At 36.6% G+C, this 62,418-nt stretch overlaps 4 protein-coding genes across 4 annotated transcripts; 3 read left to right on the plus strand and 1 right to left on the minus strand.

Moving 5' to 3' along the window:
- The first annotated feature begins 1,057 nt into the window (after positions 1–1,057).
- LOC132548861 (uncharacterized protein CXorf65 homolog) lies at positions 1,058–12,959 on the plus strand. Its single transcript, XM_060212758.1, has 5 exons — positions 1,058–1,105; positions 11,251–11,337; positions 11,506–11,622; positions 12,447–12,518; positions 12,793–12,959. The coding sequence occupies exons 1-5, from the start codon at positions 1,078–1,080 to the stop codon at positions 12,957–12,959; spliced, it is 471 nt and encodes a 156-aa protein (XP_060068741.1). The 5' UTR covers positions 1,058–1,077.
- A 7,496-nt stretch (positions 12,960–20,455) lies between these two features.
- On the plus strand, positions 20,456–20,908 carry LOC132548866 (uncharacterized). The gene has a single exon (XM_060212762.1). The coding sequence runs from the start codon at positions 20,456–20,458 to the stop codon at positions 20,906–20,908; it is 453 nt and encodes a 150-aa protein (XP_060068745.1).
- A 2,001-nt stretch (positions 20,909–22,909) lies between these two features.
- LOC132548867 (uncharacterized) lies at positions 22,910–28,316 on the minus strand. The gene is made up of 3 exons (XM_060212764.1): positions 26,137–28,316; positions 25,600–25,691; positions 22,910–24,043 (listed from the first exon to the last, which is right to left on the minus strand). The coding sequence occupies exons 1-3, from the start codon at positions 28,314–28,316 to the stop codon at positions 23,040–23,042; spliced, it is 3,276 nt and encodes a 1,091-aa protein (XP_060068747.1). The 3' UTR covers positions 22,910–23,039.
- Positions 28,317–32,293: 3,977 nt separating this feature from the next.
- Positions 32,294–59,999, plus strand: LOC132548863 (NEDD8 ultimate buster 1-like). The gene is made up of 17 exons (XM_060212760.1): positions 32,294–32,385; positions 36,122–36,292; positions 37,357–37,533; positions 39,084–39,242; positions 39,756–39,885; positions 40,192–40,259; positions 41,462–41,568; positions 44,933–45,042; positions 46,308–46,384; positions 46,739–46,846; positions 48,048–48,099; positions 49,633–49,733; positions 51,651–51,739; positions 54,308–54,413; positions 55,434–55,517; positions 56,760–56,910; positions 58,277–59,999. The coding sequence occupies exons 2-17, from the start codon at positions 36,152–36,154 to the stop codon at positions 58,435–58,437; spliced, it is 1,821 nt and encodes a 606-aa protein (XP_060068743.1). The 5' UTR covers positions 32,294–32,385; positions 36,122–36,151; the 3' UTR covers positions 58,438–59,999.
- The last annotated feature ends 2,419 nt before the right edge of the window (positions 60,000–62,418 follow it).

Consider the following 62,418-nt stretch of genomic DNA (forward strand, 5'->3'; position numbering starts at 1 on the left):
ACTTCTTTATAACCTATATATCACAGTCTATTACTTCTATATATCACAGTCTATTACTTCTATATAACCTATATATCACAGTCTATTACATCTATATAACCTATATATCACAGTCTATTACTTCTATATAACCTATATATCACAGTCTATTACTTCTATATATCACAGTCTATTACTTCTATATATCACAGTCTATTACTTCTATATAACCTATATATCACAGTCTATTACTTCTATATAACCTATATATCACAGTCTATTACTTCTATATAACCTATATTCACAGTCTATTACTTCTATATAACCTATATATCACAATCTATTACTTCTATATAACGTATATATTATATATATATTAATATCATTTTGTTTACTACTCGTAAACATTTTATATTGATCAATCCTTTGGTATTTTAAACCTATTTCTTTAATATGTTTCTTTTTTCTATTTTACTATATCGTTGTAAAGTGTCTCAAAACTCCCTCGGGCCAATTATCCATCGTCTGAAGGATTTAACAAAAACATTTTTTTTTACATTATTGTTCTCGATTATAGATTAAATCTTTGCCTTTGTTTTGTGTTCTATGTATATGAAGTTACTTTTTTTATTTCGTGTCTTGATGAAAGGAAGATTTTTTTTTGACAATTTACTCGTCTGTTTTTTCGTTATTAATTAATTGACTGATCACTTTATTGATTTCAATTAACATCACTTCATGGCCACTGTTGGTATACCAGTCTTACGATCGTGTTCCGTATTACCTTACAAAGTAAAACCTGATAATCCCTTGTCACAAGGTGTGGTGTGTAACCGACCATATACAATAACCTATAAGTAGATGTATATTTAAATGTCAAAAATTGACCCTCGTTAATACATGCCTTATTAGCACACTAAACAGTGTGCGATCTTAGCAATAACACCTCAAGTTTTTTTCAAAACAGGCACAAGTTGAACAGTTGTTTGGAATTCGTCGAGCAGGATAAAACTGGCCGTGTCATGCTGTGAAGTTGACAACTATGTAATTTTCAAATAGAACAACAAACAAGTGCAAGTTTTACTAACCTGAACAAACATGGTGTATGTGACGGTGCGATACGGAGGTATGTATGGAGTTCTAGGCTATTTTAATGTAAAAACTTTATGTAATTAAGTCAACCAGTTATCAAAGAATTGTAAACATTTTCTCTGCGCCTGTGTATAGAATACAGGTTAGTACATAATTGATATTTAGAAAAAAAATCTTAGATTTATGTTTGATGCCCGTGAACTTTTGTAAATAATCTAATTTTTAACAGCGTTTATTTCCAGACAGTTAATTTACAAATGTCCAATATCATTCATGATGCACAACAGCCAGTATACAAGTTTAAATAAACGTTATTCCGCGGTAGAGTGAAAAATGATAGCAATGTTTTTTTCATAATACATATATTCTTAAATGAGATTGTTTGATCACAATTAAGATGGAGAGTTTGTAATAGTGGTATATATAGGGGGAGATTGTAGTCATTTCTTCCTGTTATAGCGGGGGGAGGGGGGTTGTAGTAGTGGTATATATAGAGGGAGATTGTAGTAATTTCCTGTTATAGTAGGCGGGGAGTTTGTAGTAGTGGTATATATAGGGGGAGATCGTAGTAATTTCTTACTGTTATAGCAGGCGGGGAGTTTGTAATAGTGGTATATATAGGGGGAGATCGTAGTAATTTCTTACTGTTATAGCAGGCGGGGAGTTTGTAATAGTGGTATATATAGGGGGAGATCGTAGTAATTTCTTACTGTTATAGCAGGCGGGGAGTTTGTAATAGTGGTATATATAGGGGGAGATCGTAGTAATTTCCTGTTATAGTAGGCGGGGAGTTTGTAATAGTGGTATATATAGGGGGAGATCGTAGTAATTTCCTGTTATAGTAGGCGGGGGGTTTGTAGTAGTGGTATATATAGGGGAGATCGTAGTAATTTCCTGTTATAGTAGGCGGGAAGTTTGTAATAGTGGTATATATAGGGGGAGATCGTAGTAATTTCCTGTTATAGTAGGCGGGGGGTTTGTAGTAGTGGTATATATAGGGGGAGATCGTAGTAATTTCCTGTTATAGTAGGCGGGAAGTTTGTAGCAGTGGTATATATAGGGGAGATCGTAGTAATTTCCTGTTATAGCGGAAAGGGGGGGGGGGGGGTTGTAGTAGTGGTATATATAGGGGGAGATCGTAGTAATTTCCTGTTATAGCAGACGGGGAGTTTGTAGCAGTGGTATATATAGGGGAGATCGTAGTAATTTCCTGTTATAGTAGGCGGGAAGTTTGTAATAGTGGTATATATAGGGGGAGAATAATTCCTGTTATAGCAGGCGGGGAGTTTGTAGTAGTGGTATATATAGGGGGAGATCGTAGTAATTTCCTGTTATAGTAGGCGGGGGGTTTGTAGTAGTGGTATATATAGGGGAGATCGTAGTAATTTCCTGTTATAGTAGGCGGGAAGTTTGTAATAGTGGTATATATAGGGGGAGATCGTAGTAATTTCCTGTTATAGTAGGCGGGGAGTTTGTAGCAGTGGTATATATAGGGGAGATCGTAGTATATATAATTCCTGTTATAGCAGGCGGGGAGTTTGTAATAGTGGTATATATAGGGGGAGATCGTAGTAATTTCCTGTTATAGTAGGCGGGGAGTTTGTAGTAGTGGTATATATAGGGGGAGATCGTAGTAATTTCCTGTTATAGTAGGCGGGGAGTTTGTAGTAGTGGTATATATAGGGGGAGATCGTAGTAATTTCCTGTTATAGTAGGCGGGGAGTTTGTAGTAGTGGTATATATAGGGGAGATCGTAGTAATTTCCTGTTATAGGAGGCGGGGAGTTTGTAGTAGTGGTATATATAGGGGGAGATCGTAGTAATTTCCTGTTATAGCAGGCGGGGAGTTTGTAGTAGTGGTATATATAGGGGGAGATCGTAGTAATTTCCTGTTATAGTAGGCGGGAAGTTTGTAATAGTGGTATATATAGGGGGAGATCGTAGTAATTCCCTGTTATAGCAGGCGGGGAGTTTGTAGTAGTGGTATATATAGGGGGAGATCGTAGTAATTTCCTGTTATAGTAGGCGGGGAGTGTGTAGTAGTGGTATATATAGGGGGAGATCGTAGTAATTTCCTGTTATAGCGGAAAGGGGGGGGGGGTTGTAGTAGTGGTATATATAGGGGGAGATCGTAGTAATTTCCTGTTATAGGAGGCGGGGAGTTTGTAGTAGTGGTATATATAGGGGGAGATCGTAGTAATTTCCTGTTATAGCAGGCGGGGAGTTTGTAGTAGTGGTATATATAGGGGGAGATCGTAGTAATTTCCTGTTATAGCGGAAAGGGGGGGGGGGTTGTAGTAGTGGTATATATAGGGGGAGATCGTAGTAATTTCCTGTTATAGTAGGCGGGGAGTTTGTAGTAGTGGTATATATAGGGGGAGATCGTAGTAATTTCCTGTTATAGTAGGCGGGAAGTTTGTAATAGTGGTATATATAGGGGGAGATCGTAGTAATTTCCTGTTATAGGAGGCGGGGAGTTTGTAGTAGTGGTATATATAGGGGGAGATCGTAGTAATTTCTTACTGTTATAGCAGGCGGGGAGTTTGTAGTAGTGGTATATATAGGGGGAGATCGTAGTAATTTCCTGTTATAGCAGACGGGGAGTTTGTAGTAGTGGTATATATAGGGGGAGATCGTAGTAATTTCCTGTTATAGTAGGCGGGAGGTTTGTAATAGTGGTATATATAGGGGGAGATCGTAGTAATTTCTTACTGTTATAGCAGGCGGGGAGTTTGTAATAGTGGTATATATAGGGGGAGATCGTAGTAATTTCCTGTTATAGTAGGCGGGGAGTTTGTAATAATGGTATATATAGGGGAGATCGTAGTAATTTCCTGTTATAGCAGGCGGGGAGTTTGTAGCAGTGGTATATATAAGGGGAGATCGTAGTAATTTCCTGTTATAGTAGGCGGGGAGTGTGTAGTAATGGTATATATAGGGGGAGATCGTAGTAATTTCCTGTTATAGCAGACGGGGAGTTTGTAGTAGTGGTATATATAGGGGGAGATCGTAGTAATTTCCTGTTATAGTAGGCGGGGAGTTTGTAGTAGTGGTATATATAGGGGGAGATCGTAGTAATTTCCTGTTATAGCAGACGGGGAGTTTGTAGTAGTGGTATATATAGGGGGAGATCGTAGTAATTTCCTGTTATAGTAGGCGGGGAGTGTGTAGTAATGGTATATATAGGGGGAGATCGTAGTAATTTCCTGTTATAGCAGACGGGGAGTTTGTAGTAGTGGTATATATAGGGGGAGATCGTAGTAATTTCCTGTTATAGCAGACGGGGAGTTTGTAGTAGTGGTATATATAGGGGAGATCGTAGTAATTTCCTGTTATAGTAGGCGGGGAGTTTGTAGTAGTGGTATATATAGGGGGAGATCGTAGTAATTTCCTGTTATAGCAGGCGGGGAGTTTGTAGTAGTGGTATATATAGGGGGAGATCGTAGTAATTTCCTGTTATAGCAGACGGGGAGTTTGTAGTAGTGGTATATATAGGGGGAGATCGTAGTAATTTCCTGTTATAGTAGGAGGGAGGTTTGTAGTAGTGGTATATATAGGGGGAGATCGTAGTAATTTCCTGTTATAGGAGGCGGGAAGTTTGTAATAATGGTATATATAGGGGAGATCGTAGTAATTTCCTGTTATAGTAGGCGGGGAGTGTGTAGTAGTGGTATATATAGGGGGAGATCGTAGTAATTTCCGGGGAGTGTGTATAGTGGTATATATAGGGGGGGTAATTTCCTGTTGTAGTAGTGGTATATATAGGGGGAGATCGTAGTAATTTCCTGTTATAGCGGAAAGGCGGGAAGTTTGTAATAGTGGTATATATAGGGGGAGATCGTAGTAATTTCCTGTTATAGTAGGCGGGAAGTTTGTAATAGTGGTATATATAGGGGGAGATCGTAGTAATTTCCTGTTATAGTAGGCGGGAAGTTTGTAATAGTGGTATATATAGGGGGAGATCGTAGTAATTTCCTGTTATAGTAGGCGGGAAGTTTGTAATAGTGGTATATATAGGGGGAGATCGTAGTAATTTCCTGTTATAGTAGGCGGGGAGTTTGTAGTAGTGGTATATATATAGGGGGAGATCGTAGTAATTTCCTGTTATAGCAAGCGGGGAGTTTGTAGTAGTGGTATATATAGGGGGAGATCGTAGTAATTTCCTGTTATAGCGGAAAGGGGGGGGGGTTGTAGTAGTGGTATATATAGGGGGAGATCGTAGTAATTTCTTACTGTTATAGCAGGCGGGGAGTTTGTAGTAGTGGTATATATAGGGGGAGATCGTAGTAATTTCCTGTTATAGTAGGCGGGGAGTTTGTAGTAGTGGTATATATATAGGGGGAGATCGTAGTAATTTCCTGTTATAGCAGGCGGGGAGTTTGTAATAGTGGTATATATATGGGAGATCGTAGTAATTTCCTGTTATAGTAGGCGGGAAGTTTGTAATAGTGGTATATATAGGGGGAGATCGTAGTAATTTCTTACTGTTATAGCAGGCGGGGAGTTTGTAATAGTGGTATATATAGGGGGAGATCGTAGTAATTTCCTGTTATAGTAGGCGGGAAGTTTGTAATAGTGGTATATATAGGGGGAGATCGTAGTAATTTCCTGTTATAGTAGGCGGGAAGTTTGTAATAGTGGTATATATAGGGGGAGATCGTAGTAATTTCTTACTGTTATAGTAGGCGGGAAGTTTGTAATAGTGGTATATATAGGGGGAGATCGTAGTAATTTCCTGTTATAGTAGGCGGGAAGTTTGTAATAGTGGTATATATAGGGGGAGATCGTAGTAATTTCTTACTGTTATAGTAGGCGGGGAGTTTGTAGTAGTGGTATATATAGGGGGAGATCGTAGTAATTTCCTGTTATAGTAGGCGGGAAGTTTGTAATAGTGGTATATATAGGGGGAGATCGTAGTAATTTCTTACTGTTATAGTAGGCGGGGAGTTTGTAGTAGTGGTATATATAGGGGGAGATCGTAGTAATTTCCTGTTATAGTAGGCGGGAAGTTTGTAATAGTGGTATATATAGGGGGAGATCGTAGTAATTTCCTGTTATAGTAGGCGGGGGGTTTGTAGTAGTGGTATATATAAGGGGAGATCGTAGTAATTTCCTGTTATAGTAGGCGGGGAGTGTGTAGTAGTGGTATATATAGGGGGAGATCGTAGTAATTTCCTGTTATAGTAGGCGGGGGGTTTGTAGTAGTGGTATATATAGGGGGAGATCGTAGTAATTTCCTGTTATAGTAGGCGGGAAGTTTGTAATAGTGGTATATATAGGGGGAGATCGTAGTAATTTCTTGTTATAGTAGGCGGGAAGTTTGTAGTAGTGGTATATATAGGGGGAGATCGTAGTAATTTCCTGTTATAGTAGGCGGGAAGTTTGTAATAGTGGTATATATAGGGGAGATCGTAGTAATTTCCTGTTATAGTAGGCGGGGAGTTTGTAGTAATGATATGTGTAGAGAGTTCGTCGTGAGAACGCAGAGCTGTTTGCTCTACAAGACATTAATGAGGAACGTGACCCTTGACATACAAAATTTACATACTGTTGACCTTTTGACGTGTTGATTTAAATTCTTCCACTGTTAAAATTCTGTGTGGCATACAGAGAGATCGTCTTTGAAATAGAAACTGACCAAGTTTTTTTAGCCACCTCGAAAGTAATCTCCTAATGTTAGATATCTGTAAGTCTTTATTTTGTCTATCTGTAACCTAGCTCTCGCGTCGACTCATCACATATGCAGCTTCCGGGTACCAACATATATCATTCAAAGCATTGCAAATTACTGATGCATGAAATGAACATATAAAATAACGATGACCTAAACAGACGTTACAAGCCAATACTAGGCACTGAATGATATCGCCAGGCTATTATTCCATTCTGTGTAGTAAATCGACAATTATCGGATACAAATGGCCGACACGAACGCAACCGGGTATTTTCGTATTTGAACTGATGCTGACCCATGATGACCGAGGAGCTGGTGAATCGTGGCGCATGACCATTTAGTTTTAAAATATATCATCATTTAGCAGTATTACAAGTAAGTATGTAGATAATTTGTGGATATACTTGTTTGGAAAATGTGTACTTTTTTACCTTCTTAAAAACGTAATCTTTCTAAGGTAAAATGTCATTACAGTTAATTAATCACCTGAGCTGTGTTATACGGCATTGTCTTTCCTTTTTAATTCCAGCTCCCGTTAAACACAGTTGGCCATAATTTAAGGAGCATTCCATTCAGTAATGAAAATTTTAATAGAAATTTATTTTTACTCTTGCAAAATATAGACCTTGTCGCACTCTTGCAGTGTCTACTTTTTTGTTTGGTGCCGTATGTCACCAAGTGATACATCCGACTTAACGACCACGCGAAACAAAAGGGGGTACCAGCGTTGGTATGTGTATTACTGCTAAATCATACATGTGATCATGCTGTATTTAAAGATGGTTCGAAAATTGACAAATGCTTAAAGATAGCAAGCTGCGGGCATGGTTAAAGGTGGTTTGGCTGACAGGCAAGTAGTTGGAAGTTTTGATGTCAGCCATTGTGTGATTTCATTGATAATGCAACTTTGGAACAAAACTGAGCATGTTTACGAGAGTCCAAGGTCTTGAAGTCCTCTAGAGGCTTCACTTAGATAATAAAGACTTCTGTGTAGACAGACAAGTCGAGCCCCATTCACCGTTGCCGACAGACACAGAGTACAGTGAAACGTCAAAGTTCGCGTTAGCCGGCTTTCTGTAAACAGACGTTTAAACAAAAGGCGACATCGCTCCCGCCAACCAGCAAAACGTCCTCTGTTAACTGGAGAGCACAAACAAGAAAGATTGGCACGTGACCACCGGACATGGGATATAAGATTCTAGCGAAGAAGCCACAGGTTTGGTTTTTTTAGTTCCACGGACGGCAGGGAACGTGTTTGGAGACCGAGAAGTACGTGGTGGCCGTGTTACTGTTTGGGGTGCTTTTCTCTAAAGTGTAAGCTGCTTTTGCAAGCCCTTGATGGAACTTTCAATGGATAGAAATACGTTGATGATATCCAAATGATATATTTGTTCCTCATTTCAAGGCAGACAACCGTCCTCTAATGAATGACAATGCTAAACTACACAGAGTGCAAGTGTAGTACTATCTTCAATGATATATTGATGACATCTTGTCTTAGAATTACAAGAAATTTATTGACCACGTCCATCGTATATACCAACAAAAATTGAAAATCAAAGACACGACAAACACTCCTACAGCTACTTATCACATTTTTTTCCAACAACGAAGCCAACATGGACAGCTTTCCACCAAGCTGTATGATAAACGTGATGTTTTTAATTTCTTTATTGCGAATTTTCCATTTCCGGATAGCAATATCCCTGCATCCTCAGCTTACGGTGTTAACAAGTCGCAGTTGATCGATGTCAAGGACCTGTTCCCATTATCTCGATTTTTGTGAATTTTTTTTTCAAAAGATGCAAGTTGATGAAAACACTATGGGAAAGTATCTTTGCGCGATATGAAGACACGTATTGGTTCAGTTGAAAACTTTGTTCCTGTTTGAGAACGTGACATTACATGGCGCGTGTCGTCAATGAAGAAGGAGACGCTTACTCTTCGGAACACCTGGTCATCCTTAATATTGAAAACTTACTTCATAACCTTCGACTTGTTTGCTTCATTTAGCCACTGTTGTGTATATAATAAGTCTGTATCGTTTTATAAACACTCTCTTCTGTTATTAAATATTGTCTGATAAAGCGGTATCAAGCTAGGTCGCAATAAGAGCATTGAAAGATGTGACAGTAATTAACAGTTTATTTAGGATTGTTGCCCAAAGTAACTTTATGGTCTAAATACATACAACTACAGCAATATTGATGGACAAAATATGTCTTAAGTTTGACAATTAATTAACCAGTGTGGCATTAATATTTTCTTGCATAGAAACTGTTGGACGCAAGCATGATGTGCTGGAATATTAGGTAGAAGACTGCCATAGTTCTCAAATTACTTCTACTCTAAATTTTGTTTTCAGATTTTTAAAGCGATTGTCTGAAGCCCAAACATCTTTTTCAAGTGCATAATACAATTCTATAGAAGTTTATATGTTCCGTCTTATTCAATGTCATTGAACTAAATTGAATGTTATTTAATTTTGCAGAAGACTTAACATTCCACCTCCGACAGCAGTGTAAAGATAGAAAGGTCTTCACCGACATCCAAAGCAGCCATCAACCAGTGCATGCCAACACCAGTATATTTGACCAGAATGAAAGAAATAACACCAAACCGCCAATGAGAAGTAATGACCTGTGCCATGAGTGAAGTTGGACAACATAAAGAGGACACTGTTCAAGCATAAGGGAATATCATTTGGTTTTTAATACAAGCAATATAGTGCATCAGTCATAACTGTCTTATAAAGAAAATATTCTGTTTAATGTGTTATATATAAATCATGTACTTCTTAAAAGTTTTTAAAGGAATTCACAGAAAAGCTGACAAATGTAAGTTCAGAATGAGAATCTGCAAGTATCATAGTATATAACAAAGGGACAAAACAGTGTATATTTATACAAAGAAATGCGTCCAAACAAGCTTTTATCTGACGTTCAACATCTGTGTTGGCGATATTGTATGAATAAAACAATAGATAATTATTCAGGTCGTTTCTTATTTTATATTTACAGCAACCAACCATACTTTGTTTCTAAATCTCCGCATCAATGTTGATGAGAATGATAACTAGTTTCTTTCTTCTCTTGAGCAAGTTTAATTCCTGAAACCAACATCTATATATCTGGAAAGCAGAACACTTTTCTAACAGTCCCAAAAGCATTGTTACAATACCAGTTACCAAATTTAAAGCTTGGTTCCCATCAAGAATTGTGGACTAAAAACTGTAGCTTCTCGGACCATGGGAATGAATGAAAGGGATGAAGAATAAATATCGCAACTAAAAAGGAATCAGATCAAACAATATCTTGTAGAGAAATATATAATCGGTACACTAAATGATAATTCAAATACATATATCTCAAACATCGGCAAAGGACATGGATTTTAAACATGTATATGTAATGCATAATGCATATATACACCCGAGTAAAATTTTCATTCTATGAAATTTAAATCAATATTCACATATCGAAGTCCCGCTATATCGGACTTTTTGACTTGGTCCCTCGAAGTTCGAAATACCGAAGTTTGACTGTATAAAAGTTAATTCTAAAGTAGCACACTCCTAGTAGGAAAACGCTTATTAATTGGTCGATTTCTTCGCGTTATTGAATACAGATATGTTTCATTTTTACTCACATAGGTTTCTGATTAAACCTCTGCGTTTGAAAACTTTGATACAAGATTTGTGGAGATCTTTCGAGGTGTTTCGTTATTACAGGGTTCCGTAGTATCTGTTACAGGAGGTGGAGAGCAACTACAATCACACCCATAACTTCTATATATTATTTTTCATGGTAGTAGTTTTCCATGAAATAACTATTCAATGTCATCAAAACGGTCAGTAGAAGCACTAGGCCTAATATCTGCTGTTTCCTTTCGATATCAACAGCACTAGTTGTTTTTTTATTATTATTTTGTTCAGTCTATTTCGTGGTAAAATCATAATCTACATGGTTTCTAGCGGTACAGAAATAGTAATATCGGCTCACATTAAACTCTGTGCCTAAATATATGAAAATTATTTTCCCCATCAGATAGAAACTAATTCATCGAGAAACACACAGTATTCTGTTTACTTCTGATATGTCGTTGATGCCTTTTTGATCTTATTTACGTTTTCTGGTATCAATACTCCTCCTGATAATTCGCATTGCGTCTAAAACACAAGTCCTAAAGTAACTAAGTTGACTGGTGAGTCGAACCATTACGTGTCCAAAACGTGTCCGTGTGAATCTGATACATGACAGACTGACAAGGTTGTTTACATGCCCATAGCAGGATTCTCATTCCGAGATTTCCCTGTTTGTATTACTACGCGAAACATGAAATATCACACACAACGGCACAGGAACACGGGCAGGCGCGTCCTGGTATAAATCAGAAGGACGCACAGACATTATCAAAAAAGCAATGTCTTTTATTATTATTGTTACTACTATTATAGTATGAAGTGTCCCATTTTTTATAATATTATATTACAATGTTATTTTACAGACTGCGAGGAGGAAATCTTTAATCCGTTCTGTCGAGCCCGCAATCTATTACGGAGTATCAAACAGAAATGCCGGTGTAAGACTGACTGTAGGTAATCCTAGCTCCTCGTCACCACAACTCACGCGAACCTCTCTCCAGTAACGACACAGAAAAATAATCATTTGATTTACAATTCCGATAACTCTTGTCAAGTTTTCATTTCTCCTACTGCCTGCAGATAATGTTTACTTACTTCACAATTTCTTTTTCTTTCAGTTGATATTGAACTTTGCGATGAATCCGGTAATATCAAATTTCTCAGAGACGTTCCGAACAGATATGCTAATGAGATATTGACGGAGAGGGAGACATTAGTCCTTCTGAGAGTCGACAGTAAGTACAGTTAGTGTGAGAGAGACATTAGTACTTGTGATGGATGATAGTAAGTTAGTGTACACCGTAATCATGGATGTATACAGTGTACAGCTCTGTCTGTCTATCTGTCTGTCTGTCTGCCTCTCTCTCCCTCCCCCCACCTCTCTCTCTCTCTCTCTCTCTCTCTCTCTCTCTCTCTCTCTCTCTCTCGTTAACAAGAGATCTTTGAGATCTATCGTCGACTAGATTGATATTTTAGATTATGGATCCTGTTGACAATTTAGCAGTACAAGCATTCAAAATAAATGATTTACAGTATATTTGAGAAGACAAGTGTCATACTCTATAATATATACCCACTTTTCTGGCACATACAGAAGATCGCAGCAATCAAGGCCAGAGCAACGTTTTCTTCAAAATTCCATGCTGATTGTACAGAGGGACAAGAAATATTTATCTTTATTTTCTAGAGAATAAGATGCACCGTCTCCTTTTCCCCACAGAGAAACATAAAGAGATATCAACCCCTCTGTACGCAAAGTCATAGTTTTGAAAAATTGATTCCCATATACCTTGTGAAGATTTATACATTAAAACACCCGAATAGAAGGTTTGGATTAACAGAATTTAAAACTCGCAGAAATTAAAGATAAAGCCAAGTCGTTGTAGCAAGGATGTTTGTGGAAATACTGCAGTTAGCATAGTGTTCAGACCCCCATTTTGTTATCATGAAGTGGTACTATTATTTGGTGAATGTCTTGGCAGATTTTGTTTCGGAAATATCATTAGTGTTACGCCTTCTTAAGTAAGTGGTTGTGACAAGGTTTTATATTTATTTACAGAAACGATAGGAACCCCCGACACCTATATACCGCTACTGAATGACGAAGAATCTATCAACGATGACTTTACAGGTAAGCTATTTAATCAGTATTCATATTTGTTACTGTTTTACTAAATAGGCAGTAAACATCATGAATATTCATGAACACAAACCACTTACTTGAATACTCCACCTCTAATTAATCTAATTGGTGATAGTTGCTTAAATGCCACGATATACAACCCAGAAATGGCGTTCCTTGGTTCCGCTACGAACAACAAAACAAAACAATCCACATACTTATGTAACCTCGCTTTTCGAACACATCATATAAACACACTTTTATATTCATGTATATTTTTCAGCCAGGCTAGCGGGAAGAGGAATGTTTGACAGTCGACCCGGAAGCAGAAGAGTCAGGTCAAATACGCGGAGACAAAAAACTGAGAAAAATGGTGACAGAGACCGCTCCAAAGAAAAATTAAAATCAGCTCGTCCTGAGAAAAGGTCCAAATCGAGACAAGGCAAATAAGGAGCAAGATTGCCAATCAACTTTCTTTAAATTTTATTTGTATTATTGACAGATGTCATATATTTTTTTATAACTCCAGTTTAGGTCGCTGGCTAATATCACAGGCAGAGGTTGTCTGTGCACCGGAAGTGAAATCTTGTTAACGCGGTTGTTTGAAAAGTCGACTTGTTGGCATCCTGCAGAAAGTCACACACTACGGTGAACAGTGATGAAATTTGGTGATCACATGTTGTTGAGTTTTGGATATACTGACAAATGCGTTCACTGACCCTCAGCAGCAAACTCCACAGCGAGACCTATAATTAGATAATATATATATGTTTCCACTGGTTATTGGTCTTTTTATTTAATGTCTTTGACAATCGTTCACCCTACAGAACTGGTTAAGAGTAAAGAATTTGTACTTGGTCGCTCAGACTAGAACCAATACACAATATGTCAACAGTTCAACTGTAGACAAAACTTTCTGTCTCTATAATGATAATTTAATGCTAATATTCACGTGTATTATGCTATAATTGATAAGTAAATTTTTACATATTATCCTCATATATTTACATTTCCGGTGTGTATCCTCTATATAGACCTACCAACGAAATTGACGTTTACACTTCGATAAACCTTAAGCGTATGAATACATTGGCAATTAATGTCAATGCGCAGTGATTTTTTTTTTCAAAGTTCTAACATTTAATAAACCTTTATTAAATTAAATATTTTGAATAAATATAAGTATTATGATAAAAGGAAAAAAATGTTGTAAATTTAGATAGGAAATAATTGAAATAAATGATGCTATATTGTGGAACTATATTTGCTTACGTCTTGTGTATGACAATTGTTCCCGCCAAATTGCAGTCAGCTGTTCGGCTATTCCATCAGATGTCGGGTATTCTCGCCTAAGCGTGTAATGTCCAAACAATTGAAACCAGAATTTTTTTACAGATATTTTCAATGACGCGCGTTACAACAAACAAGTTGATCATCCTCACTAATTTTTTTCAGACATTATCTTTACTATTCTGAAGTCATTCTCCCCTCTCTCTCTCCTGGATTCCACTTAGAAAAAATTCGTTTGTACCGCCATTACCTGTATTAATGATTACAGCACCCTACTGTCGCTGATGCCCGATACTTACCAAATGATCAGAGAATTAATTATATCGTACAAATATAATGTCACTGACATGTATATCACAATTAAGTCGGTGAAAATGTCCGCTAAGCTGAAACATCTTTTATAGCAATAAAGCATCCTTGGCCAAAAAAAATCTGTTTCCTGTTTCTTCCTGAGAAAAAATAGGATCGGATGGTAGAGATATTATATTATTATTTTGTGTATTTTTGAAATGACTTTTGCTTTTTTATCGCTGATTTCCCAAGTACCGCATAATGGCCATATTTATAAAGGAATTGTGTATACATACATGTATGTATCAGGTATGAATGTATACCTGTGGCAATTATGTATGGCGACCTGTTTATCATACTTAATATCACAATCTGTCCGAACATCTATGTTGTTTGATTTTCTTCAGGACATATGGACAGACGAAGTGGCTAATATATAGACCCATCCTGTCTAAATTTGTTACGGGTATATACATCATACATTTGGTCAGTGTCTGTCAAGGCAATGCATACTTGTCCGAAACTCCTGATTTAGCTATTTGGTATTGGGAATGTTAATAACGTTTTGCATTTTTTTTCTTTATTGTGTTTGTCCGATGTCCGCTTTGGATTTTCCATTCATTGTGTCTTTGTGTGCTGGCGCTATGGTATCCCATTTCTGTTGAGTTTATTATAACAACAATAAACAAATTCACAAATTTGGTTTTGGTCTCCACATTTTATCTGAATTTCAATATTATATGTCTACGGGGAAGTGGAATCAGACAAAATATATATTTATTCGATGTAAACTGACAACATTACAAATATGAAGTCGTTTTATAACAAGTCTGAACTATGGCTCTATCGACTGACTTCTTCCCAGAAAGGTATAGAGAGACATCGTTCTTTACAAACAATGAAAGTGAATTTGCGTCCGTGTAGTGGCCTGTCTGGGAAATAGAACATTAATAAAATCAACATGGATATTTTAGAGTAAACATTTAGCCAAAATGTTGAAAAAATGGGTCGGTAGCAAAATATAGGGATAGTCGGGGAAACCGGAGCCACATATCGCATTTTGCCGAGAATAAAACGTAAAAATGACTTTGATTTTACTACTATGTACAGGCATATTATGACAAAACTGGCGGAGTATGATATGTAGGCTGGGGTGACTGCAGTTGTCTCGTCCTCTCTGCTAGACTTCGCAAAGAAGTACAGGGCTCTCACACCCCATTTTGGGACTGGGGCCCGGGACCCTTAGAATTGGGAAAAATAATGGTGTTTTCCTTAGAATTGGGAAAACTTCGGGTCTAAATTGGGAAAAAAGATACTATTTTGCATTGGGAAATTCGGCCCCAAATCTGACAGATCGAGAGCCCTGAAGTACCAGATGGATCTTTCTCAAATCTCATATGAAGGTTCCTGTTGTTCTCTATAAGTCTTGTCTGCATTTGATTTCGGGTTTGATTAGATAACCAAAATGGCTCACAGGCGGCCATATTGGATTTTGAAAATGAAAGTTTGTTATCGGTATTTATTGAGAAATACAATGTTTGGACAATTCTCGAATTTCTTACGTAAATGCCACTTGGCCCCTTTTGTAACCGAATTCTAACTTCCAAAGGCATTTAACCAGTCTGTGCTGGCGTGCTTTTGTTTTAGAGCAAGACCATTTTTTTTGTCCCAACTGTTCTAGATGGTATATGATGGGCCTCCACATGGTATTCAAAGAGGAAACCACGAACTTACAAAAGGAGGCCTTGTCATTGCTTCAAAATGACCCATACAGACTTAGAACAGTTTTTGTGAGTATCCTTGCACTTAGAGAATATTGTACAACGCACCAGTAACACTTCTAGTGACAGTGGGTGTGTCGTCAACATTTACAGTATTCTGATCAACACGCCTGGGATTTTTCACACATCAAGTAACACTAATCATCATTGGTTATATCTTAAACTCTGTATTATTTTTACCTTTTTATAAACCTTGATGTACAGGTATGTGGGTATGACAATTCATAGTCTTACCTCAAAGTCTGACGGCTAGATATAGGCTATCTTTTCTGAATTTCTAGCAGATCCACTTTTTCCTCCTGATAATTGGAAGATTAAAAGTCATTATTTAAGAAATTTCAATATGACATTTCTAATATGACCCTAAAAAATGGACCAATCCTATCAATTCCTTATTCAATGAAAAATATGTAAATTTTCAGTTAATCTGAAAGCCTGAAAACCCAATTCATCCAAGCATGTTACTGGCCGAAAATCTGGACTCAAGTGTTTCAGGGCTATTGAGGTGTGGTTTAAAGGTCCTCTTTCCTTCACACAGAAAAAAAAAGGAAAAACTCTAGAGATTATGTCCAATATATTTAATTTATATTTGTTAAATATTCCATCACATTAACAAGGATAGATGGTGTATGATAACTTCAAAACAGAAAAAAGAAAATTATGATGCAGTAACAATTCAGAAGAAGAGTAGCAACAGTAATATTTTACTTAAACAAGATTTGTTACTTCGAAAATGACTTTTCGATAAAGCTACTGTACATGCGTCATATATATCTAAAGAATCGTGTAATTAAGCATGGCATATACGAGTCGATGGTAAAACAACACAAATATCATTCAAAATACCACCAACCTTTTCTTAATTCACAAGTACAGTACAGTAAGGGAAGGACTAAGGCACACTCACCAGAAATAACATTTTGGATCACGCACACATAAGTGATCATAATAAGGAGAAAATAACAGTCGATGGTCATGAATTGTTGGAAATACAATTAAGAAGATGATAGATTTAATCACGTCTCTTTTCTGTACAATATCAGAAGTAAATGGTATAATATATAGAACTCCAATAACTGAAGGAAAATGCATATGATACCGTGTGCGAGCTATAGACAGGACATATTTTAAACGTTATGATATATATAACCAATAATAAACTCCGAAGTGACATTCCGATTCTTCTAGGAGCAAACTCAGACTTGCATATAAGTTGAAGAGCCTAGAGTCAGTGTGATGATGTGGGACAGGCTAGAGTCATGTTATGACATGGGACAGGCTAGAGTCAATGTTATGTTGTAGGTAGGACTGGCTACAGTCAATGTTATGATGTAGGACAGGCTAGAGTCAGTGTGATGATGTGGGACAGGCTAGAGTCAATGTTATGACGTGGGACAGGCTAGAGTCAATGTTATGTTGTAGGTACACTGGCTAGAGTCAATGTTATGATGTAGGACAGGCTAGAGTCAGTGTGATGATGTAGGACAGGCTAGTGTCAATGTTATGATGTAGGACAGGCTAGAGTCAATGTTGTGATGTAGGTAGGACTGGCTAGAGTCAATGTTATGATGTAGGACAGGCTAGAGTCAGTGTGATGATGTAGGACAGGCTAGAGTCAATGTTATGATGTAGGACAGGCTAGAGTCAATGTTATGATGTGGGACAGACTAAAGTTAATGTTATGATGTGGGACAGGCTAGAGTCAATGTTATGATGTAGGACAGGCTAGAGTCAATGTTATGATGTAGGGCAGGTAGAGTCAATGTTATGTTGTAGGACAGCCTAGAGTCAATGTTATGTTGTAGGACAGGCTAGAGTCAATGTTATGTTGTAGGACAGGCTAGAGTCAATGCTATGTTGTAGGACAGGCTAGAGTCAATGCTATGTTGTAGGACAGGCTAGAGTCAATGTTATGATGTGGGACAGGCTAGAGTTAATGTTATGATGTAGGACAGGCTAGAGTCAATGTTATGATGTGGGACAGACTAAAGTTAATGTTATGATGTGGGACAGGCTAGAGTCAATGCTATGATGTAGGACAGGCTAGAGTCAATGTTATGATGTGGGACAGGCTAGAGTTAATGTTATGATGTAGGACAGGCTAGAGTCAATGTTATGATGTGGGACAGACTAAAGTTAATGTTATGATGTGGGACAGGCTAGAGTCAATGCTATGATGTAGGACAGGCTAGAGTCAATGTTATGATGTAGGTAGGGCAGGTAGAGTCAATGTTATGTTGTAGGACAGCCTAGAGTCAATGTTATGATGTGGGACAGGCTAGAGTTAATGTTATGATGTAGGACAGGCTAGAGTCAATGTTATGATGTATATCATTATTTACGGCTATACAGAACAGGAAGGAAGAGATGGAAAATCCCGCCAAGCAGCTGATGAGCTATTCGTAAAACAGCTTCTAACTTCATGTAGTGTCCGAACAAACGATGCTACAATTAATAAGGTATTTCGACTAGGAAAGTACCAAAAGGTACAACCGAACAATGCTGTCTGCAATGCACCAAAATCTGGAAGACCTATACTGGTATCGTGTGGATCACCTGAAGTGAAAAAGAATCTTTTCACGAACATCACGGGGGGGTTGCAATTTATGTCAAAGAAGAACTTAAGGGGGTAGAGGTAAACATGAACACATCATTCAAGGAAAGCATTTGGGTAAAAGTCAAGCTAAACGAGAAAGACTGTCTTCTGATTGGGTGTGTATATAAAAGCCCCAATAGTAAGAAAGAAAATGTTGAAGAACTTTATAAACTTATCAACTCAATATCTACACTAAATAATGAATATTCACATAAACTAATAATGGGAGACTTTAATTTGCCAAAAATTGATTGGAATTTAATCTCGGCGAAGAATGATGAAGAAAGCGGTAACTTCATAGAATGCCTAAGGGATAATTTTCTCACGCAACATACCAGAAATTTTACAAGAATGAGGAAAGGTCATGAACCAAGTATTTTGGACCTGATAATAACAAACGAGGATGAGATGGTGAAAGATATCAACTACCAAAGTCCCCTTGGTCACAGCGATCACTTTGTTATGAAGTTTGATTATATATGTTACAAAAATTATCCAGAAAGTTCTATATCCCGTATTTTGTACAACAAAGGAGACTATGAAAGGATAAAAAACGAATTGGAGGAGATCAAATGGGACGAAGTTTTGAAAGTTGATCCGGACACAATGTACACTACATTCACAGGTATCTTCCAAGAGAGCGCTGACAAAAATATCCCAGTAAGAAAAGAAAACAAACAACGTAAATCTAAGGACAAAAATCATCTTCCGCTGAACGATGCTGTGAGAATTAAGATTAACAAAAAACATAGGGCATGGCAAAGATATATGGAAACAAGAACAGAAGCCAAATACAAGGACTACACAAAGTTAAGAAATCAAGTAAAAAGTATGCCAAGAAAAGCACGTCGTGAAATGAAAAGAGAGATCGCCGGAAAGGTTAAGGAAAACCCCAAACAATTCTGGAAATATATCAACTCCAAACGAAAAGTAAAAACAGGAATTTCGGACTTGAAGGGACTAGATGATAACATATCAAAAATTGCCACACAAGACAAGGATAAAGCAGATGTTTTGGCTACATTTTTCAGTAGTGTATTCACAAAGGAACCACCAGGCGACACACCAAAAATGCATAATAAAATAATAAAATACCCATTTCGAGATATCATATGCACTGAAGAAAGTGTCGGAAAACTCCTCTCAGACTTGGATAACAGTAAGTCTCAAGGACCTGACCAAATGCACCCAAAGGTTATGAAGGAACTAAAATCGATCATAAACAAACCGCTAAGTATTATTTTCAACAAATCACTGGAGGATAGTCAAGTTCCATCTGCATGGAAAGAGGCCAACATCACAGCAATATTCAAGAAAGGATCAAAATCGGACCCAGGGAATTATCGTCCCGTAAGCCTCACCAGCATAGTTGGAAAAACCATGGAAAAAATTGTGCGAAATTCCATCGTTAATCATATGGAAAACAATGATCTTTTTAGCAAGAAGCAATTTGGATTTATCGCGAAACGGTCCACAGTTCTCCAGCTCCTTATGGTGCTTGAGGATTGGATGGATATACTAGATCACGGTGGGGAAATTGATGTTATATATATGGACTTTATGAAGGCCTTTGACAAGGTACCACATCGCAGGTTAATTGAAAAATTAAGAAGCTACGGAATAGCAGACCAAGTCGTCAACAGGATAGAAAACTTTCTACACGAAAGGAAGCAGAGAGTACTAGTTAATGGAAAAGCATCCAAAGACCACCCGGTATTAAGTGGGATCCCCAGGGCAGCGTACTTGGCCCAATTCTATTTGTAATCTATATAAATGATCTGCCAGATTATACTTCTTTGAACACCTACCTATTTGCTGATGACACTAAGATTTATAGAGAAATAAAAAGTGATGAGGACAGGAAGGCAATGCAACAAGACTTGGATAAACTGCAAGAATGGTCTAACAAATGGCTTCTAAAATTCCATCCACTAAAATGCAAAGTATTAACAATAAAACAAAAAAGGAAAGAAACATGGACATACCATATGACAGGAGCAGAGGACAACGTGGCGTTGGAAAACATAACTTCAGAAAAAGATATTGGCGTAACGGTGGATAAAGATCTAAATTTCTCTATGCATATGCAACAAGCTGTAAACAAAGCCAACAGTATTGTTGGTCTTATTAGAAGGTCCTTTGTATACTTAGATGAAGTGTCTTTTAAACAACTGTTCAAGGCATTAGTCCGCCCACACTTAGAATATGCCGCAAGCGTCTGGAACCCATACAAAATAAGGGATATCGAATCAATAGAGCGCGTGCAGAGACGGGCAACTAAGCTTATACCGGGGCTGAAAGAACTATCCTACAGCGACCGTCTCAAGAAACTTGGACTCCCGACATTGGCATACCGTAGATTGAGGGGAGATATGATAAACGTTTTCAAAATTATGGATAAATTTCACGATGAAAAAGTCACCAAAAGCATGTTTGATTGAGACGAAAATTCTAAAACAAGAGGCCACTCAAAGAAACTGAAAAAGAAATCATGTAATCTGGACATTCGGAAATACTCATTTGGACTAAGAACTATAGACCTATGGAACAGTCTACCAGAAAAAGTAATCCAATCATCAACAATCAGAGACTTTGAAATTAATTTGGACAATCATTGGAAAAATCTCGAACTGAAATTTAACCATCTGGCTCGTTGCAATTCACTAATCGGAAGTGACTATATAATTGAATTGTATGATTATTATTGATATGGATATAGAGGCACTGTGTGTCTGCGTCCATTAAATATCCTAATAAATCCTAATAAAGGACAGGCTAGAGTCAATGTTGTGATGTAGGTAGGACTGGCTAGAGTCAATGTTATGATGTAGGACAGGCTAGAGTCAGTGTGATGATGTGGGACAGGCTAGAGTCAATGCTATGTTGTAGGACAGGCTAGTGTCAATGTTATGATGTGGGACAGGCTAGAGTCAATGCTATGTTGTAGGACAGGCTAGAGTCAATGTTATGATGTAGGACAGGCTAGAGTCAGTGTGATGATGTAGGACAGGCTAGTGTCAATGTTATGATGTAGGACAGGCTAGAGTCAATGTTGTGATGTAGGTAGTAATGGCTAGAGTCAATGTTATGATGTAGGACAGGCTAGAGTCTGTGTGATGATGTAGGACAGGCTAGAGTCAATGTTATGTTGTAGGACAGGCTAGAGTCAGTGTGATGATGTGGGACAGGCTAGAGTCAATGCTATGTTGTAGGACAGGCTAGAGTCAATGTTATGATGTAGGACAGGCTAGAGTCAATGTTATGATGTCGGACAGGCTAGAGTCAATGTTATGTTGTAGGACAGGCTAGAGTCAATGTTGTGATGTAGGTAGGACAGGCTAAAGTCAATGTTATGACGAGAGACAGACTAGAGTAAATGTTATGATGTAGGACTGGCTAGAGTTAATGTTAAGATGTAGGACAGGCTAGAGTCAATGTTATGTTGTAGGACAGGCTAGAGTCAATGTTGTGATGTAGGTAGGACAGGCTAGAGTCAATGTTATGATGTAGGACTGGCTTGAGTTAATGTTAAGATGTAGGACAGGCTAGAGTCAATGTTATGATGTAGGACAGGCTAGAGTCAATGCTATGTTGTAGGACAGGCTAGAGTCAATGTTATGTTGTAGGACAGGCTAGAGTCAATGTTGTGATGTAGGTAGGACAGGCTAGAGTCAATGTTATGATGTAGGACTGGCTAGAGTTAATGTTAAGATGTAGGACAGGCTAGAGTCAATGTTATGATGTAGGACAGGCTAGAGTCAATGTTATGATGTAGGACAGGCTAGAGTCAATGCTATGTTGTAGGACAGGCTAGAGTCAATGTTATGATGTAGGGCAGGTAGAGTCAATGTTATGATGTAGGACAGGCTAGCATCAATGCTATGATGTAGGGCAGGTAGAGTCAATGTTATGTTGTTAGGACAGCCTAGAGTCAATGTTATGTTGTAGGACAGGCTAGAGTCAATGTTGTGATGTAGGTAGGACAGGCTAGAGTCAATGTTATGATGTAGGACTGGCTAGAGTTAATGTTAAGATGTAGGACAGGCTAGAGTCAATGTTATGATGTAGGACAGGCTAGAGTCAATGTTATGATGTAGGACAGGCTAGAGTCAATGCTATGTTGTAGGACAGGCTAGAGTCAATGTTATGATGTAGGGCAGGTAGAGTCAATGTTATGATGTAGGACAGGCTAGCATCAATGTTATGATGTAGGGCAGGTAGAGTCAATGTTATGTTGTTAGGACAGCCTAGAGTCAATGTTATGTTGTAGGACAGGCTAGAGTCAATGTTGGTTAAGTTGCATACCAGGTTTGATAGAATATAGTTTAAAACTGCAAGAGGAGATCTCCAGACAAGGTTAATATTATGAAAACAAACTAGGAAGTTCATTGGTGATCAAGTCTACCAAATTTGAAAAATGATCAGTTGAAAACAGTGGAAGGATGAACAGACGGACAACATACCATAATTATGTTCAAAATTTTGACGGGTGTGTAGAATATTAAGAACTGCTTCTTAAGGTCATCCTTATCCATTTGGTCAGACAAAATTCAGTATACACTGAACATTCTGTTAATATTCTTTTGCCCGTCTTGATCGTTTTGGACGATCAAGCTTTGCAGTCAAAAACTTATGCTGCTGGCTTGCTTTTCTTTTCCTTGATCCCCTTATCGCTGATTCTATTTCCGCCTCTTCTCCCTGGTCTTTCTGTTCGTCATTTTCATCCGATTTCGTGGCAGTAGTTTCTACCTCCTGCATGTTGTTCCTGTCTTCTTCCAGATCTGAATCATTGTCTTCCACTTCACTTTTGTTTTTTTTCCTTTTCTTTCCTCCTTTCTTTCCTTTCCCTCTACTTGTTATTTTTTCCTTCTTTGTATCTGTTGGATGGCAGTTGGCCATGTGAGACCGCAGGTCAGTTTTTAGTTTGAACCCTATATCACACACAGCACAATGATGGGGCAATTCTTTTGCTTTTCCCTTTGAGTGAAACAGCTGTTTGTGGATTTTTGCGCTGTCCACATTATCAAATTTCTTGTCACAAGCTTTACACACAAGTTTGCCATCATGTGTTTTGATATGCCGCTTTATATCAACTTTATCTCCAAACTTCTTAGGGCAGTGAGGACATGACAGTTCTTTCTTGGCATTGTGTTTGCGTAGTTTATGTTTCTTTAGATCTCCACTTTGCAAGAAACTGTGATCACACACATCACATTTAAATGGCCTTTCCCCAGTATGGGATCGCCTGTGCACTTTCATGTAACTTAACTGCGAAAATCTTTTTTTACATGTAGGACATTCATATGGTTTTTCACCTGTATGAATGCGCATGTGCCGCTTCAGGGTACCGAGTTGTCCGAACGCATTATTACATAATGTACAGGCAAATGGTTTCTCACCAGTGTGTCGCCTACTATGATTAATTAGATGACCACTTTTCCTGAAGCCAACTCCACACACATTGCAGGTAAAAGGCATTCCATCCTTGTGTGCTTTCAAGTGACTGTTGAAGTCCCCAAGGTGGCTGAAGCCTCGTCCACACTGTTTACAAGTGAATGCCTTTGAGCGCTTTCCTTCTAAAAACAGAAATAGAGACAGATGTGTATGTTATACAAATGTATACATGATAACAGAATTTGGTTGAACAAATTTGGTGGTCCTTCATGCGAGCATGCTATTGGCCCAATGTCATGACCCTCAGTCCGTTGGTAATTAAAAAGAAACCTTTTAAAAATTTTATTTCACTTGACCCCTGTGACTTAAAAAATGGATCAAGGAAATTGATCTGAGCAAAGCTGATGGTCCTTCATCCATCATATCATGATCCATGACCTCTATATCGAGAAAAAAAAATGTGTAGCAGAACATGGCCACTCTACTTTCTCTTTTCTTTCCTTTGTTCTCAAATTCTGCGTTAAAACATTTTTGTACTTATGTGAAATGTGGTCAGAATTTGCAGTGACACAAAAAAAACCAGAAAGTTACAGTGAATATTTAAGTAACAAGGGAAATCTAAAATGTAACAGGACTCCAATGTACATTAAAGCTCAGAAAGAGCTGCACAAACAATATAGTGTACTGCATAAGTTGTTGGCAAACAAACCTCACTGCGTTACATGTAGTTATAATTTGGATAGAAAATCAGACTGACGAACAGAAAGGTAACAGACTGTCAAAAAATGGTTGTAGCAATATTGAATAAAAAACAACATTAAAATACCAACATGTCACCATAATGATAATCCAACCTCAAATTCAATAAAACTAGCTAGGGCGAAATCTGAACAATAAAAAGGTTTACTCCTGAAAAACGTACAAGAGAAATAAGACCAGGTGTTCCAAAAGAGAGGCATGTGTTGTGAAGTGGCACCCTGAGAAACAAATCTGATGTTGAAATGACAAATGTTTTAAATACACACTTTGAATACAATTTAAGGTGTGATAAAATGTGTACATATTTTTTATGAATTACCATTGCCAGCAAACATCATTTGGGGTGTTGACTATATACATAGCCTCTGAAAAAATACCAGGAAAATAAGACCAGGCGTTCTGGAAGGGTTAGTGCTCTTTGCTTCATGAAGAACATCCGCCACGTAAATCTTGATCAACAAGTAGCAATGCATTCCTAAATGAGAACAAGGCCAACACAAACAGAAGCACCACTCACACTAATGAACATCGAGCATATCCAAATTGCTATCCTACAAGTAAATTGAATATTTCCCAATGGGATCAACCATCATTCATGATTATTCTAAACTTTTCCATAATCTTCATCAACTTGCATCTCGCGTAAATCTGTGCTGTAGTTAATTTGTCAGTTTTCAACATCTTTCTGTAAAGTCAAGACATAGGAAACAAGCCAATGACTGTAACATGTAAACATCACAGGTTGGGGAAACAGGTCGTTACTATCTAGAAATGGAAAATTAAAGACAGGGAAATAGGAATCATCATGAAAAAGATTGTGGTAAGCCGCTGATTTAAAAGCGTCTGTTGTCCTTGATTTTTAATTTAGATCAATATATCACCTGGTTTTTATGGGGGTCTGAATCTAGGTTACTCCACCAAAAATTCTGAATAAGAAGAAAAGACAAACTGGTAAAGCAGGGCACTTTCAGCTACCTACCAAGCAATTCTGCATGGTTTTGATGAATTTTCACTTGCGTCGGATTAGTATCATCCTTCACAAATGGGACTTTATCTTCTTTCTCTGCAGACCTAGAGGAAATAAAAGCATAGTTCCTAATAAAACCAACTCCACAGCTGAAGGCACTCATCACTATATAATGGTATCCAGCGGAGGAGTAATCGAATCCTCTATTCTACCTACAAATCTGAACAGCGTTGGCTCTATCATCAAAATCCAAATATGAAAATATATACAAAGGATATGTTAGCGATTATTAGAGATACATTTCTAAAGTTTGCTATTTATCAAGAAATTAAAGATGATAAAAATTGGGTTTGATACACTGTTTACCATGAAGCTTATCTGAAACATTTAAGAGGAAAGCTGTTTTGTGTTCCCCCCAATAACATTTAAGAGGAAATCTGTTTTGTGTTCCCCCCAATAACATTTAAGAGGAAAGCTGTTTTGTGTTCCCCCCGATAACATTTAAGAGGAAATCTGTTTTGTGTTCCCCCCCTCCCCCCGATAACTTACACTTCCTGGTCAAGCTGACTCTGTTGATTTACAGCCTTCTTTTCCTTTCGAACACACTGCTGCTTTGTCTCCTGTTTTTTAGCTTTTTCTTTGAAATATCTGGTAATTTTTTTCGGCCTCTGTAGTACACTTAATTCACATTCAATTATGGTATTGAGTGGTTTCAGAGCCACCACAGATTTTTCCATTTGCTCTTTATCTAGACTTTCTTGGCAAACCACATCAACATTCTGTGTTTTTGATGTACATTCCTTTTCAATGTGTACAGATGTTGAATCTGCTTCTGTTTGTTTCACTCTACTAATATTTCTGATTGGAACGAGCAATGCCTTTTTCTTCATGGCACCTGATTTCCCATCATCTGGTCCTTTAACAGTAAGTTCTGTTTTACCACTGACCTGATTTGGGAGTATAACAATGCGAGCGATTTCTCTTCTAAACAGGTTTGTAGTATCAACACCTGGTTCACAAGTACGTGTTAATGTTTCCTTGTCATTTTCTGCTAGTACTGGTGTCAGTTTGGGTTGTCCATCACTCACTGAACTTGTCAGTGATAACAATTTGTTACAAAAAGCAGCATCGTTAACAGGTGTATCAGTGATTAAACCAGCATGTCTTCCTACGTCAGTATCCCCCTGAACAACAGAATCGTTTTTCTCCTGTGACATGTTGGCAGTGCAGTGTTTGGATGATGATGATTCAATATTTTCTGCACTTTTACCAAACATAACATAGTTGTTGTGGTCGTCTGTCGCCACTATATTTTTAGCTTCTGCTGTTTCAGAGGTACATTGGTGTCTCTCTTTATCAAGATCTTCCAACTTTGCGCCTTCACTGTCTTGTACTTTATCAATATGTACATGAAGCCCTAAGCGGTGCATTTCATTCTGAATGTGGAGTGGCTGTTCCGTTGACTGTACACGTGAAATTGGTTGTTCATTTGGTCCTTCAACTCCTTCAGACGTGTCCTTCGATTTTTTCTGTATGGCAGTATGCCTCTTACCATCTATGTAGTTCACTCTAAAAATGTTTGTTGGGTCTGAATTTAAAGGAAAGTTTTGACTCTCCCAGGAGTTAACATCACTTCTTAAAACCTGTGTATCATCTTGGTATCTTCCAGTCAAGCTTGTTTTTGCATGTGTTTGAATTGCTTGGAATAAGCTTTCAGAGATTTGTGAAGGTGCAGCCAATCCCTTCGATGTCACGGTAAATTTGCGATTGTATGCACTATCAACAACTTGTGGTTGGTTAAACCCTATTTTAGCTATAACATTGTCAGAGTGTCTCTTTATATGCATATCAAAAGCTGTGTTCCCATCAATGTTCCAATCTGTATTCTGTTGCACAATTCCACCGGCAGAGCCTAGTTCTGTCATCAAAAGAGCTTTACCAGGTTGTCCATTTGGTTGTGATTCTGCATTGTCAACATATTCCTCTATAGTCTCTATAACAGCATCTATAGGAAGTGACTCCTCATGTATCGTGGGAGAATCTTCGGCGATGACAGAAAAATCCTCCTGTGCCTTTTGGAGAACAATGGACGTTGATGATATTCTGTCAACATTTATAACAGTAGTTGTGGTGCATTGTTCCGGATTAACAATACATTCTGTTATATCAGTTGCCATTGGTTTCCAAGGTACATCTATATTGTCAGCAGAGAGTCCTACTTGTTGAATTCGGAGCTGATCTTGATTGACTTCAAAACCTTGCTGTCCTATCCTTACTTGTGATTGCAACTGTTCTGGTTTATCAATAACAGAGGATCCTACCCATGACGTTTTCTCTGGAGAGGAAAGTGCTGGCTGCAAAACTGAAACTGTGGACCCATCTTCTGCCAATGTCCTGTTGACATTTTTCACAAGAAGATTTTTAAGGGATGGTGTGCTTACAATTGAAGAGGAAGCAGGTTGATGGGAAAGCACACCTGAACCAAACCTTTGCTGAATAATAGCAGATGAAATCTGGTTCGCATTTGAGGAAGAATCTGTGATTATTTCTAAAGCTGGATGTACTGTCAAGACTGGTGAAGAACCTTGGTTGGACAAAGACACTTGAATTATGGGTATTTGTATTTCTTTTGGCGAATGTGTTTCTGAAAAAACTGTAGATGACACTGGAACTTGCAAATCCTGGGAGGACGATCCCTGTAATTCATTGGTAAACTTTGCAGAATCCATCACAGAAATGAAGGTTTTCTAAGTGATTGTTTCAGACCCATATAAGGAGATTACCAGTATGATTTGTATTCTCTTTTCTACAAGACAATGTCATCACTCTAGAAACATATCCCTGGTCATCTCAGATCCTCTATCTGAAAAGAAAAAATAACAACATGAATATGATTTTGACTATTTCCTAGAAGTATTTTATTGTTACACAAACACATACAGAACATCACACAATAGATAGTTACTTTTTTTGCAGTTTTTTTTTTTTTTGTGAAAAAAATGTTTTCCCTAGATAACAAGAGAACTAAAGTTCAGAACAATATAACCTGTGGAAAAGAAATATTTAGTAATTCTTTATCAAGAAGAAAACAATGATGGGACTGGTGTAAATAAGTCAAAATAACAAGAGGGAAAACGGTGCTACCAGGTATATGTTTATTGATAAATTAAAGCATATTTAGTTTTATAAAGGTTTAGAGAAAAAATGAAAGAAATCCCTGAAAAAAAGAAACAACCAAAAAGAACAATGGAGGGGGGAGGGAAATAACTTTTAGAAATATTGTTGAACCCAAAATGTTATTCACAAGAACGTAATTTCATCTTAGAGTGAGTTGCCAGCCTATGGAGTTTCAAAGGAATGGGTTGAAACTTGATGGAAGAGATATCCTGACAACATCACATTTGGACTATTGACCTTACTGGCTATCTGACTAAAAGGATCTATATATGACAGAGGCTAAAATAGGTATAAATTGGTCGACAGCTTACAAAGACAGCAATGTTGGTCGGGTCATAAAAACATTTTCAGCAAACTTAAAATCATATTTCCTATACTTGTTACCACACAAAAACCAGGACTGGATCTGATTGCTTATTGAAACAAGAGGCCCATGGGCCTAAATGGTCATCTGACAAAAAGCAAGCCAAACTCTAACAACAGTGAGTCTGCCTTTAAAACAGTGGGCTTTATTCACTTGAATAAACTTGGTAGCCCTTCCTCCCAGCATCCTACAGGCCCAATATCAGCACTCTTGGACTTTTGCTTATTGAGAAGAAGTTGTTTGTATATTTTAACATATTTGACCCCTGTGACCTTGAAAGTGGGTCAAGGTCATTCATTTGAACAAACTTGGTAATCCTTCATCCTAGCATGCTACAGACCCAATATCAGCATTCTGAGCCTTTTGGTTGTTGAGAAGAAGTTGTTTAAAAAATTTCAACATATTTGACCTCTGTGACCTTGAAAGTGGGTCGAGGTCATTCATTTGAACAAACTTGGTAGCCTTTCCTCCAAGCATCCTACAGGCGCAATATCAGCACTCATGGACTTTTGCTTATTGAGAAGAAGTCGTTTGTATATTTTAACATATTTGACCCCTGTCACCTTGAAAGTCGCACGGCTATAGGTCATCTCGACCCTTTGGGTCAGATCACCTAAAAAGAAGCTTTAAGATATAAACACATTTGACCCAAGAGACCTTGAATGTGGGTCAATTAAAGGTCAATCATTTGAATAAATTTGGTACACCTTCATCCAACTATCTTAAGGAACCAATATTAACAACCTGGACCTTTTGGTAAATGAGTAGAAGTCTTTTAAATATTTGAAGACATTTGAACCATGTGACCTTGAAAGTGGGTCAAGGTAATTTATTTAGACAAATTTGGTAGCACTTCATCCAAACATTCCAGAGGCCCAATATCAGCACCCTGAGCCCATTGGTTATTGAGAAGTTTTTTTTTTTAAATTTGGATATAGATACATTTATTTGACCCTCGTGATCTGAAAGTCAAGGTCAATCAAATGAACTAACTTGCTAGCCCTTCACCATTGAATGATACAGACCCAATATCAGCACCCTGGGCCATTTTTTTTTTAAAGTAGATGAAATATTTCAATATATTTGACCCCTGTGACCTTGAGAAATGATAAAGGTCAATCATTTGTACTAACTGGGTAGCCCTTATCATCCCAGTATTATACAGACTCAATATCAGCAACTTGGGACTATTGATTAATGAGTAACAGTCAATTACAGATTTTTAATCATTTTACCTCTTTCATTTTGAAAATGGATAAATAAAAGTTATAATCATATGAACAAACTTAGTAGTCCTTCATTCAAGCATGCAACAGATCCAGTATCAGTGCCCTGGGACTTAATGTTATTGAGAGGAAGTTGTTTGAATGAAAAGTTTATGTATGATGCACAACAACAGATGAAACACGATAGCTGTATGTCATTCTAACCTTTCAGGTCAGATAACCCAAAAATGTCCATAAGGAAAACGCCATTTCATGTCACAGTTATAAAGCCTACCGAGATTTAAGAGAAATTGGTGAAAAACTGAAGAAGGAGATATCCATACAAAAATGAAATGCTAAATTGGTCTGATTCTCTTTTCCCCAAGTGTGCTTCTGACCTAATTTGGTCGAAATCTGAAAAGTTTTAATGACCTAAGCTTATAGCTATCCTTAGGAAAAAAAGTTAGAAACAGTCGAATGCCACACCATGTCAATATATTAAGCTTATTGGTCATTAATTTCAGAATAGGTATGCTAACAACACTATAGTCTGTTTTAAAGAAACAGATTCCTTTAATGATTAAGAATTTGTTCTCTACTGCAGCAGTACGAACACACCTGTGTTTGAGAACTATAGGGTTGGTATTGCTGAAATAGCTTAGTTTGTTCACAATTTCTTATTTATAGATATCAGTATATACAGTGACTCTTTTTATACTTTGGCTCACCATATACAATCAAACCATATATAAGCGGAAAAGTACAAAAGAGTGGAAGAGTCCAACATCCTATGGGTGGTACTGGTTGGTAGGAGTATCGGTAGAGGAATCCTAGGCAGATACAGGAGTTTTCTAGTCAATCTCCACAGACGATAGGTAATCACAAGAAGATATAGGATGGAGCACCAACACCAGGAATTCCGTAACTTAAATTTTATTCTTTGACATGTTTTGTTGATATGGGTTCTGAAGACGGCCAAAACATGTAAATCATATATAAGTATAATCTAAAATATGTGTGATTCTAGTTCTGCACAAATACACATACAAATTGTAGACGTCATTAGATATAATCTGACTCACTGATCATGGCCAATACATTAACATTGGTATGTAATCCTAAATCAGCTATGACAGGTCCCTGTGTTACAGACTGAATGTATCTATGTAAAGGATAAGTCATCGGAATCACAGGGACCTGTTACTGGTTATTTGGGCCTTAAGCTCCCTTATATGGCCACTCTTTTATTCTAGGCTATTGATCATGAGGGCTAGATAGGTAGGTCATCAGATATAATGACACCTCTCTATGATATGTAAAATGAGTACTAAATATTTACCATAGTGTGGGATTATTGTTATCGAACGTTGATCTAGACCCCAAGAAGTCTCAAAATGTTAAACACGACTGGATAAGTTGAGATACACAACATTTGCCATTGCATACATATGTGACATGTTCCCGGGTCCCTGTGATTGTATCAACAATTGAAACATGTGTATTTTCTATTTATTAAAATAAATAAACACCGAGACAGGTATACACTTGATTCAAAAGGAGATATATTGATTAAAAATAAAAAAATGGACCCACTTCTTGTAATATTGGAATACTTCCTAATCGGGACACGTGCAGGTCTACATGTAGTTGGACTTGCTAGAGTCCAAAGTAACGAATGTGGACATATATAGTTTGCAACATCAGAATCGGAAATATATTCAGTAGAAACCCACACTTTAAAACATTCTAAGACTGTTTTGAAAGGAAAACAATGCAACTTACCATATAATTTTCAAGTTTTTTTCTTGTTTCTCTTTGTACGCATAGATCTTTTAAGGGGAGGCAATCAAGAATTTAACAAATCGTTGTCAATATAAAGCTTAGTCTTACAAGACTGCAAGAAACATTTTGAAGAACTTAAAAAATCAAAACAATGATGACGCATGAAAATAGAAATTTGGAAATTACCTCACCAAACGGACATCTTAGAAGCAAGACAACGACGCTTATTCAGTAGAATCTCTGACAAAATTCACTACGATCTTTTAACAGGTATTAATGTAAGCTTTAGATCTCATCTAAACCTGTAACATGACAGGAACTTAAATCCTTGAAAAGATCTATATCAGAGCTGGCTTGAAATCGCTGTCATCAATAGTACATATTAGCAGAGACGTATATACGTCTCTGATATTAGGTATAAATCGCTGTTTTCATCATACAAGATTATTGCACACGTGTGAGAAAAGGCATTTAGGCTGTAAAAGGCCTTGTACTTGAACTCTGAAGCATGCTTTATTTCAGACCAGAAGTAGAAGATTAAGTTTTCTTCCATCTTATTAAGACACAGCTTTCTTAAAATGGAAAGTAGAATTGACAGAATTCGAAAAGGACCCCATTTATTTCCAGGAATTTCATTCAAATTATACAGAAAAAACACTTAATCTGAAAAGGGCCACTATTTTAGATCACCATGTGAAAACCCTGTTCACTATCAGTGACATTGAGTTGATTGGTGTGGCTTGTGTAATTATAATGTGGAACATGGCTTAGCTCTGTTAGATTACTCAGGGACGTATATGACAGATGTGTCAGGAGTACTTAACTATGTTTGTTGAATATGGACACTGTTACCCCTGGCTTTGATTGATTAACAGGTTTTCTGTCTCCCCAACTCCTCCTGTGTCCTGGCACTGTCTCACCGATGATCACCAGTGTTTACATATATGTATATATCTTAACGTTTCAATTCGCACCCAGTCCGCGACCTGGTTAGATTCGCACCTAGTTGTTTCGCCCCCAACACAATTCAAGCAACAAAGTTTGCTCCAAGACTGTTGGCACCCTCTATGTTTTAATGTGACAGATAAAACTTGTTCTGTTTATATTATAATGTGTTTATATTGTGTGTTTAGATATGTATCTTGAGCTCATGTGAATTCTTCCACTTTTCTGTGACCAGAAAATTAAGATCTAGACATGCTATCTAAAATACATATACAGTTACCTTCCTTTAACCATAGCTTCCAATGGTATTTAGCTATAGGTACAGATAGATATAACAATCTCGCACAACTAAGAAATAATTACTGAGGTAGAAAAAATTTTAAACATGTAAATCTCAAATGTATACTTTTCATCTGTTTCTATTTTATAGAATAATTCGGGGCAAACATGTTTTTCTCCACAATTGATAATTATTGCATTATTCGTTTGGAGTGGAACGTCATTTCTGAATTTTCATTTTGGGGCAAATCGACTGTAGTAGGTGCAAAATGTCATGGTGCAAAATAACTGTGAAGCGAAACATCAGACATTCCTGTTGAATTTGGCCTCTGTTACTCAGCTATGTTGAATATGGCCTTAGTTAATTAGCTACCAGAGTATCTTCACTGGCTCAATAACAATACGTTCTGTTGGTGGAGCCATAGATAATCATGCTAGAGACCCTGGTTTGATTTCTGTCATTGGACTCATGTGGGAGCCATTGTGGAAAAATAGAAAAACATATTCCTGTTGAATGCCTTGACAGGAATTCAATAAGGGTCCCTGGCATGTTAATATACAACTTTTTTATATACTGAGCCAAAAAAAAAGCAAATGCTCCTTCAGATGAATTTAACACATGCCTGACACTTTTTCACTTCTGAATGACAAAAATGCCAACTTATCTGTTTTTTTAAAATACATTTTATTTCTTACCTGTGCACCAGTGAGTCCATTTCAGTGGAGAATTAATTAAGTGAATCCTTGTATAGTGTCAGAGAAATATGTGTTGGGAGTTCCAGTGCATCTTCTCAAATCCAAAATGTTTGCAACCAATAAATTGCCAATATGGTTATCTTAACCAATGTATACCAATTATCATTTTAACTGTTGCGGAGAAAAAACTACTCCTTCTCAGTAACTGAACTTCAGAAGACGGAGGCCACTGATAGGGCTATTAGTGATAGCAAGCTTGCTGGGACAGTGACATTAAAAAACACAACATCCATACATGTATAAGTGACGACAGTGTGATAGCAAGCTTGCTGGGACAGTGACATCAAAAAACACAACATCCATACATGTATAAGTGATGACAGTGTGATAGCAATCTTGCTGGGACAGTGACATTAAAAAAACACAGCATCCATACATGTATAAGTGATGTCAGTGTGATAACAAGCTTGCTGGGACAGTGATATTAAAATCACATCATCATACATGTATACATGACGACAGTGTGATAACAAGCTTGCTGGGACAGTGACATTAAAAAACACAACATCCATACATGTATAAGTGATGACAGTGTGATAACAAGCTTGCTGGGACAGTGATATTAAAAAACACAACATTCATACATGTATAAGTGATGACAGTGTGATAGCAAGCTTGCTGGGGCAGTGACATTGAAAACCACATCATCATACATGTATACATGACGACAGTGTGATAGCAAGCTTGCTGGGACATTGTCATTAAAAACACAACATCCATATATAAGTGATGACAGTGTGATAACAAGCTTGCTGGGACAGTGATATTGAAAACCACATCATCATACATGTATACATGACGACAGTGTGATAGCAAGCTTGCTGGGACAGTGTCATTAAAAACACAACATCCATATATAAGTGATGACAGTGTGATAACAAGCTTGCTGGGACAGTGATATTGAAAACCACATCATCATACATGTATACATGACGACAGTGCAATAACAAGCTTGCTAGGACAGTGTCATTAAAAACACAACATCCATATATAAGTGATGACAGTGTGATAACAAGCTTGCTGGGACAGTGATATTGAAAACCACATCATCATACATGTATACATGACGACAGTGCGATAACAAGCTTGCTAGGACAGTGTCATTAAAAACACAACATCCATATATAAGTGATGACAGTGTGATAACAAGCTTGCTGGGACAGTGATATTGATAACCACATCATCATACATGTATACATGACGACAGTGCGATAACAAGCTTGCTGGGACAGTGTCATTAAAAACACAACATCCATATATAAGTGATGACAGTGTGATAACAAGCTTGCTGGGACAGTGATATTGAAAACCACATCATCATACATGTATACATGACGACAGTGCGATAACAAGCTTGCTAGGACAGTGTCATTAAAAACACAACATCCATATATAAGTGATGACAGTGTGATAACAAGCTTGCTGGGACAGTGATATTGATAACCACATCATCATACATGTATACATGACGACAGTGCGATAACAAGCTTGCTGGGACAGTGTCATTAAAAACACAACATCCATATATAAGTGATGACAGTGTGATAACAAGCTTGCTGGGACAGTGATATTGAAAACCACATCATCATACATGTATATATGACGACAGTGCGATAACAAGCTTGCTGGGCCAGTGTCATTAAAACCACAACATCCATATATAAGTGATGACAGTGTGATAGCAAGCTTGCTGGGACAGTGACCATAAAAAGAGTGATATGCCTCATTAGTTTTCAAGTTTTTGAAAATCATTTATTTGTTGATACATACAATTTTTTTCTCCCTCATTAATCCATGTACAAGGAAACAATACAATCTTGTCTGTGGTTGATAAGTGTCAGTATTGATCTCAAATTCTATAAATACATAATATGAATATACATATGATTAAATATTACTGTTTAGTTAAACTGTTTTCTTTGGCTTTGTTAACATGCTGTGAGATTTTTTGATAAATTTTGAAGATTTATGTCATAACCATTAAATGCTTTAAAGTTAATTCATCATGCTGTTAATTTATTTTCAGTTTTTTGTGGCCATTTTGCATCACTGTGTCATGGAAGATAGCGATATAAACAAGAATTATGCACGAGATCTTCAACAAGTACGTGTACGAGAAATTTTGAACAAAGAACAGATCAAACTATGGCTGCCACCATACACCAACGAGGATGGTAGCAAAGGGGATTCACCAAATGTAAGAATATAGAGACAAATAAGAATGTATTACTTTTTAGCTCACATGGCCCTCACTGGGCAGATGAGTTTATGCCATGGCAAGCACCTGTCCATCCATCTGTGGTCCGTCTGTGCAGTATTAACTTTTCTATTTAAATAACCCCTTCTCAATAACCAGTGGACCAAAAGTCATGGCTGGTGGTTCGCTGGAATGAAGTCTGACAAAGTTTGCGAAAAGAAATGACCTTGACCTCTGGTCAGGGTCACAGTGGTCAGATTTGTTAAAACATTTAAACACTTCTTCTTACTAACCATAAGGTACAGAAGCACTGTATTTGGCTGATAGGTTTATAGGATGAAGCCCAACAAATTTTGTGAAAAGAAATTATCTTGACCCTTATTCAAGGTCACAGGGGTCAAATATGTTAAAACCTTGAAACAACTTCTTTTGAAATACCATAAAGCATAGAAGTATGGTATTTGCCTGATAGGTTCCTAGAATGAAGCCAGACAATGTTTGCAAAAAGAATTGTCCTTGACCCATATTGAAGGTCATGGGGATAAAATGTTTTGAAACCTGTTAAAGATTTCTTTTTGTAAACCAAAAGTCCCAGAAGCAGGTGGATTTGGTGGAAAGGTATTTATAGTTCAATGCCCAACAAATTTCAGGAAGAAAAATGGCATTTAACTTACATACAGGTCACAAATGACACTGTTTAGAGATGAGTATTAGAAGCTCTTTGTTGTGGAAATTGGTTAAGAATTGCTTGAATGTCTCCACTTTAAAATGCCAATGGTGTATATGTCAATATATTTGTGATATTAACACTGATTTTGTTTTTGATGAACATTGATTTCCAGATGAGCTATGCAGGTCCATTGGGCCTCTTGTTTCCAAATCTGATTTGACTTTTACTTGGATGCTTATTATATGCTGAAAAATGAAATAAAGTTGATATTGAAAGTTAGATTACATTATGACATCCATTACTGAAATTTATTTCAAAATTTCATCACATGCCTAATTTTGCAAGAAGTCAGTACATTTATATGCCTAATCTCTCTGTTGTTGTAACGTCACAGGATCTGATTGCAAGATATGCTCAAGCCTTGCAACTTACGGAAGAAGTAGTCTCTGGAATTTTAGAAAATCTAAGAGTTCATGCACTGCAAAAGCTTGCAGAACGAGAGAAATACAAGAAATCAGGACTAGCTTCAGTGAAAGTTAAAATGACTGGCCATCCAACAAGTGCAAACAAGGTGAGAAAAAAAATCAATTTATTCACTCTTAAGGGCTACACCTGTATCTATATCTACATTGTAAAGACATAGATGTGTTCAGCCTTATAACTTTAATATTAAGAACAGTGTATGCTTATCTATGCAGAAAAGGGACCCACTTAAATACTAAAGGGAAAAATTTAATTTGAAAATGGCAGTGTTCAGACATTAGATATTAATGATAGTACAACTACTTGAATAATTCAAAGATATTAACAGACTGAATTTTGCTGTAGTAGGTGAAGGGTATTAGTCCGGGCCCATAAATTGCATTAGCTGAAGCTGTCCACTGCAGGACCAGTCAGTAGAAGAAAATGTTCAAGTATTTGTTTTTTTTTGAAAATTGGTTTAAGTAGATTCCATATGCATGTAGTTCTAGACACACTTTGAATGTCATTCACCACAGAAAATGAGAAAATATCAACATGTGAATATAATTATCATCCAAATTCAAATTCAATAAAACTAGGGTAAGATTGGAACAAAAGAAAGATTTACATAGCGAATCCTGAAAAAGTACAAGGATTAGGTGTTCCGGAAGAGCAAGCATTTTGTGCTTCCTCAACGACACCTGCCAAATAACTTGGACAACGTATACAAAAATGTAACCAACAGGTAAAAGTTAAGAGCATCAAACACATCCAGCTTGATATTGCACAAAGGATATCAAGTAGAATAGTACTCAATGAGATTAGTATAGAACCATAGAAACTTTATCATAATTCTCATCAACCTGCATCTTTTGAAACTCTGTTTTTTGAGGTTGTCTGTCAGTTGATGACATCTTGCTCAAAAAATGGTGATGTTGTAAAAAGGCTCTTGAATATGAAATTCACAGAGACATGTAAAAAAACCTAAGTTGGGAATGCAGGGTGATGCTGTCTATAAATGGAAAATTCACAATTGAGAAATTAAAATCAGTACGCTTATCATGCAGCTTGGTGGAGGACTGTCAATGTTGGTTTCATTGTGGGCAATTTCAAGATAAGCAGTTGATTTAAAAGAGTAAAAGAATCTGTCATGTCCTTGATGGTAGGTAATATGATGGATGTGGTCAACAGATCTCTTGTTGTTTAAGAGGAAATGTCATTGATATACCTGAGAGTGAAATAGAAGGACTTTCCAAGGTCTTCGTGACCTGTTTTGATAAGCTCTTCAATAAGTTTAGCCTCACATGAAAACAAACAGAGGATATGTGATGTCAATATATTTGTGAAAAAGCATTGATCACCTGACTAGCAATGTAGGTCTAGCGCCCAATTGTCAGTAATGTAGGTCCATTGCTCTTATCAGCATTGTAGGTCCAGTGTTCTCATCTTTGATGACTGTACCCAACAAATGTGTTTAATTTCTGGAGATGGAAAAACACTCATACTGCTGGCTACATATGGCCATTTTTTACAACTAATTGTAGGTGATCCACTGTTTGATGATGACACAGCAGTCACAGTATTTTCATCAGCATTTTTATTAGTGATACACATGCAGTAGTGAAATCCAAATACAACACAAATATTTTTCCAATACAGACTCAGAATATTGTACTTGAGATCAGTCTTGATGACTTGGGAAAGCAGTTAAGGGACATGCTGTCACAACAGGTGGAACTACCGGCTGACCAGCTTAAACTCATCTGTCAGGGTTGTGTGATTACTGATGAGAGACCTCTTCAATCACAAGGAGTGAAGGTATTGAAAAATCAAGATATTAGAAAATTAATTTTCTTCTGAAAAAGATCTAGGAGGTTTCCATTCTAGGATTTTGTTATCACTATTTCTTGAAAAGCACATATTCAGGATTAATCTATCAGAAATTTCATATGTATGTTGCTCTTTCATTTGGTCCATTGTTGTGCATTTCCCATATTTTGACAGATTGGTATACAAAATGGCCGACAGGCAGTCATCTTGGATCTTGATTTTCATGCTTATCAAAATTTTGTTAGGGGTAATGGATGGATGGTTTTCAAATTTAATTCACAGCAAATAAGAAGAAAGAATTAGAGAAAGGAAGAGTTTAGATCCATATTATAAGGAACTGATCAAGATCCTTCAGTGGTAGGCAAACCTTGTGGTATCAGTTGTTAAACATTCATATTTTTTCAAAGTGCATTTAAAGGTGCTATTCACTTGGTACAATTTCTTAAATGACAAAGTAGAATGAAGGAGAGTTTTCATGCTTGATTCAAACAACATTTTCAGCATGGTAGCCAGATAATGGCACTGTGCCTTTCTGTGAGTCAAACTCAGGCTGTTAAGCAACAGGAAGATGTCACCAGGATGATTGACACCAGAAAGGCAGCAGAACTTCTCTCAGAAAAAGCAGAGACAGGTAATGTTACACTATCATAACTGTAAATATAGACCTCCTTGATGATAAAGGGAATTAAATCTTGTAATTAATAAAATCCTTTACCCCTGGAGGTTGAGATAGGGAGACAGTATAGTTTTGAACTTTATTCAATGGTTTTTCCTATTTAAATGATTAATTCATCTGCCAAATGTAATGAAAAATATCAAACTTACATGCAATGAAAAAAAATTGTACAAAGATGGAATGTATGAGATGCCAGGATGACTTAAATCTCCTTCATTTTTTGCATTTCTCAAATGATAAGAACTTATGTTTGTTTTGTAGATGACTATGATATCCAGATTGCAGACCAATCAGGAAGGCCACTTGCTATACCAGCGGTAGAAAAAAAGGTGAACACTGAACACTCCCAAAATCATGTGCCTTTCATTCTTTTGTGATTTGTAGATTGTGATGGTTCATATCTCCTGATGCAAAACCATAAATATCCCATAAGCTTAGATATATTATTTTTGTGCTGTCTGCCTGTACTTCTGTCTGTCAGACGAAATACCTGGTATTGGATTTCTTTGCGATACTGTTTGTTCTTATCAGATAATCCCAGAGGAAAAAAAGGTACATTTTAGGAACCAAAGGCATTCGTCATCCATCTGTGGTCTGTCAAATTTCCTTATAAATCGCTACTATATTCATGAAAGGCTGAGCGGATTTTAACCAAATTTGGTTTGAAACATCCTAGGGGGAAATGACAGTATTTTTTTTAGTATAAAATGTGGGTCTTTGGTAGGTAGTATACAGACAGACATTTAACTACATGTAGGTAATGTAGAGACAAATGTTTAACTGATGTAGGTCATGTAGGGACAAATGTTTAACTACATGTAGGTAATGTAGGGGCAAATGTTTAACTGATGTAGGTTATGTAGGGACATATGTTTAACTACATGTAGGTAATGTAGAGACAAATGTTTAACTGATGTAGGTCATGTAGGGACAAATGTTTAACTACATGTAGGTAATGTAGAGACAAATGTTTAACTGATGTAGGTCATGTAGGGACAAATGTTGAACTACATGTAGGTAATGTAGGGGCAAATGTTTAACTGATGTAGGTTATGTAGGGACACATGTTTAACTACATGTAGGTAATGTAGAGACAAATGTTTAACTGATGTAGGTAATGTAGAGACAAATGTTTAACTGATGTAGGTAATGTAGAGACAAATGTTTAACTGATGTAGGTAATGTAGAGACAAATGTTTAGCTACATAGACAAATGTTTAACTACATGTAGGTAATGTAGAGACAAATGTTTAACTACATGTAGGTAATGTAGGGACAAATGTTTAATTACATGTAGGTAATGTAGGGACAAATGTTTAACTACATGTAGGTAATGTAGAGACAAAAAATGATTAGAATCTGAGAATTATACAGTTTTTTGTGTTTTACGTCATAGAATTTGTATATTTATAAGAAATAGAAAGACATTACAGCTATACATTATAAATACTACACGTTAGAATAGTAAAGTTTAGCAATTGACTTGAGTGAAAGGTAGTGACAATTAATCAGGATTATGGTTTTCACATAGGCCCTGACATTGGCAATCACTTTACATGAGAAAGGCAGGGCAGCAATGAAAAAGAAGGAGAATGGCCAAGCACTACTGCTGTTATTGGAGGCTGACAAGGAATTCAGGTTAGGTTTCATTTTTCTTATTTTATTCAGTTAATTTATTTCTGTCAGGTTTGATGTATGGTATATCTATTATAAGTGTTTAGTTGTCTCACTTTCTGTAACCATCATGGTGATCTGTAGACTTGTAAATTCTCATTTCAAATGAACAATGAAAGAATTAAGATTACATATTGGTTTTCTATACATGGGGTTTGGGTACAGAGAGTTAAAAGGTTCTCTATACATGGGGTTTGGGTACAGAGAGTTAAAAGGTTCTCTATACATGGGGTTTGGGTACAGAGAGTTAAAAGGTTTTCTATACATTGGGTTTGGGTACAGAGAGTTAAAAGGTTCTCTATACATGGGGTTTGGGTACAGAGAGTTAAAAGGTTCTCTATACATGGGGTTTGGGTACAGAGAGTTAAAAGGTTCACTATACATGGGGTTTGGGTACAGAGAGTTAAAAGGTTTTCTACACATTGGGTTTGGGTATAGAGAGTTAAAAGTTTCTCTATACATGGGGTTTGGGTACAGAGAGTTAAAAGGTTTTCTACACATTGGTTTGGGTACAGAGAGTTAAAAGGTTCTCTATACATGGGGTTTGGGTACAGAGAGTTAAAAGGTTCTGTATACATGGGGTTTGGGTACAGAGAGTTAAAAGGTTTTCTATACATGGGGTTTGGGTACAGAGAGTTAAAAGGTTTTCTATACATTGGGTTTGGGTACAGAGAGTTAAAAGGTTCTGTATACATGGGGTTTGGGTACAGAGAGTTAAAAGGTTCTCTATACATGGGGTTTGGGTACAGAGAGTTAAAAGGTTCTCTATACATGGGGTTTGGGTACAGAGAGTTAAAAGGTTCTCTATACATGGGGTTTGGGTACAGAGAGTTAAAAGGTTCTCTATACATGGGGTTTGGGTATAGAGAGTTAAAAGGTTTTCTACACATGGGGTTTGGGTACAGAGAGTTAAAAGGTTCTCTATACACGGGGTTTGGGTACAGAGAGTTAAAAGGTTCTCTATACATGGGGTTTGGGTACAGAGAGTTAAAAGGTTTTCTACACATGGGGTTTGGGTACAGAGAGTTAAAAGGTTTTCTATACATGGGGTTTGGGTACAGAGAGTTAAAAGGTTCTCTATACATGGGGTTTGGGTACAGAGAGTTAAAAGGTTCTCTATACATGGGGTTTGGGTACAGAGAGTTAAAAGGTTTTCTATACATGGGGTTTGGGTACAGAGAGTTAAAAGGTTCTCTATACATGGGGTTTGGGTACAGAGAGTTAAAAGGTTTTCTATACATGTGGTTTGGGTACAGAGAGTTAAAAGGTTTTCTACACATTGGGTTTGGGTACAGAGAGTTAAAAGGTTTTCTACACATTGGGTTTGGGTACAGAGAGTTAAAAGGTTTTCTACACATTGGGTTTGGGTACAGAGAGTTAAAAGGTTTTCTATACATGGGGTTTGGGTACAGAGAGTTAAAAGCTTTTCTATACATGTGGTTTGGGTACAGAGAGTTAAAAGGTTCTCTATACATGGGGTTTGGGTACAGAGAGTTAAAAGGTTCTCTACACATTGGGTTTGGGTACAGAGAGTTAAAAGGTTTTCTACACATTGGGTTTGGGTACAGAGAGTTAAAAGGTTTTCTATACATGGGGTTTGGGTACAGAGAGTTAAAAGGTTCTCTATACGTGGGGTTTGGGTACAGAGAGTTAAAAGGTTCTCTACACATTGGGTTTGGGTACAGAGAGTTAAAAGGTTTTCTATACATGGGGTTTGGGTACAGAGAGTTAAAAGGTTTTCTATACATGGGGTTTGGGTACAGAGAGTTAAAAGGTTCACTATACGTGGGGTTAGGGTATAGAGAGTTAAAAGGTTTTCTACACATTGGGTTTGGGTATAGAGAGTTAAAAGGTTCTCTATACACGGGGTTTGGGTACAGAGAGTTAAAAGGTTCTGTATACATGGGGTTTGGGTACAGAGAGTTAAAAGGTTTTCTACACATTGGGTTTGGGTACAGAGAGTTAAAAGGTTCTCTATACACGGGGTTTGGGTATAGAGAGTTAAAAGGTTCTGTATACATGGGGTTTGGGTACAGAGAGTTAAAAGGTTTTCTACACATTGGGTTTGGGTACAGAGAGTTAAAAGGTTTTCTACACATTGGGTTTGGGTATAGAGAGTTAAAAGGTTTTCTACACATTGGGTTTGGGTACAGAGAGTTAAAAGGTTTTCTACACATTGGGTTTGGGTACAGAGAGTTAAAAGGTTTTCTACACATTGGGTTTGGGTACAGAGAGTTAAAAGGTTTTCTACACATTGGGTTTGGGTACAGAGAGTTAAAAGGTTCTCTATACATGGGGTTTGGGTACAGAGAGTTAAAAGGTTTTCTACACATTGGGTTTGGGTATAGGGAGTTAAAAGGTTTTCTACACATTGGGTTTGGGTACAGAGAGTTAAAAGGTTTTCTACACATTGGGTTTGGGTACAGAGAGTTAAAAGGTTTTCTATACATGGGGTTTGGGTATAGAGAGTTAAAAGGTTCTGTATACATGGGGTTTGGGTATAGAGAGTTAAAAGGTTTTCTATACATGGGGTTTGGGTATAGAGAGTTAAAAGGTTCTCTACCCTCCATTTATCTTCTGCCTTTAAAACTTATCTGTCCAAATCCTTAATCTTAAGGCGTTTTTTAAAGAAAGTTTTTGCTTTAATTGATACTGAACTACTCTCTGATGATTTGAATCCAAGAATCTTATTAGGAATACTTGCATGGCATTCTTTTTAGGTCAAGAGGCCAAAATGTCAAGGTCACTGTTACAAAATGTAATATAAATAGAGAATTGGTCCCACAATAAGTTAACATTGTGTTTTGCATTGTATTTGTCTGTCTATTTTGTCTGGACTCTTTCTCCTTTACTTCTTGTCACTCTGTCTTTCATTTTGACCTTTGACCTACATTTTAGCTAAAAGATTGTACACTCTCTCCATCTCCTTCATTACTTGTCAATCAGCTTCATGGCATTTTCCCTTTGTGCAACGTAATACCAGTTCTATTTTGGGAGTGATTAGACAAATGAAATAGTTTTGAAGTAGAAACTTGAATCTATCATTATAAGTTATATCTCAGCTTCTGCAGAAGAATGTTCCAATCTCGTATGATTAAGAGCAAAAACAGAGGAGGAAAGAGAAAAAAGCAGTTAAAGATCAAATAATGGTGGGCGCTAAGATTTCACTTTTTCTGCTTCTTAGAAGGAAAAGAAAGTCAAAGGGTCAAAAATCACATTTGATAACTTTTGTGAATTCATCAAACAATGATACTTATATGTAGGGGAGCAGGACATTCATGTTAAGGCTTGTCACACTTAAAAAACTAGGCCTGATGTACTCTTACAGAAAGTGTCGATCCGACATCTTGAATGCTGTAGACAACTATGCAGTCCTGTGTTTAGATATTGTCTGGTGTTATCTCTGTCTTCGAAATATTGAGGATCTTCCTGATGCAGGTAAGAATGGCTCAGATTAAATATTGAGGATCTACCTGATGCAGGTAAGAATAGCTCAGATGAAATATTGAGGATCTACCTGATGCAGGTAAGAATAGCTCAGATGAAATATTGAGGATCTACCTGATGCAGGTAAGAATAGCTCAGATGAAATATTGAGGATCTACCTGATGCAGGTAAGAATAGCTCAGAGTAAATATTTAGGATCTACCTGATGCAGGTAAGAATAGCTCAGGTGAAATATTTGATGTATCATCAGGATGACAAATTCACAAATTTTTTGGCCTAAAGTACATGAAATGCGAGGCCTATACTATAAATAGCAGATGTACATTATGACATACACAATTTCAACTTACTCCGCAGTTGTTGTGATTGATTCCCTAACTTGAATTTCCCTACTGCGCAATCACTGTGCATACTTCCTGGTATCCAGCGAAGGAGTAAACAAATCCTCTATTCTACCTACGAATCTGAACAGCGTTGGCTCTATCATCAAAATCCAAATATGAAAATGTATACCAAGGATATGTTAAATTGTGTTGACTTTGCAGTTTTTTTACTGAATAATACTTTCAATAGCATTAAATTTCACTTTCCAGCTAGAGATTATTAAACTATGTTATATCTCTTATTGGCCTATTTAAGGTCACAGGGGTCAAATTTGTTAAAACAGTGAAAACACATCTTCTTACTAACCAAGAAGCATGATATTTGGCTGATAGGTTCTTAGGATGAAGTCTGTCAAAGTTTGTGAAAAGGAATGACCTTGATTCAGTTTGAAGGTTACAGGGATCAAATTTGTTGAAACCTGTAAAAGACTTCTTCTAGTAAACCAAAATTCTGAGAAATAGGATGTTTGATGGAAAGTGTTTCTTGGTCAAAGCCCAACAAATTACATGAAAAAAGAAATTGCATTTACTTAAGTCAAGGTCATAATTGTCACTGTTTAGAGTTTAGTATTAGAAGCTGTTTGTTGTAGAGGTTGGTTAATATTCATTGAATGTGCCCACTGCGATTGCCAATGATGTACATGTCAAAATATTCTTTGTTGAACATTGATTACCAGGTGAGCAATGCAGGTCCATTGGGCCTCTTGTTGTTGGAAAAGTTCCGTATATTTTTACTATATACACTGCTGAAAAGCCGGAAGATTGTTTCCAGTAATTGTTTCACAGCCTGTACTGCTGATTACAGCAATTAGTCTTTATGTTACAGTCAGATGAGTGTTAAGACCTATCAGTCCCTTGTTTATTGTCTTTCAGATAGTCGACTACATGCGAGTGAGGAGTGTTTCCAGAGGACCTATGGGAACAACATGGAACGACTTTTAGCAGTGAAAGTATGTTTGAGATTTTAAGATGGAAACTGAAATTTTATTTGTTAGACATAATCAAATATTTAGCTCATGTCTGGGCCAATTTTAAATTGGAAGAACATGGCATTCTAACAACAAAACACTTGTAGGTCTTCATTGAGAAACATCCCTTTAAAATGGTTCAAAACAACATTTTTTAGGTCACCTTAGATGACATTAGAATGAAAATTTGGTTTTTGAAAGGTGAAACTTTTCTGTATCAACTTCAGTTTCTCAGACTGTAAGAATTAAGCAATATGGCAATTGAACTACAAACTGTGTAACCCTTACTTCAAAGGAGTGTGTGAGAAATTTTAATGGCATGACTGTTGTTTGTAGGGAGGTTCTGGAACAGAGCTGGCCTTGATGATGAGGTTACACCTTTTGCAAGGAATAGTGGCCTTTCATCAACATAGGATACAGGAAGCTGCCAGATTGCTGCAGAAGGTATAGTAGTAGTTGAATTCAAAAAACACATTTAATAAGGAGTGTATAGTAATTGTTCCCCTATCACATTTTTAGGTCACCCAAGACAATGTTTCATGGTGATCTATTGCAATTGCATTTTGTCTGGGATCTTGATTCGTAAACTTTTCAACTTCTTCTCAGAAACACCTGAACTGATTTTAATGAAATTTAACAGAAACCTACCTTGGTCAAAAAGTGTCAAATTTATTGAAACATCAAAGATCCTCTTCTCAATACATATGATAGATTTAAAATACTTTTTATGGATGGAAAAGCCTTATGATGCTTTACCAAAACTGTAAGTAACAATTACAAGATTGTTTATGTGATATGTTGCTAAGAAGAACAACAGCATTGTAATTCAGGTGACTGTTAAGACCCTTGGGTCTCTTGTATATTTTATATATAGATAGAGTGGCCTTGTATCTTAAAGTTTATAGATTAAGTGGCCCTGTAATTTCAATGGCCTTAAAGTTTATAGGCTGAGTGACCCTTTAGCCCAAAGTTTATAGATATAGTGGCCTTTATAGTTTAAAGTCTATAAATACAGTGCCCCAGCTTGTAGTCTGAAGTGTATAGATATCGTGCCTTTGTGGTATTAAGTGTATACATTAAATTGACATCGATTCATTATTGTGTATTATAATGTGTTGTTTTGAATGATTTTACAAACATTTCCTCTCGGGAAAGTGTTTTAATACAGATGTCTATAGCACTCTATTCATATTTTTTTTTACAAATTGATGTCACCCAATCTTAAGTAGGAACATTATTATCTCCCTTGATGTATGTTACTTCATGATGTGGTAGCCAAAATGTTAAATAAATTTATCACTTGAAGATGACTTTTTATACCTGAAAATGTTTGCAAGCCGCAGCCTTTGTCTTGTTGGATTTAAATTTCAATTACCTAATTATTATATAAAGCATCCATGAGTTTCACTCTGTAGATATACATGACCTTTACCGTACAACATTCCGGTGTAGTTTTGAGAGTACAGAATAACTTCCTGTTCCACTAGTACCTTACACCTTTTATTTTACCAATAAATATTTTACAACTATTGATGAATGTTCAGCAATGAAGAACCTCCATTAATAAGACAGAACTTTGGAGAAGAAAAAAGTATTTAAAAACTTAATGGCATTTGTAATAACTTTTCACGTTCTGTTTATTCAGGCTGAAGAAGAGCTAAAAAGGTTGAATGTTGATGGAGACAAACTTGCTCAAGGTTAGAGTCATTGTTTAAATATTTATGTTACCATGGAGACAGGAAGACATGTAGATAAGATGTAGGTTCCTGTAATGGGTAATTAGGTCTGACTACCGGCTACCATCCTCAGAACTGCAGAATAACCTGATCAACCACCTGATAAAGATACTTGGTCTTGGTACTTAGATTCTTAAATTGTTGTGATGTACCCTCTGACTCTGTGAGGAGGTAGCAATGTAATGTCATTTATTAGTAACTCAGTCTCTGCTGAACAGCGAGAAATATGGATAACAAGACTGACGGTACGTACCCCAACAATCCACTTCATATAGTAATCAAAGCTGGTATGTCTCTCCTAATTACAATCACTAAAGATTCCGTGAAGAATATTGCTGAAAGTTCTATCTATTTTAGGATACCAGTTAGTGAAACTTTTCTCTGGAATTCTCAGCACTAGCACTCCAATCTATTTATATAGAGAGTTGACCTACATCAGTGACCTTTGTATCCAGCGTCACTACATCATCTTGTTATCATTTCAATGTATTTTCCAATGTTAGAATGCTGATTATTCGTTAAGGGATGGCACACATCAACTTTCCTGTAAATACAGATACGTAAGTAGATCCAACCCTGATTAGTGTCGGTGGTTACTTTGGATGCTTTCATAGTGATATCCAGATACTTGTCATGTGATCACGTTGTTGGGGTATATGTTGGTAATCTCAAATTGTACATCATGCTTGTGGATTTACACACTTGTATGTTAATAGCTCATATGTCCTAACGGCTGGAGAGGTTATGCTGTAGTGTCCATCATCTGACCCACGTTCACTTTTCCCTTCAACCAACTTCTCAACGACCAAAAGTCTAAAGCCCAGAGTACTGATATTGGGCACGTAGCATACAAGGATGAAAAGCTACAAATGTTTTTCAAACTTTCTAGGTCATCGGATCAAATATGTTGAAATGTTTAAACTACTTCTCAATAAACAAAAAACATCAAGGTTCTGATATTGGGCCAGTGGCATGCTAGGATGAAGGTCTAACAAAATTGTGCAACTGAATGACCTTGACTCATTTCAAGGTCAAAGGAATCAAATGAGTTTAAATCTTAAGAATATGTATAAGAGAACAAAAGGTCCAGAGTACTGATATTGGTTCTGTGGGGTGTTTTGATGAAGGGCTACCAGGTCACCACCCAACCATACACAAATAAAAACAACAACTACACCAAATATATACATTTAAAGTGAACAACCTGGAAAATTGGAAAAGATATTAGCCAATCAGGTCACAGCAGCCTCATTAAATATGTGCATAATTTGCCATTAATCAACTTGAACAAGGGGTTAAGGTTACAAGTCTCACAATAATTCATTTGTTCCTTCAAGATAGCATGTTTCAGGTGTAACATGTTTAACAGCTTCTGGAAAGCCCAATGTCTCAGTCAGTCTATATTGAAGAGTTAAAATAGTTGAATAAAACCTTTTTGGTTTTACTTTATTCATTTATAATTTGTTTTGTAGATTGCTTGTTTTGATGTTGTAGTGATGCAAATGGGTTTCAAGGAGAGGGAAGGACGATTAGCCCTTAGAGTAACCAGTGGGGATGTGGAGGCTTCTGTCCAGTACATCATAAAAAAGCGTGAGGTAAGGAGGGGTGTGATGTTTTCTTTGTTTAAAGTGAAGTTCTTATCAACATATTGTAGACTTTTCTAATCACTCTTTGTCCTTGATCTGTTGTTTGTCTGTGTTGATTCAACATCTGTCCTTGATCTGTTGTTTGTGTTGATTCAACATCTGTCCTTGATCTGTTGTTTGTGTTGATTCAACATCTGTCCTTGATCTGTTGTTTATCTGTGTTGATTCAACATCTATCCTTGATCTGTTGTTTGTGTTGATTCAACATCTTTCCTTGATCTGTTGTTTGTCTGTGTTGATTCAACATCTGTCCTTGGTCTGTTGTTTGTCTGTGTTGATTCAACATCTGTCCTTGATCTGTTGTTTGTGTTGATTTTACATCTGTCCTTGATCTGTTGTTTGTCTGTGTTGATTCAACATCTGTCCTTGATCTGTTTGTCTGTGTTGATTCAACATCTGTCCTTGATCTGTTGTTTGTCTGTGTTGATTCAACTTCTGTCCTTGATCTGTTGTTTGTCTGTGTTGATTCAACATCTGTCCTTGATCTGTTGTTTGTGTTGATTTTACATCTGTCCTTGATCTGTTGTTTGTCTGTGTTGATTCAACATCTGTCCTTGATCTGTTGTTTGTCTGTGTTGATTCAACATCTGTCCTTGAACTGTTGTTTGTCTGTGTTGATTCAACATCTGTCCTTGATCTGTTGTTTGTCTGTGTTGATTCAACATCTGTCCTTGATCTGTTGTTTGTCTCTATTTATTAAACATCTGGCTTTCCTCAGTCATTGTTGATTATCTGTTTATATGTGCCAACATCTGCTCTTGGTCTGTTGTTTTGGAGAAACAGCTATGGAAAACATTGATGGTATATTAAGCTCTCCTGGCCTGTCTTCAGACTAACCAAAATGCACAGAATCATGTTTTTTGGATAAGATGTTCCTAGGATAAAGTCCAACAGAGTTTTCAAAAAGAAATGACCATGATCCTTATTCAAGGCCACAGGGGTACAATTTGTAAAAGTCTTAAAACAAATTCTTCACCAGTTCTGGGAAATAGAGCAAATTCTTTAAAATCCAACTTCTCCTGTAGGAAGAATTGGATTTTGCCTAAATTTGATCTAAAACATTCTTTGGTGAACGGAATCAATTTTGTATAAACAGTGGGTTTCGGTTCCCTGGGACCGATGGGCAGGGCCCAATAGGAGAAATAGAATAGTTCTGTATAAACAGTGCATCCCTTGGATGGACAGGATGAGGCCTAATTGGAGAAATGTGAGTTCTTAAAATCCTTCTTCAATACAATGATATTGTCCATTAGACTGGCCTGAAGCCAAATTTTTGTATTTTACTACAAAGCTGGGACCCAATAGGGAAATTATTTCAGAAGTTGTTTGTCATATTTGAAATGTTTTGTTAAATGACTGAACACCTAAATTATCTTGGTGAGTGATGCATGCCCCTTGGGCCTATTGTTTCTAATATGGTGTACCAGGAAATTTTCTACCTCCATTTAATTTTTGCCCATTTGGTATATGAGCAGTGAGTGCAAATATAGAATGGGGGCAAATTTTTTTACCAACCCTTTTACATATTTCCCAGAAGATGAAATGTAGAAGAGGTAATTTTAGATTTAATCATTACAGTACAAAGATGAAAGTAACCTGGAAGAGAAAATTTCCAAGTAAACAGAACATAGTCATAATGAACCTGAAATGAACACAATATATGGTAGGACCGATAAGAATGACTGTCCTAAATATATGTCTTAATGTGATTGATTTCAAGTGTTGTCCCTTTTAGTACACAGTTTCAATTTAATTTTTTACACCATCAAACCCAGTTATAATATCTAATAGTGTATCACAGATCTTGTTATCTGATGCAATTGGAACATATTAAGTATTTCACTGAGGTCTTAACATTTCTTTCAGGAGAAAAAAACAATAACTAAAAAAGTTGAAGAGGAGCGACGAAAGAAAAAAATACAAAAATCTTTAGGGTCAACTGCAAATGGCGAAAAGTGAGTAATCTGTTATTAGGTCACCTGGTGACCTATTGTGATCACCTTCATCCGGCATTGTGTGTTGTGCGTCTGTAAACACTTTAACATTTTCCGCTTCTTCTCAAAAACTCCTGATCCTTGGCCTAAGATGAACCAAAATCATAAATTATGCAGCCCCCACCCCCTAAGGGACTTGAGGGGCATGGTCAAATTGACTTAAATTTCAAAATTGTCTCCTCAACACCCAAAGATGATATAATCAAATACTGTTCATGTATAGGAAGGTCTTAAGGGGCTTTACTGTAACTGACGCCCAGTGGCTGATGGGCATGACCAAAAAGGATCAAATTTTATGCACATTTTTGTCTTTTGGTTCCGTTGTTGTATACCATGTTCTCATTGGAGAATGCGACATTACTTTCTAGGACTGACAAGGTTTACATGGCAGGTGTTGTCAGTGAAGCAGAATACGCTTACTCTTTTAGAACACATGGTATTTTTCCTGCACTTTTAAATCACTGGTAAATCTTATATTTATCCCCAGCTTTCACCGAAATGGAGGTTATTAATTTGGGTTTGTCCGTCCGTCTGTCTGTCACACTTTCGTTTCCATGTTCTAACTTCCCCAAATATCATCCAATTTGGGTGAATTTGGTCAGCAGATGAATCTTGCGTTCATTAAGACTGTTTGACTGTCAGTTTCATCTGTTAATAATTATGCATACTAATGAGGTATCCTTTTATTTCATTGGTCGGTTCATTTCCATACTCTAACTTCCCTAAATATAATCCAATTTAGATGAAACTTGGTCAGCAGATGCATATTAGGGCACATAAGACTGAGTTCAGCAATCAGCATCATTTGTTAATATCTTTGCATATTAATTTCATTTCTTTGGTTGGTCAGTTTTTGTGCTCTAACTTTCCTAAATATAATCTGATTTAGATGTAACTTGAAGTCCCACAAATATTATCAGCTTATCATTAAACTATATCATTCTACATAGCATTTCGACATGTTTACTCCTAACCTCTAAAATATTTACTTACAATTTTGTTTGGAAAGTGGGGGATATAAATTCCATGAATTTGCTTGTTAACCCTAGTTTTATTGAATTTGAGTTTGGATTATGATTATGTTGACATGTTGGTATTTTCTTGTTATTTCTTGTTAAGGGAAGGTAATACTAAAAAGTGCTAAATCACAACCAGTAGGTGACTGTGATGTGTGACCATTGACCAAATGTTAAATAGAGCATAGCCAAATTGTTTACACTGTATTGTTACAATGTTGTGTACTTTTTTATGCTCCCCAAAATATTTGGGGGAGCACATAGTTGACACCTTGTCTGTCCATCCGTCTGTCTTTCCCACCATTCTTTGTCACTGGAGCACAAATAAGAAGGATTGTGAGACTTGGGGTATACTTTCATCATGCTAAGGGGATATGCAGTGTACCAAATTCAGAGCCCTCAATTACAGCATTGCTGCCATTTGTTAAAATTTTGTGTCTCAAGCATTACTTTGAAACTAGGTGTATATACATTGATCATAGTAAGGGAATGTACTGTGTACCAAATTCAGGGCTTGCAACTATTTATTTACAGAGTTATTGCCCTTTGTTAAAATTTTATGTCTGGAGCATCACTTTACTTGCATTTAAAATAGGATGTTAATTGGTGTTATATACAATAGTCACACAAAAGCGAGGTGCTGTGTAGCAAGGTCTCAGCCCATGACCCCTCAGGGAATGTACTGTGTACCAAATTCAGGGCTTGCAACTATTCAATTACAGAGTTATTGCCCTTTGTTAAAATTTTGTGTCATGAGCATAGCTTTGCTTGCATTATAACTAGGATCATGAAACTTGGTGTATATATTGGTCATACTATGAGAATGTTCAGTCTACCAAATTCAGGGCCAGCAACCCCTTACTTATAGAATTATTGCTTATGTTAGCTTCACTGATACTCTTGTTTCTATAATCTGTTTACCATCTCATCACACTATTTTCAACCTTCATAGGATTATAGTATAGCTGATGAAGTTGGTTGATACTTCCATCTCATACACTACATATGTCAGTGCTAGTACGCTATGCACTGGTCATTTGGCTGATTAAGGTGGCTGTGTAGTCACTGAAACGTTACACTCTAATCTTCTACTGGTTGTGTTATAAGATGAAGGTGACCATGTAATCATTAAAACATTACACCCTAATCTTCTACTGGTTGTGTTATAAGATGAAGGTGACGGTGTAGTCATTGAAACATCAAACCCTAATCTTCTACTGGTTGTGTTATAAGATGAAAGTGACAGTGTAGTCATTGAAACGTCACACTCTAAACTTCTACTGGTTGTGTTATAAGATGAAGGTGACCGTGTAGTCATTGAAACATCAAACCCTAATCTTCTACTGGTTGTGTTATAAGATGAAAGTGACAGTGTAGTCATTGAAACGTCACACTCTAAACTTCTACTGGTTGTGTTATAACAACTTGATGCTAAAGATTTCACTTATTCAATATTTACTATGCAAGTGTGTTATGATGTGTAAATACAGCTGCTTACCTATGGTTTTCACAGAGTTAATGTTGACACGTACGAGATGCTACTGGCAATGGGCTTCAGGAATGGTGCGTCAGCAGAAGCTCTTCGTCAAGCAAATAATGACCTAAGCTTGGCCTTAGAGGTGAGTCATTAATTCGAGCTTTAGGAAAGCATTGATGCATGAAAACCTTTATTAGTCTTGTTAATTTCCAGAGAAATAAAATAATATTCAAATTTTTGCAACTGTGTTTTTCAGTGTAAAAATGAAACCATTACCAAATCGTTGATGTACCATGAATGATGTGCTTTCCTTGGCCAAGATAAATGAAAAAAATACAATCCTCATATACAGTTTAGATATGGGCTTCAGATGGATATTGCAAGTTTCTGGATTCCTGAGACAAGATCTCAGTAGGCATAATCGTACAGATTTGGTCTGGAGAATCATGGGGAGGAAGAGATTTAGTTTTGCTTAACTGTAGGTCTGATCCCCCTGTTAGCAGATGAGCAAGACCCAATAGTGATATATAGGAAAATGTGTAATATCTTCCTTCTGTTGGGATGGAGCTTTTATGACCAAATTAGTCCTTATAGGGAATAAAGAATTTTGGCCAAACTTGTATTATGGGGCCAGTTTTTGGAAATTTGTGTTCACCATTCTCGTAATAATGCAGTGTTGACCAAACAAAACCAGGTGAGTGATGCAGGCCACAAGAACCTCTTGTTTTCCTCTCTAATTACAGCCATTACATATTATTTCCATTATCAGGATCTTTCTTTTTTCATTTCATAACACTTATTTATATCAAAATAAATGGCATGAGTTATTTCTGTAAAGAAATTTTAATTAATTGTCTTTAAATTTCATATATATATATGTTTTCCTTGATATTTAAATTTATTTTATTTAGACTGATCAAGGGTTGACAAAATGGCTGACAGGTAGCCAACATGGAACTATTGTCTAAAAGTCTGGTTTTGTGTATTCTTGTCTGTAATTGGGGAGTCTTTTTCATGGAAAGGAAGGGTGGTTGATCTTCAAAATCCCACTTCTTTTTTGTGAAATTCTTTATAGTAAAAACATGATAAAATGATACCTGGTAAATGAAGTATCTAGATAGATGATGTCTTATGGGCCTATTGTTTATTCATTCTGTTACAGGTACTACAAAACCATCCTGAGATTTTAGACCTGCCTGACCCAATTAATTCCCCGGTATCTATCACAGACGATATGCTTGCTCAGGTAAACTATGAAACACTTAAAGCTAATTAGTGTTAGTGATCTTAACATTTTAGCTTGGATCCAGTAACTAACACTGTCCTGTATGTAAACTTCTCCTGTGTTAGATTGGAGGATCTCAGCCTGAGGGAAGGCGAATTGTTAAGCTGGCGAACACAAAGACGTGGTAAAATTGTTTGAATTATGTAGACTGATACGAGGTATGTCGATTATATCTTCTGTTTTTGACTTGTAAGGATTTATAAAACCTCAAACAACTTCTTTTCAGTAATCAAGAGGTCCAGAGTATACTGATAGTGGTCCAGTAGTGATATAGGGCTAAAATTTTGTGCAAACTTGATTTTGTATCAACGTCAAAAAAGTCAGATGGGTTAAAATCTTCAAATATTCTCAAAAATGAAGAGATTTGTGGACACAATATTAGGCATAATTAAGCTACCTATATACCAAATTTCAATGTTTAAATTTCAACCAATCAAATGCCTTGATTTGGTTGCTTATATGTTTGCTGTGTTGAATACTGGTCTATGAATTGAAGTCGAATCAGTAGATTTTTATTCCAGTAGATTACGTGGCTTTTGACCTGGAAACCTGACAAGCACTTCCATATGTGACCTCGGGTATACTGAATATGGTCATGAATGACTGGTAGCATGGATACAAAGACATGACTAGAAATTAAATTACATTTTTTGTTTGTTTTATGAAATCTAGTCAGATTGTTGTTCATTCTGTAACTGTGTTGAGTTGACAATCATGCCTGTATCGACTAAACTGCATGATTTGATATTAGTGGAGTATATTGTTCCTCAACTCCACTTAGTTCATGCCCCATTCTTGCTGCTTGCATGGGAGACATGTTCTTGTGGAAGCTGAATCTTACAAGTGTTAGTTTATACAGAGAGTGAACCGGCCACTGTAATGTATTTCTAGACATTACTCTTTAATCGTATCCGTACATTCTGTGTAGGAAGTGACGGACAAAGTGAGGATTCTACAGTCACTGTTGCTCAGTAGGCCTTGAAGAATTTGTTTCTGTATCATAACCTACGAAGTTTTTAATCCCAAACTTTATCAATTTACCAGCTGAAAAGAAATAGAAATCTCCTGCATTGTTAGTGGCTGTAAATGTAAGTAGATGAATTATCCGAAAAACCGACCATATGAACACTTAAGGCCTAAATGAGTACCTTAAGTTTGTTGTCATGCAATTTCAGGTTATCAATGTTTTCTGCTTGTTATTAGGTGATGTCATTGGGATTTGAAAACGATATGGCTAGAAATGCCCTTGAGAAACACCGTGGCAGCATTGAGAGGGCTATAGAAGATCTGGTCAAGTCTGGCGGAGTGGTATCACCTCCCAGTACATCATCATCTTCATCTTCATCTTCATCAAGTATGTAAAAATCACGGAAATTCAAACAGTATTGTATTTTGTAGTTGTACTTTGGTTACCCTACATGTTTACTCTTATTCATCTGACAATACCAATATGCATTTTGATATCAGCAGTAAATTTGGGTAGATAATATACAGGGATATGTGTACCTATCTGTTTCTGGCCATGTATAGAGCATGTCACCAGACTTGTCAAATACTTCTCATGATGCACAGGATGTATACATAACCTCTGTGTTAGATCGCTTGATAAAATTCTACAACTGAATGCACCAGGTATTTATATCTGTAAATACTGACAAGGTAACAGAATTCAAGTAACAAGGTCAAATATTGACAGAAGAAAGATCTGTAAAGAGACCCAATAGAATGAAGCAAACAAGACCAGCTGTTCCAGAAGGGTTAGCATCTTCTTGGTCAATCCAAGACAATTAACAACCACAGAACCACCTGGCATAATTATAACTTCAGTGTTAACAACACTTTGAAAATAGATCTGGCGAGCCACTTTTGTCTTTATGTCCCGGACCAAAATACAGCATATATTTAAAAGACTCTGCCCATGTATTCTGTTTATCCTTCAGCATTGATTGAAAATCAGACTATTGAACCTTAACAGTTTTGATTGTTAAATCTTTGTTTACCTGACATTGACGTTACACTGAATTTTGCCTGATGAAATGCCAATATAATTACACCATGCAGAAACATGATTCCAAACTTCATCGCATATTTTATGACTTTTCATAAATCAATTTGTTCATTACAACATGTAAATCGCTTATTTCAACAACTATTTATATCTCTAAATCTAATATTTATGTAAATTCAGAGAGGAATTCTATCGAATTACCCACATGGTAAAATACAGCTGTTTTTCATCACTGCCGAATATAACAAAAGTATATTAGACAAGATCTACAATGGCAGTGCCAGTTGCAGGATAATTTTTTTTAATATTGCTATCTTGAAAGTAGATTACAATGGTATAACAACTCATTAATGATTAATAGTACTGCTAGTTATGTGAAGAACACCTAGACTTACTGACAGTACACATAAACTCAAATATCATACGAGGGAAGAATTAAAAAAAGTTTCATGAATCGAAGCAATCACGATTTGTCAAAATAAAAACAGGAATTAAGTTATATAATGGCAGATGATGACGTTTTTTATATATGAAAGAATACGCTTGGCTTTGATTAGATGTTTAAAGTCATATACATGTAAATTACATTGCTGATCGTACTGTCAGTCGTTGGAACATAGGTGTTGTGGGTCACGTGATTCAGTTGGTCACATACATCCTCATGTTCAGTACTTGATATTCCTTAACTGTATTTTCATTTCTTATTCTTCAGGTTCTTCACCGTCTGAAGAAAAGAAGAAACAAAAGGAAGTGCTGGACGATCTTGTGTCTGACATTGCTAAAGATGAAGAGGATTACCTAGACTTGGCACTTTATGATGAAGCACAGTTTTTAGAATATTACAAAAGTTTGCTTGAAAGTATTAAAATATAATCTGGTTTACTGAAGTTTAAGGTCATCCTTGAAACTGCAGAAGTTACAATCAATTTCGCTCTCTACATCCTCGATACTGCCGGGGTTATAATCACTTTCGCTCTCTACATCCTCAAAACTGCCGGGGTTACATCCTCGAAACTCCCGGGGTTACCATCTCTTTTGCTCTCTACATCCTCAAAACTATAAGGATTATAACCACTTTCGCTCTCTACAACCTCGAAACTACAGAGGTTATAATCACTTTTGCTCTCTACACGCGTGGAACATGTCATTGCAAAATTGAAGGTTCCATGAGCGACACCTAGTGGACAAGATGGAAAGACTAGTTTGATCCTTTGATGTACATGAAACAAATCTTGAGGTTGCATAACAGTATATTGTAATGGCTTTGAAGCTGGATGTCACTACTCATTAATCTTCAAAGGAAGTGCATCAGCCTGTGATTGGTCAGATTTTTACTGCTGGAACCAATCAAATTACTTAAATTGTGTCTTCAGATTTGCCGTGACATGTTCCAGGGGTGCAGAGAGTGAAAGTGATCGTAACTCCTAGAAATTTGAGGATGGACTAAGGTTCACAACTTAAAATATATTTTCTGAGGCTATAATTTTGTGGATTTCAAAAAATACAATATTAAAGAATTATATATCATATTGACTTTCAGCTGTTTATTGATTGTGGACATAAAAATCTTGGATTTTGAGTATCAATGAATCAAAATATTGGAAAAAAAAAATTGCCTACAAAAATCACTGATTTTTTGTTACATACTGTCAATATATACAATGTAGTTGTTTGTGTGTGTTTTATTATAATATTTGTGTATATTATTATATTGATACAGTTCAGTTAGAAACAATGTACAACACAAAGTGAGAAGAAAGATGATAATATTTCACTAATTATACCATCAGCATATGTCATAAGTGTTAACATAAATGCTTAAAGCAACAATTCATTCATTCACTCCTAGACTCATGGTCATATTGTTCACTGTGTTGTCATATTTATCTGGGCCTTTTGGGAAGAATAAAATATATTGGAAGTGAAGGAGGGAGCTAGGTTTATTATCCCAACAACACAAAACAGGACATTAGAAGACATGTCTGTGTGAGCTGACAACTTTATCTTAGTATATAATCAAACAAATTTTCTGGTAACAAATTGTCTTAGTGAGATCTGGAAGGGAACACCAGACCAGGTTTTGCTTAAAGAAATTGTTAAGATTAGTACTTGATAATGTATATTGCAATGCTATTGATTTATTTTGATTATCAAAATGTTGGAAATGATTTCTATTAATTATCTTGACAATGATTCTCTTCTGTAAAATGTAGGACTTCCCAGGTATCAGAGATTGTTTCTATAAGAAATGTCACTTTTAAATAATACCTTCCAATTAATGGTAATGAATCGTGATTTTAGGCTCATTATAACCATTCATATTTCAGTCCTTGAGTGGTTTGACAATTATTCAGAAATCCTATATTTTTATATAAAGAAATGTTGATGAAATATATGTCATGCTTGTTGGAAATTAAATTGAAAATGTTCAGAAATCTGCAGTTTTCTGTTATTTTTTGGCCTAGTAAAGATATATGTTTAATTGTTGGAGAAATATGATACCTTGATTTCCTTAAAGAATCTCTGTCACGGACAGAAGACACAAGAGGGTGAGACAACAGGAGAGTGGGACACTACAGGAGAGTGGGACACTACAGGAGAGTGGGACACAACAGGCAGAGGAGACACCACAGGAGAGTGGGATGCACAAGAGGTGGGGAAGACATTACAGGAGAGTGGGACACAACAGGAGAGTGGGACACAACAGGAGAGGAAAGCACAAGAGGTAGGGGGACACTACAGGAGAGTAAGGCACAAGAGGTGGGGAAGACATTACAGGAGAGTGGGACACAACAGGAGAGTGGGACACTACAGGATAGTGGGACACTACAGGAGAGTAAGGCACAAGAGGTAGGGAAGACATTACAGGAGAGTGGGACACAACAGGAGAGTAAGGCATAAGGGAGCGGGGGGCGGGGGGATCATCTCAGCCATCGTTTTGAATAAAGTTGTATTCGCTGCAATATAGAAACCTATTGAAATGCGAAAAAAGGACACTGCAATGGAATACAGAATTACAGGGAAGTGCTCCGATTGTTCGGAAGAACTCGATATGTCCTTCCCTACGTCAAATGTTTGGAATTTCACTGTTGTCAAGTCGTTCAGTGGTTTTCGATGCTGTGTCGTGTAGGTTTGTATAAGTTGGTAGCTTTTGCTTTACCTCGGTACATATTATAATCATAAGGTTAAGTTTGTTATAACGTGACAGAAGGGTCATCTGAGCGTTTGAAATATGGATAAAATGTCTATCTTAATGATTAAGTTTTTGATTTAAAGACATCTGAAAGATAATATTTGATAATTTTTTTCCTTGATAGAACGTTAGATGTATAAAATTATAATGATATATTAATTGTTACATGTATATCATACCTCATTAAATTGTTGTTGTATGCCATTGTCTTAACATTTATATGTATATTGATTGGAGAGGGCGTGGATAATGTTGATATAACTTGTGCCCAATCCATTTGTCTCGTGTTTTTTTTGGCAATAAAATATGTTTAAACAAAAAAAATATATGAAGTTGGTTACATGAAATGTTATATATGTCGTGACATCGGAAACAGAGAGGATCTCAAATATTCACAACAAATCCTGTGACTTTATCTTAAGATGTTGATAATAAGGATGGCTTCATTACAATCTAAAGATATTACACAATATACAGAATAAAAATGGGCGGTGATAAAAGTTTTATTTATTTATTTTTTTTTTCGGAGGAGGAGGGATGTCATACCACTATAGATCTCAACAAGCTTTGTCTTTTTTGTTGATGTGCAGATTCAGAAAAAAAATAGTTTTAAGTCCACTTTTGTTACATAGAACGGCCAGCAGATATGAGCAAGTTCTGAGTATTTGATAATAATGCGAATGAACCGATCAAACCTCAGCGAAAACATTTTTTTAAAAAAACGCAAAAGAAAAGTTCAACTGGACGATAAATATTTTGCATGCAAGTTGGTATGCTTAAATAATTACAGAGACGGTTTCAAATTATGTTGTTATCAGGTAAAAAAGGAAATTATAAAATACGAATCCGAAAAAAATCGGGTTCTTTGGAGTGTCTTGGTCATCCTTTCCCAGCATCATTCCTGTTACGGTTTTAAAAGCCAACAAAGCTTGCCAATCACCAACATACTGCGACCAAGATTTTCTGTTATACGACAACCAAACTGATTCAAATGTCAGCTGGCCAGTTACAGTAATGTTTGGAATTTATCGATAATTATGGCAGAAAATGCAATTACTAAAAATATCAAGCAAAGCTGAAATTGATATGAAATTACTTGTGAAGACACACTGTAAACAGTACGTTTGTATTGAAATAATGTAATATTCCTGCAGTTTCCGACTGACGTTTTGGTGGTTGAACCTGATAACCTGATGATGGCCGTTAGACATATTTTATTTGTTTGTAGGATCATATGTTTCGTTGAAGTCGATAATTTTGATAGAATTTAAGGAAATTCCAGAACTCCCGGCATCATATGGTTTACTCCGTATGTTCTGTGGGATTTCTGCCTTGCTTGGATCACCTATAGCAAGTAATAACTGGTAAACACATTTAAATATAATGCATATCTACCAGGTTTCTTTTGTTGGAAGAAATGCTGATTAGGTCCGTTCCTTACACAAAAAGAGTTTCGTCCCCTTGTTTAGTGAAAAGCAATTAGGTTGCATACGTCCTGTTAAAAAATGGAAAAGTAAACAGATGAATTGAACATAATAACACAAAACACACAAGCGAATATTATCTCTCATTACAAAGACCCAATTAAATGATTCAACTGCAAAATGTTGCTTTCCAATCTGTTTAGGGCATATCAGTGAAGCTTAATGCCTCAATTTTGA

This window comes from Ylistrum balloti, unplaced genomic scaffold, assembly GCF_031769215.1.
Source record: "Ylistrum balloti isolate Yb309-2 unplaced genomic scaffold, AGI_CSIRO_Ybal_v1 Utg370030, whole genome shotgun sequence".
NCBI lineage: Eukaryota > Metazoa > Mollusca > Bivalvia > Pectinida > Pectinidae > Ylistrum > Ylistrum balloti.

What these genes read in the sequence shown, in the direction of transcription:
- LOC132548867 (XM_060212764.1), bottom strand. Translation starts at nt 28,316, where the DNA reads ATGGATTCTGCAAAGTTTACCAATGAATTACAGGGATCGTCCTCCCAG. An exon ending in AGTCAGCTTGACCAGGAAGT is followed by an intron (nt 25,692 to 26,136) that starts GTAAGTTATCGG and finishes TATTTCCTCTAG; the next exon opens with GTCTGCAGAGAAAGAAGATA. An exon ending in AAACCATGCAGAATTGCTTG is followed by an intron (nt 24,044 to 25,599) that starts GTAGGTAGCTGA and finishes TTCTGTTTTTAG; the next exon opens with AAGGAAAGCGCTCAAAGGCA.
- LOC132548861 (XM_060212758.1), top strand. Translation starts at nt 1,078, where the DNA reads ATGGTGTATGTGACGGTGCGATACGGAG. An exon ending in TGTGACGGTGCGATACGGAG is followed by an intron (nt 1,106 to 11,250) that starts GTATGTATGGAG and finishes GTTATTTTACAG; the next exon opens with ACTGCGAGGAGGAAATCTTT. An exon ending in AGTCCTTCTGAGAGTCGACA is followed by an intron (nt 11,623 to 12,446) that starts GTAAGTACAGTT and finishes ATTTATTTACAG; the next exon opens with AAACGATAGGAACCCCCGAC.
- LOC132548866 (XM_060212762.1), top strand. Translation starts at nt 20,456, where the DNA reads ATGACAGGAGCAGAGGACAACGTGGCGTTGGAAAACATAACTTCAGAA.
- LOC132548863 (XM_060212760.1), top strand. Translation starts at nt 36,152, where the DNA reads ATGGAAGATAGCGATATAAACAAGAATTATGCACGAGATCTTCAACAA. An exon ending in ATCCAACAAGTGCAAACAAG is followed by an intron (nt 37,534 to 39,083) that starts GTGAGAAAAAAA and finishes TTTCCAATACAG; the next exon opens with ACTCAGAATATTGTACTTGA. An exon ending in TGAGGATCTTCCTGATGCAG is followed by an intron (nt 45,043 to 46,307) that starts GTAAGAATGGCT and finishes ATTGTCTTTCAG; the next exon opens with ATAGTCGACTACATGCGAGT.